The sequence below is a fragment of the Rhineura floridana genome, chromosome 2, assembly GCF_030035675.1.
Source record: "Rhineura floridana isolate rRhiFlo1 chromosome 2, rRhiFlo1.hap2, whole genome shotgun sequence".
Lineage (NCBI taxonomy): Eukaryota > Metazoa > Chordata > Lepidosauria > Squamata > Rhineuridae > Rhineura > Rhineura floridana.
Genome location: NC_084481.1, coordinates 26,853,889 through 26,925,977, shown reverse-complemented (window position 1 = coordinate 26,925,977; position 72,089 = coordinate 26,853,889). Strand labels below are relative to the sequence as shown.

The 72,089-nt window shown below is 44.0% G+C and overlaps 1 protein-coding gene across 1 annotated transcript; it reads right to left on the bottom strand.

Annotated features, from left to right (window-relative positions):
* Positions 1-18,960: 18,960 nt before the first annotated feature.
* On the bottom strand, positions 18,961-51,997 carry CAVIN2 (caveolae associated protein 2). The gene is made up of 2 exons (XM_061608183.1): positions 51,231-51,997; positions 18,961-23,684 (listed from the first exon to the last, which is right to left on the bottom strand). The coding sequence occupies exons 1-2, from the start codon at positions 51,723-51,725 to the stop codon at positions 22,893-22,895; spliced, it is 1,287 nt and encodes a 428-aa protein (XP_061464167.1). The 5' UTR covers positions 51,726-51,997; the 3' UTR covers positions 18,961-22,892.
* Between the last annotated feature and the right edge of the window lie 20,092 nt (positions 51,998-72,089).

The following is a 72,089-nucleotide window of genomic DNA, read 5'->3' as shown; positions in this document are numbered from 1 at the left end:
CTGAAGAAAAAGAAGTTCTCTGGAGCTTTTACTCTCTCTCTCTCTCCCTCCCTCTCTTTCTCTCTGTCACACACACACAGAGTCTACATGTCACTGATTGTTCAAAGGTGTTTGGTTCTCTTTCACTGACCTTTTCAGTTTCTTCATCCCACTCATTCTCTATTCTCAAATTCAACCCTCCCCCACCTTGCTCAGCATCCTTTTGTGACACAGGTAAATCTTTGATAAAAGGTATAAATTGCTGCAAATAAACTCTTCTCTGTGTCATTTGGTCACTGAATTACGGACTGTTTTCTTCAACATTTTAGTGTGAATTTCTGTTAATAAGCACATTTTTGTATGCAGTTTTGACTAATTGCACATTTTTGACTAATGTACACAATTTCTGTAATGTATTTTTGTATGGTATTTTTGCGAATACATTCATTTTTATGCACACTTTCCCCTAATATATGCATTTCCATAAACGTTCTTTGGCTGGAGAACTGCATCACGAAGTATGACTTTCAAAAGATAGTTGAGTTTCAGTCTCATATTCTTTCAGAAAGTGTGAATTTGATAATTTGGCTTCAAATGTGAACTGAATCAAATTTCTCCCCTGTCCCTATGGGGAAGGGCTAGATCGCTCTTGCCAGAGGTCTGAACTGAGGGCTTTTGAAATTAGGCTGCGAGTTGCATAAAACTAGACCAAGGGCCACAGGACCCCCCACCGGAATATGATATTATTATTATTATTTATTACATTTGTATACCGTCCCATAGCCGAAGCTCTCTGGGCAGTTTACAACAATTAAAAACATTAAAAACAAATACACAAATATATGAATTTAAAAACACTTTTTTTAAAAAAAATTAAAAACACATGCTAAAATAATGATAATAATGGATCAGCTTTTAGTCATAACAATTTTTTGTTCCTAACCATTTTATTGGGTTCTCCTCCCTGCCCTGCGCCAGTCCAATGAGGTAAGGACACATCCTGGGCCTATCCTGCAATACACATCCCATTGGAATTTGCATGCTGGATAAGCTCAGGTTCAAATTTCAATGTAGACTGAATAACACTGATTGGCCTTGTGCAAGTCAGTTTACACACACACACACACACACACACACAAGTGGCATGAGAGCTGCTTTTTGTGTGATGCGATCTTGCCACTAGGGCATGTGTGTGAATGAAGCAATATGTTTTTTTCTACTCAATCAGCAGGGAAATGTCGAGGTAGCTGGATGGAAAAGACTTGTGTGATTGGCTCTGTCCACATCGTGGCTTGACTGTAGTGTGGAATTCCACCAACAGGAAGATACTCCGCTCTGTGGGTGTGTGACTGTGTGTGAAGGGAGTCTGTTTCTTGGCCTGATCTAACCCGCAGAATGGTTGCGAGAATAAATGAGAAAAGAAATGTAGAGCACACTGAAAACTGATATACATTTATTGATTCATTCATTTAATCATTTAATTTGTCCCCTACCACCAATCAGTCTCTAGGTGACTTGCAACAAATTTAAAAAATTGGCGCAAAGATTTACCCTTGTCCAATGGGGCTTTCCCCTTCTCCCCCCCCCCGTGTGCACCCTGTGCTCTTCCCAAATCTGGTCCAAAGAGTTGGGAAAACCCTAGAACACATTTAGGGGGTGCACCAACAGAAATAATTAAAAATAATAAAACCACAAAAACCAACTGGATTTCAAAAAAAAGAAAAGAAAACAATGTTAGCAGTAACTTAAAAAAAGCAAATACCGACATATAAGCTATGGCACCCAGCCCATCATATCCTGTCATACTCCTGGGAAAAGAGAAGGTTAGATGTCTCATGGCTCAATGCTGTGGAGAGAGAAGGTTTACTTCCCAAGTACTGAGTCACTGTTCCTGCTGCTCTTAAGTTCACCTGACATTTGTTATTTGATATGAGGGGAGCTTGCATTTGTACTTACCTTCGTTGAACCCATCAGTAAACACTGGTTTATTGGGGCAGGTATTTATCTTTTCAATAAGGCTTTTTGCTCATTTTACCTATCTTTGTAGTTTGGACTATGTTGTAGATTTAAGAACATAAGAAGAGCCCTGCTGGATCAGGTCACTAGCCCATCTAGTCCCTTACCCTGGAAGGCAATCTTACTCGGCCACGAGTGATCGCCAATGATATCCTGTTCTCACAGTGGCCAGCCACATGCCTGTAGCAGGAAACCCAAAAGTAGGATAACATTGCTCTCCCCCACTTGTGATTTCCAGCAAGTGGCATTCAGAGGCAAACTGCCTTCAAATATTTTCCCACATATGATGTTATATCTTATACTGAAATCTTTATTTGTATTAGTGATATTTACAAATTAGTGCTTTTCAAAGTCTTTTTGAATTCATCTATTTATGAGTTGTCTACTTGTAGTTAAGATATTTTTGTTGAATAGAGGATTTCATGATATGCAAATAAAAGGGCATAGTTACACAGTAAAGTCTGATTGCTTTCATAATTAATGGTGAAGACCTAATTGTCCATATGTGGACTTAAAATCACATTGCTAAATCACTGTATTAACTTGGAATACATAATTATTGTGTAAATATTGTTCATGTTTCACTGTGTTTATTTTGTTCCAGCATATATTGCATTTTTTGACATAAGTTGTGTCCTGGTTCAATTATATATTACATTTGTTTTCTTTTCTGTTTTTGTTTATAAGAGGCCTGTCTCTTTTCTTTGTTTGTTAAACTAGGAGAATTCTGCAAACTGGCAACCTCTAAAATGCTTAAAATGCTCAAAGCAGTTCTACCAGCTTGCAAAGTAACTGACATTATACAAATATTATGCATATCTAATTTTCTCACTGAAGGGGCAGTCAATGTGGTATACTCCAGATGTTGTTGGACTACTTCACCTACTACCCATGATCATTGGCTGTGCTGAACGGGGCTGTTGGGAGTTGGAGTCCAACACCATTTGGCTACCCCTCCTGTGAAAAATCATAGTGGAGGCTTATTGCTATTAGTTTGGCCATTTCTTATTGTTGTTGTTGTTGTTGTTAATAAATAAATAAATTAAAATAAAAATTTATATCCCATCTCTCATCCCAGAAGCAACCCAAGATGGCAAACGAAACTACTAAAAACATCTTTAAAATATCTGAAAAATGAAACTTATTTTTAAAACATCTTAAAACATTTAAAAAACATAAATCTTTAAAACATCTTTTTAAAAAATAAAATAAAAACTAAAAATAATTCCAACGCAGATGCAGACTGGGGTAAGGTCTCTGCTTAAAATGCTTGTTGAAATAGGAAGATCTAGGTGCCGAAAAGAGAACAGAGATGGTGTACACTTAAAATTTAAGGGGAGTGAATTTCAAAAGCTTTCTTATATCACTTATATTTGGGTTTTGACTGAGAGGTTTATGGATTGCTTCACACATTACATGGTTTGCATCTATACCCAAAAATGTAATGTGTACATCACACAAACAAATATTTATAAATATTTGCATAGTACAGTCACACCCATCAGAGACTCAGGATTAGCTGATGTTCTTGTCAGTGTGCGATGGGTTGCAAACCATTTAAATTTTGGGATGATCCACATGATCAGTTTTAGAGCAGGGGTGAAAACCTATAGCCCTCCATACATTAATAGGCTACAGCTCCCATCTTCACTGACTGACAATGCTGGCTGGGGTTGTTAAGAGCTGGGAGTCCAGCAGCATCTGGAGGGCCACAGGTTTCCCATGCCAGGCAGAGTGTACAACTATTGTATTATATTATGCTCTAAACCAATCCTCCTGATGAGCAGCAAACTCTGCACCCGTCAAGAAAGTTTCTTTATAGGCTAAGAACTTGTTGTGCCTCAAGTGGTTTGGCTTAAAGCACACGTTATTAAGCCTTCAAAAAGAAAAGGTCCTCTGAACAACAGCTCCCTGCAGCATGGGAGATGAAATTGACTAGTCCTAAAAAAAAAAAAAAGTTTAGAAAGACCCCTAGCGGGTTTCATCTCAATAGTCAGATCATTTAAAATCTGGAGGCAAAGCTTGAAGACCTTGGCTGCTGCCTGGGATGAAACTGACAATACTCAGTGTGATACCCTTTCTCTATTTTCAGACTTTGCCTTGAGATCAGACAGCTTCACCTGCATCTTTTATCTCCAATAATATCACAGTTCACATTTGACAGAAGCCTATGATATTTGTATGACCAAGTCCAAACACCACTCCAAATCACAATGGTCCCACTAGCCAAGGGTGAAGGGAATAGCATTTTCACACCTCTCTTTATTTACTTTTGTCCCTTCCCTGAAGACACTTAGATGGGCATATTAGCCTCTATGAATTTTAAATAGCTTAGACCAGGGACAGGCAACACAGTGCCTCTAGATATTTGTGGGGCTACCATTCCTATCAGCCCTAGCCAGGATGGCCAATGGCCAGGAATGATGGGAGCTGTAGAGCAGCAACATCTGGAGGGCACCACGTTGGCTGTCTATGGCTTAGAGTGAGAGAGTAGGGACCCTGCAAGCTTCCTTATGCCCTGTCAGACTTCTTGTGCATCTATCCCAGGGTTTTCTGCACTGACTAACATAAGCTCTCCAGGTTCTCAGTCAGATATCTTTCCTATTGCCTGCTATGTCATTCTTTCAACCGGAAATGCCAGCAGCTGAACCTAGAGAGTTCTGCACGCAAAGTGTGTGCTCTGCCATTGTGTCACAGCCCTTCCCTAGAGCAACTTGCCAAAGACAATCCAGTAAGCTGCACAGATGAAGGACTTGAATCTGGGTTTCCCGCATTTAGGACTGGCACTCTAGATGCAGCACCTTACTGGCTTTCAGCCTAATAAAATATTATTGTATGAATGCTGGGGAAAAGCCATTTTTGTTCACAACAGAAATGTTTCTTAGGAGGGAAGCCACCTGGATCCCATTCAACTAATGTGTCAGTTATGTGTTTCTTCTGCTATAAACTGTCAATCTGTCAATTTCAGCTTAATTCTGTCAATTTCATTTTCTCTCTGTTTCTCATTTTCCCAGTCTTAAATTCAGTTCTCTGCATTTCTACATCTGCCTGTAATTTTTTAAAAAAATCCTCAGGAAAGTTTGTCAGCGTTTTAGTGCTCATTTCTTCTAATATACACTTTTTTTTCTGTGCAAAGATCCTCTGATGCAGAGCAGGATTCAAATAGCCTAAATAAATAAATATTTTTTGCAAACAATTTCCCCCCATATACTGCAGTTTTGTATGTTATTTTCACCAATACATGCAATTTAATGCATAACTTTCCCCTGACGTACGCATTTTTATACACATTATTTGGATGGAGAACTGGCTCAGTAGAAGTGAGAATTTTGAAGGGTAGCTGCATTTCGTTTGCATATTATTTTGGGAAGTGCAAACTAGGTAGCGTCACATTAAAAATGCAAGCCTAACTGAATTTCGCCCACATCCCTATCATCTAGAGACAGCAGTTAAGAAACCTCCAACAACTTTATTCTCAATTTTGCATATATAGGCCATTAAGTTGGATTGGAGGAGTGAGAGAAGTTCTGCACAAACAACCAAAGAGAGCTCTGAGCATACGCTGTGCCCTATGATTACTTGGGGATACTCCAGGAAGGATGGGGAACCTATGATGCAGGGGCAAAATGTGGCCCTCTAGACCCCTCTATTTGGCCCTCTAAACCCTCCCCAGGCCAGAATCTTTTTGAATGCTTTTGCCTGGGTGTAATATGTCCTTGAACTGTGATAGTACCTCTTTCTTGCATAGGAGGAAGATGGAGAGGCATGTGTTTGTGTAGAAACCTCTGATTTTTCCATGACTGGAATGTAACCTGCTATACAAAGGAGAGAGGCGCATCCATTGCTCTGCCCAATTCTGCATCTGTCCCCGCCCACCACTGGAATGTGGCCCTTGACCTCAAAAATGTTCCCTAGGACTGCTCCATGTACAGTATTTTAGAGTTTGCAATCCCCAAATAAGTTGTCCCTCAGACAAGTTTTACTTCCACTTTTTAGGCTAGCAAGACTTTGTACCTCGGCTGAGATCATCAATTTGGCCCAAGATTGAACTCAGGAAAGAAATACAGCAGTACATGCTGATTGTGATCTCCGTCTGGTGCCGACAACAAATAAACCAGGACGCAGAGTCAATAAATCTTTATCACCAAAATACCAACAGATCCAGAGGGACTCCAAGAAGTAATTTTTCTTAAAAGGTGTGAAAACCCTTTGTTTGACTGCATGGTTATTTCTTAGCCCTTCCTTCTCACAAGCTCTCTCAGTTTCTATATCCCTTTTACTCTTACTTCCCAGATGTAAAACTTTGAATTCTGCACCCTGTTGTCTTTCTTCTTTCCAAATGAAAGTGAATTACATTTCACAAATAATAACTGCGGCTCTTATTTGAGCACACGCAACTGCTCTCAGTGATAATTTGATCAACCTAAGAATGTAACAATGGGAGGCTAGCAGAGAGATGAGCGCTGTCACTGCAACCGATTCTCTGAATGAATTCACACTTTTAAAGTCCATTCTAGCACCACAGTACATTACCACCTCCGGAAACATGTGTGGAAACCAGCTCTTAGTAATCCTCACAGAAAAACCACAAGGGAGGCGTATTATGTCATCCCTATATTGTAGATCAGGGGTCTGAGGCTGAGAGAGACAATGGCACACCTAAGACCCTCTAGTGCAGGTGCCCTCCATCTGTTTTTGGACTCCAACTCCCATCAGTCCCAGCAGTAAAACCAATGGCCAGGGAAGATGGGAGCTGCAGGACAACAACGTGTGGAGGACACCACTTTGGCTACCCCTGCTCTAGTGAGTTTGTAGCTGACATGAGAGTTGAACTGCTGAGATGCCGTACAACTCTCTCTTAGCTCCTGTATGACACCAGCTGTATTCATAGACACTCTACTCTTATTCTCTTGGGATCTACTGAAATGTTTAATAGAATTGGTGTGAGGCCCCAAGAGTCCTTGTGTCCCATGTCATGCATTAGCATTGATGGGTCTGTGGTGGGACTGGTTGACGGAGGGCTCCAGACTTTCAGAGAGGGGTTCGCCTGGCTGGCCTTTTGTCCTCATCTAACTAAGATTCTGTTTTTGTCTGTGCTTTGTGGCTGGCTGGGGAGGCGAATGCTGCTAGTTACGTTCACTCAGCGCTGTGCCACCTGAACTAACTTCTAGGGGTGTGCGTTGGTACAAATGAAAAATGGAACCAAATGGCCTTTGCTTGGCTTGATATTCATTCTGAGACAAATGTGTTGAATAATGAACGAATGGGTACATAATTTGTTATCTATTCATACTCCTTTGGGAGTGGAAGTTGTTCCCCTGTTCTGTCAGTGGTAGCAGCAGAGCTTTTTTGGGTTGTTCTACCTGACACTGTGTGTCCTGAAGGCTGTGTCTAAGGCAGGGGTGGAGATCATTTTTCAGCCAGAGGGCCACATTCCTTTCTAGGCATACTTTGAGGGGACTACTTATCAGTGGACTGAGCAAAGTATGTAAAAGTTACCTTTGTAGAGTAGGCCAGTTGCTACACACACTCACACACTCCTCTTTATCCTCCAACAAGGCATGAAAGTAGCATTATTAAGGGGCTTTCAAGGACACTTCCCAGCCAGGCAAAAGCATTCAGGGAAAGTACAAAGCAAGGCCAGGGAAGGGTGTGGTCTGGAAAGAGGGTGTGTGGCCTGGAGAAAATCTCGAGGGCCAAATAGAGATGCCTGGAGGGCCGCACAAGGCCCCAAGACCTGAGGTTCCCCACCCGTGCCCTAAAGGTGCCCTAAAGGTTATATACTGAAACACTGGCTGAACTCTGGCAAACAGCAGAGGAGGTAGTAAACCTCACAGACTGCAAAGGAAGGAGGGTATGAAAGGAAGCTCCTCCATGAAGAAGAAAAAAGTTCCATTCTTACAGAACACTAACATCTAAAGGGACGGGCTAATGTAGAACCCTTCTGCCTGATATTTATTTATTTATTTATATACCGCCCCATAGCCAAAGCTCTCTGATATCTAGTTTTCAAGATGTAGAGATGTATTTAATTACTTATGTTTGATATGGAGGCACGTTCAGTCATGTCAGCTGTGCTACTAGATATGCCCACCCTTTAACCAGGCCTGAGCCTCAATTCCTTTCTCATTTTACGGGGTAAGTGCTGTCTCTGAGACCTACAAAACTTCATGAAGGCCTGGTTCACAGCTGGCCCACAGGCAGCCTTCTGGGGCAGTTCCGAGCCAGTGCCGCATATTCAGCAAGCATTAAGAACTCTCTGCATGGATTAACAACAAAGTGTCCAGATGCAAAGGAAGGCAGGACCTTTCATACGTTGAACATTCTTGAGAGGGAGTTTTCTCATGTACAGCTGACCATGTGGCACAGGCCTGAAAAGGTGAAGAAAGCTGCCTCTGCCAATATTCCGTTTTCTTCATCACAGGAAAAGGACTAGAAGAAACCTGTAGCTAAAGAACTGAGCTGAGATTAATATGTGAAATTTAGCCTCTCACCTCACACTGCTTCTCTAGGACTTTATACCAAACAATCCAATGGACCCTTTGGCGCCATTGACCACCCTCCCTATAAGAACATAGGATGAGCCCTGCTAGATCGAGCCAAAGGCCCATCTTTCTAAGATTCTGTTCCCACAGAGGCCGACCAGATGCCTCTGGCATGTCCATGAGCTGGACATGAGTGCAATCACACTCCCCATTCATGACTCCCCAGCAACTGGGACTCTCTTACCTGCTTCCTTCCTCCCTGCCAATAGTTCCCAGGATTTACTGCCTCCTAACTTTACGCCCCTAATCAGGTACTCAGTTTTATTTTCTCCACCGTGCCTCCATTTCTTGTCCACCTATCGCTACCCAGGTCCCTGCTTTACAGGCCACTGCCTTCTTTGCCCCACTTCCTTCCGCCACTCAGTCTCTTCTTGGCCACTCTTCCTAGTGCTCCTGTCTCCAAACACCCACAGGATTGTATAGCATGCAGCTTTTCCTGACCTTAAACGCTGTGAAGTTTCTTCATAGCCCCATCCCTCCCTCCTTCCGTCCTTCTAGCCCCTTCATGCATCAAGTCCATATCTCCTCTGTCTTATTTCCCACAACTCCTCCTTCACCTCCTTCCCTAAGTTCTTCCTTTTCAGCCCGTTGCCTGTTCTGCGCTCTTCCTTTCAGCCATTTTGCCTCTAGACTCTTTCCCGTTATGTTCCCCGCTTTCTGGGATGCCTTCCTTGTCCTCAGCCTGCCCCATGAAGCCACTTGTCTCCCTGGAGCAAAGGGTTCCCAAAGTGTGGTCTGTGGACCGCTAGTGGTCCATGAGCTCCATTCACAGTGGTCTGTGGTGGAGACTCAGTGGAGCAACGTGTCTGTGAAGAATGTATTTTATTGTATTAAAATTTTATTGTATTAAAATTTTAAAATTAAAATTTTAATTCCATATAATTGTTCAAAAATACTTTAGCATCTAGCAGACCACATTACAATGGCTAAACAACAGGCAGAAAAATCAGCTCAGACCCTCAGAAATTTCTAAGTGGTCCATGGAAAAAATAATTGGGAACCACTTGCCCTAGAGTCTGTATGAAGTTTTAATCCCAACTAAACCAACCATTTCTTTTCTCCTTACAGCATCTGGATTGGAAACACTCGAGCATTCTGACAGATTTGCTAGATGAATGGCTGGTTGTGAACATTCTGGCTTCACAACAGCTCAATGAATTCCATAGGGTTCATTGCCGTAAGACAATAGAGTGTCCTCTTGCATCTCATCACCCCAGTTATTAGCCATTGAGCAGCATAATCAGGTGCCTGGAAGCTGATGTTACTTGCACTGAGCCCTTGGAATTGGGCTTGCTAGAGGCCCGAATAAATACAATTTCTAATGAGGGTATCATTGGACTAATTCATATCATTTCTGAATGGAGCTGCCTACAGCTGGGTATAAGCTGGCAGGGACCTATAACCTAATGAGGTTTCCTGCAGGGCTGATACGAATTAGCCCTTGGGGTAGCCTTGTTAGGTATCAGAAATCTGGATGATTTCTCAGTCTACAGCTCTCAGCTGCTGAGCCTGATGGGTAGGGTCAAATGCCTATGCTAAGTGTCTCTTTCCCTCCACCCTTTAAGAGAGGCCTCCCTTCCTCTTCCTGATATGGAGGGAGTCAAACATGACTGAAGTCAAAACTATGCGGATCACAGAATATATTTTGAGATCTCCAGGCTGATCAAAATTAGAAAAAAAAAGTCTTCTGCAGAGAAATTGTGACTCATAGTTTATGTTCCCTGGAGTGTTGCTATGGAACAGGAAGCCTGTGCCAACTGTCACACAGATATTAATCCCTGATTTGAAAGAAAGATAAATAGCCAAACTTTGCTTTAGCCAAAACCCAAACTAACTTTGTATCAACAGTGGAATGCATCGTGTTAGACCAGGCAACCCAGCCAGGTCGGAGAAACAGAAAGCTTTAAATCAAAATGACTGAAAGCCAACTCCTTTATCTGAAGAGGGTGTACTCCCAGTGATTGGGGGAGGGGGGAGAGAGTGAGGGAGTGTGCAAGTAAGCTGGTCAAGAAGTAGATAACATGCCAGGTTTTTTTACGTGTGCACTAAGGGCGTTTTCACCTGAGGCCTAATGTACCTTTGAGCCTTTCTTGCACACTAGTCACGTTAAAGGCTGATGAGCATTGTGCCTCTGAATAAGCTGCAAGAAGGCATTGTTGATGCAAATGAACACTTTGGCCAAAGTCATGCTGCAAACTGGGTCGAAGCAAAAGTCTTTGTATGCCTTGCGTGAACACACTGAGAAGCTGAATATCTGAAATGACCCTGGGAACAGCAAGAAGCTATGAGTGCATGCAAGCGTGAGAGAGGCAGTTTGAGGTAGTGGGTTACAGCGTTGGACTAGAAGTGGGAGGAGTCAAGTTTAAATCCCCATTTAGCGGTGGCTGTGGGCCAGTCACCATCTCACCATCCAACCGAGTTCACAGGGTTGTTGTGAGGATAAAATGGGGCAGAAGAGAGGAAGGGCTGGAAACCAGGGAACCAGGACTGACCCTATGCCACTAAGCAGAGTGAGGCGGCCCATTGAGGCAGTGGATCTTGGGAGTGGCAACAGCAGCAGCCATGCACTCCCTGTTTCCATCCCCCCCCCCTGAGCTGGTGTCCCAGCAGCAGTGATGCTTGCTTGTGGTTGGCCTTCTCTCAGCGTGTAACAGACAGCACCGCTGGGAAAGATCGCTGACCGTGAGAGCAAGCAGAGCGGCAGCCAGCCCAGGCAACACACTCCAGAAGTCATCACACACACGTGCATGCATGATGACGACATGCATATGCCACAAATGCAGCATTTGTGTAGTAGTGAGCAAGCAGAGGTAAGGTGCTGGAGGACAGAGCCCTGGAAGACCCTCAGCTGGCTTGATACCTTCAGGCACAGTGGAGGATGCTGCCCCAGCACCAGCGTTGAAACCAGACCCAGCTGCTGCCCTGTGCCACTGCTTCATCCCACAAGGGTGGGCCTCTCCTTGGTTCCTTTTTTTGATCACCACCTGAACAGCATGATGATCTCTTTCATGCTTCAGAAACCTTTCTTCCTATAACTACCCTTCAAAAGACATTTTACCGTAGGCCTGTGTTTCTTCTATTCTGTTCACTGGGAATGGGTAGGAGGAAAAAGAGGGAAAAAATTATCTTCTGGTGTTTTTCTTTTTGTTGAGTGGATTCCTTGCTGATTCCCAGTTTCCTACACTGACTGGAGATACATTCATTTAAGAACATATGAAGAGTCCATCTAATTCAGCATCCTGTCCAGTAAGATGCCTATGGAAAGCCCACAAGCAGGACCTGAGTGCACCAGTGCTCTGCCAAAACCAACCGATATGCAGATCTACGTCTCTGCTAGTAGTTGCTGATCACCTCATTTGTTTATTTCCCTTTTAAAGCTGTCCAAAGTTGGTGGCCATCACTACAGCTTGTGCAAAGCAAATCCATAGTTTAACTATGCGCTGCATGAGGAAGTACTTTCTTTTGCCTGCCCTCAAACTTCAGCTTCATGGGATGTCCACGAGTTCTAGTGTTGTGTGTGTGAGAGAAAAATTTTTCTCTACCCACTTTCTCCATGCCATATATCATTTTATTTGTTGTTATGTGCCTTCAACTCGATTACGACTTATGGTGACCCTATGAATCAGCAACCTCCATTAACATCTGAACCACCCTGTTCAGATCTTGTAAGTTCAGATCTGTGGCTTCCTTTATGGAATCAATCCATCTCTTGTTTGGCCTTCCTCTTTTTCCACTCCCTTCTGTTTTCCCCACCGTTATGGTCTTTTCTAGTGAATCAGGTCTTCTCATGATGTGTCCAAAGTATGATAACCTCAGTTTCATCATTTTAGCTTCTAATGATAGTTCTGGTTTAATTTGTTCTAACACCAAATTATTTGTCTTTTTTGCACTCCATACACCTCTATTATGCCCCCCCGCCTTACTTGCCTTTTCTTTAAAGTAAAAAGCCCCAAATGTTGTAACCTTTCCATACAGGAAAATCCCTTGCGACTTGCTTAATCAAGTGTGGTAATCTCCTGCATTGCCTCTGGCTGAATGCTTCCTCCTATACTTCAGCCTGCTGCACTCGGCCTCACGCTGAACACTTAAAAAGAGCCCTGCTGCTGGGGCATCCAGCATCCTGTATCTCACAGTGCCCAGCCAAATGTTTTCAAAAAGCCAACAAGCACGGCAGGCACAAGAGCCAAGAGTTTGTTCCCGCATCTGCTCTTCCAGAGGTGTACTCTGCCTTTGAACAACCTCCCTTCCATTTTCAAGCCAGGGGATTAGGAAGCGGAGAGGTGAAACGTAAGCAGCGTTTGTAGCGGCATTAGTGAATATAGCCAATGCAATCTTCCATGCCCTTAAAGACGCATTGTGACCAGAAAATTGGTTTTTAAAAATGACACCTTCCCATCTCACACTTCCCTTCTTTCGGCCAGGTCACAGGTCTAAAATGAAGTTTCTGTAAGTATCAAAAACCTGAATCAACATTTTTTTTAGAGGGGGGGGGGACCCATTTGGCCTCTTCCCTTCAATGTAATTAAATTACCATGAGCAAAAGCACTGGGAATGAGAAACACATTTCAAATGTCGCCAGTGATGCAAGAGATGGAGCAGAATAAAGCTTGCATTTCCCAACAGTGTCTGCTGTGCTTTGCTGACAAAACGAAACCTTTTTATTCCGTCAATGAACTGAACATAAAGGATTAGGGAGGTGTAGCACAGTGATGACCATCCAGAGTTCTTGCCCAGATCTCCATGCTACTGGCTAGTGTGAGCTACTTTATAGAGCCCCAGTCAATGACTTTATAGGCCCACAGTCAACGGAAAATGTATGCTGTTGCTGGAAGCTCTGTCCCTGACACCAATGGGTTTAGAATGAAATGGTCACGTTCTGAGGGCACACACAGGTTAAGACAAGATTTGTTCACTGGGGGCATTTTTCTTACACTATATTCATACTCCTTATTTATTTATTTATTGCATGCCTTGTAAAATCTGTAGTTTCCATTTAATATCATATTTTGCCCTCTGCTTGCTTGTATCCAGGGCTTGCTTGTATTCAGCGCAGACTGCAGGAACATGGTCTGAAGGCACATGAGACCAGCACTCTGCTGAAGCTAAGCAGGGTCAGGTCTGGTCAGTGCCTGGATGGGAGACCACCTGGGAACCATATGTAAGCCGCCTTGGGTTTCTATGATGAAAAGAAAGGCGGGGTATAAACCCTCAAGATTTGAATAACTTTCGCCCAGTCTCAAATGTGCCATTCTTAGGCAAGGCAGTTGAGCGGGTGGTGGCTAAACAGCTGCAAGCACACTTGGAAGAAGCGGATTATCTGGATCCATTTCAGTCAGGCTTCAGACTGGGACATGGGACTGAAACAGCCTTAGTCGCCTTGGTAGATGATATGAGAAGGGCATGGGATAGAGGCGAATGCACCTTCCTTGTCCTCCTCGATCTCTCAGCGGCTTTTAATACCGTTGACCACGCTATCCTCTTGGACCGCCTGCAGAGGTTAGGTATTGGGGGCACTGTATTGCAGTGGTTCCATTCCTTCCTCTCTGGGAGATACCAAAGAGTAGCACTGGAGGAGGAGGTTTTAGATCCCTGGCCCCTCACTTGTGGGGTGCCACAGGGTTCTATCCTTTCTCCAATGCTTTTTAACATCTATATAAAGCCGCTGGGAGCAATCATCAGGAGATTTGGGCTGCAGTGTCATCAGTATGCGGATGACACACAGCTCTATCTCTCATTTAAATCTTCACCAAGGTTGGCTGTGGAAACCATGTCCAAGTGTCTGGAGTCGGTGAGTGGCTGGATGGGAAGGAATAAGCTGAAGCTGAATCCTGACAAAACCAAAGTGCTGTTTGTGGGAGACAAGGGAAGGGTGGGAGATATAGACCTGGTGCTTAATGGGGTACGACTGCCCCTGAAAGGCCAGGTCCATAGCCTGGGGGTCATTCTTGACTCCCAGCTGTCCATGGAGGCTCAAGTGTCGGCTGTGAGCCGGGCAGCTCTGTATCAACTTCATCTGATACGGAGGCTACGCCCCTACCCAATCATCTGCTCCCACCGGTGGTGCATGCCCTGATCACCACTCGCCTAGACTACTGTAATGCGCTCTATGTGGGGTTACCCTTGAAAATGGTTCGGAAGTTACAGCTGGTACAGAATGCAGCGGCACGTCTGATTGCAGGCAGCAGCCGTAGAGATCACATCACTCCTGTGCTGAAGGAGTTGCATTGGTTACCGGTTGTGTACCGAGCCCAATTTAAGGTGTTGGTCTTAACCTTTAAAACCCTATACGGTTGTGGCCCAGCTTATCTGAAGGAGCACCTCCAGCATCGACAGGGATGCCGCTCAACAAGATCAGCCTCAGAAGACCTTCTCTGGATCCCACCAGTCAAAACAGCTAGACTGGTGAGGACTCGAGAGAGGGCCTTCTCAATTATGGCCCCCACCCTATGGAATTTTCTCCCAAATGATCTACACCATGCCCCGTCTATAATGAGCTTCCGTCGGACCCTGAAGACCTGGTTTTTTAGGCAGGCTTTTGGGACGGATTAGTTTTTACTGTTTTTTAAATTTTTAACAGTTTATGTACTGTTTTATCTTGTACGTCGCCCAGAGTGGCTGGACAGCCAGCCAGATGGGCGACTAACAAATTTAATAATAAATAAATTTAATAATAATAATAAATAAATAAATAATAAATAAAAGTATTTCACAGTACCACCATCACTCTTTATCAAAATGCCCTTTAGAACTTATCACAATGCCCTTTAGCTGTAAACAACCATTTAAGCCTTCGTCACCTCTGTGCCCACTTTTATTTGAATGGTTACATTTCTTGTGATGATGATGATGATGTAGTGGTGTACACAAATCTTCATAGTTGCTTGAACATTTCCCCCAGATGTCCTCCCCATCTGTTATATATTTATCAGTGTATAAAAGGGGCATAGTTCTGGTGATGCATTAATTTGATGCGGCTGCAACAGGAACCTAAGAAAAGCGCTGCTAGATTAGATCTAAGGCCCATCCTGTTCTCATAGCAGCCAACTAAATGCCTATGGGAAGTCTGCAAGCAGGGCCTGAGTGCAACAGCAGTCTTCCCCACTTGTGTCCCCGCGCAACTTTCTCAGAGGCATGGCACAGGCTACTGGCAAAAGTACTCAGCTATCATGACCAGGAGCCATTGATAGCTTTATCCTCCATGATAAGAACACACCACAAACACTCATCCACTCACCCATCAGCTGCCAATCTCATTCCAAAAATGAATGAGCCTTCCCTATGCTTGACCTGTGTGCGTGTGTGTGTTATGTGCCTTCAAGTTGATAACTTAGGGTGACCCTATGAATCAATGTCCTCCAAGAGCATTTGTCATGAACCACCCTGTTTAGATCTTGTAACTTCCGGTCTGTGGCTTCCTTTATGGAATCAATCCATCTCTTGTTTGGCCTTCCTCTTTTTCTATTCCCTTGTTTTTCCCAGCATCATTGTCTTTTCTAGTGAATCAGGTCTTCTCATGATGTGTCCAAAGTATGATAACCTCAGTTTCATCATTTTAGCTTCTAGTGACAGTTCTGGTTTAATTTTTTCCAACACCCAATCATTTGTCTTTTTCGCAGTCCATGGTATGCACAAAGCTCTCCTCCAACACCACATTTCAAATGAGTTGATTCTCCTCTTACCTACTTTTTTCACTGTCCAACTTTCACATCCATACATAGAGATCGGCAATACCATGGTCTGAATGATCCTGACTTTGGTGTTCAGTGATACATCTTTGATGCTTGAACTGAGTGTTTTTTTTAACTGCTCTGTTATTACAAAACAAAAACACCCAGTGCCTGAGAAGAACTAGTAAAATATTTCTGTGTGTACGTGGAAGCGTGGGTTCCCTATAAATCTGCCATAGCTGGGCAAGGCTGGAGTCTTATATTAAGGCGAGAGAGAAGTGGGGACACAAGAATGTGCAGGAAAGTATTGCTACCTCTCTGTTGATGTTTTATTTCAGAGGTGGGGAACCTCAAGCCTGGGGTCCAAACGCAGCCTCCCTATCTTGCCCGTGGGACTTGCCCCAAATTCCCCCTTGCCAACCCTGCTTCACACCCTCCTTGAGTGTTTTCGTCTGGCTGGAATGTGTCCTTCAACTCTGATCATGCCTCATTTGCCTGAATGGAGGAGAGAGGGGGGTGGAGTGTGAGCGTGCGTAGAAACCAGCATACAAAAGTAACACTTGCATTGAACTCTGTGGCCGCTTTTGCCTCTGGCCCTTCCCACCATTGGCATGCGGTCTTCAAAAGGTTGTGCAGAACCTTGTGCAGAAGGGAACGTGATCCTCAGGCTGAAAAAGGTTCCCTGCCTGTTTTTAAAACTGAATAATTCTGTTTTTAAAAAGCACACTCTAACAATTGTTTTGGGCCTCGGGCCATAGAGACCGACTTGTCTACCTTATATATGTTTTACTTCCACATTGCCAGGGCTTTTTTTTTTTGGTGTGACAGTACCCACCGGTATGACAGCCCGGCAGCCCTTTTGTTGCAGTTCCTAGCAGGCATTCTGTGCTGGCACCCACAGCACTTTTATCAAGGTAAGAGTACCAGCACCTCATTGTTTACAAAAAACAAAACTGCACATTGTTGTTTATTTTTAAACACATAAAACCTGGCAACCCTTACCTTTCAACGGCAACGGCAAGATTTTCTATTCTCGAGACACAAGCATCTGAGAAGAGCCTGCGAAAACAGGCCTGTTGACCATTTCTTCCATAGTGGCATTGTTTGACTTAAAGCTTGCAAGAGCATAAACAATACAGATGGAGCTGAGACTGAAATGCAAACATGATGTTCAATTCCCTAGCAAGTGTTAAAGGGCTGCAGGACGTTGACAGCAATCCCATGAAGGTTAAACATTCATGCTTTGGCCTGTCAGTAAAATTAAGTCTTCTAAAGACTATGTGGCACTCTGCATGACACCAGTGTATCTGCACAAATAAACAGAACATCCGCTGCAACATGTTTCTGCTTGTAGATCTCTTTAAAAAGTACCGTATTAAAAAGTCTAGCGCAATACAATATAAAAAATGCAGATGGAACTATGACGCGCATTAGGGCTGGCAAGGTGATCCCTAGAACTACGCTTGAAACATGGTGCTCCGATTTCTTAAAGACGATGTGTTTCCTTTCTTTTTCCTTCAATCAAAACAGAAGATAGACAAATGGGGCAGAAGTCCCAGTCCATTGATAGGTGCATGCTACTGTGGGGTTCAGAGCTTGGAAAAGTTACTTTTTTGAACTACAACTCCCAACAGCCCCAGCCAGCATGCGCTGGCAGGGGCTGATGGGGGTTGTTGTTCAAAAAAGTAACTTTTCCAAGCTCTGGGTTAACTGCAGCTATAGGTGAATGTGTAACATGGAGCTCAAGCTGACATGTTTTGTGTGTCCCCTTCCTCCCATTTTATCCTCAAAACCCTGTGAGGTACATTAGGCTAAGAGATAGTGACTAGCTAGCCCAAGTGAGCTTCACGAATGACTAGGGCTTTGAATGTGGGTCTTCCTGACCCTAGTCAGACACTAACTCCTATGCCGCACTAGCTCTCATCTAGATTTTTTCTTTCAAAGAAAAGGAACTGGGGGGGGGATTTTAAGCAAAGGAGAAGCGGGAGGAATGAGAGGGCTTCATGCTTTTCTACTTGTTCCCCCCTTTTTTTGCCCCATGGGGTTCAACAGTTGGGTGAAAACATGCATTTTGAACTTAATGGTGAGAAAAGCCACTAGAGGTGAGATCTTGGGCAGAGAAATAGCAGATGAGGAAAGTGTTAAGCAACCCTCTCTCTCTCCCCTCCCCAAGCCACTTCTCTGCTCAAAATCCTCCCTCTGAAGTTTCTTTAAAAAAAAGAAAAAAGCTCTGGGGTTTTCATTTCATGCATTCGCCCATAACACACACTTAGCCTTGCAGTCACATGCAACACGTCAACCAGAAGCGGATTTGCATCTCTATCAGCATCAAAAGTGACATCCAGCTAGGGATGAGCACTGCCGTGTGGATGGGGAGGCACTTCCAGATATGCATGAGCAGTTGCACACACAGAAGCCTGTTTCTGTGCATCAATCTCCTTCGCTGAACAGAGCTAAGCAGAGATGTTAATTGCCTCTTTGTATTTAAAGTGTAGGGTGTTTTTTTTTAAGTGCAAATAGCATCCAGGACAAGGTTGCTAACAGTCACCGTTCAATGGAGGAGAAATATAACCCTTTCCTCACCTGCTGCAATCCTGAAGAAAATCTCTCAGTTGAAGATGCCATTTGCATTGGGATGAAATCCTCCCTCCCCGTTGATACCATTTAACACAATGTCGAGTTTGGCCCTGAGAATCACATCTTGAATGATTTGTTTGCCAAGATCTACAATAACTTTGTCAGACAAATGTAACTTAATGCAATTTGATTTTTATTTACTTGATCTCATTTGTAGTTAGTAACAGGCATAGTTGTTAATTCAAAATAAGATGAATCTGTGTGGATAATATCACAGTTGTTTCTACTGATTGCAACTCTCTCATATTATTTTTTTAAAAAACGTTTAGCCCTCAATAGTTCTGCTCAGAAATAAGCTCTGATTAAACATCCAGTGACACCTAAAAATGACTGCATGAAGCTCTCCAAATGGAATAGCTCACTGTCATCAAGATATTTTCTTAGAAGACTTCTTTAATTTGCAGTTCTAAATAATATCTTGGAATAAAGCAAGGCTTTAGTGCAATATTATGCAAAAGCAAGTTTATCAGTATTAAAGGGCGGGAAGAAAGAATGTATACAAAATAAAATTGCCAGGCACTTGTAGGTTTGCTGCTAGTTTACATTTGTGACTGTAAAGTAGGATGGAGGTTTTGAGGAGGAAACACAGAAGGAATGCAGTTTCATTTCTGAACATGTCCAGATTTTGGTTGAAACGTATATTTGCAGAAAATTCAGAAGCTGTATCATTGTGAAGTCCAGTACATATTTCAAGAAGCAAAAGATAATGGAAGGAACCCCCACAGTTGTTTAATGGAAGCTCTGCAGGTCCAAAGTCCCACTGGAATGAAACAGAACTGTGCATGCTTCTACACTGGGCCTGAACAGAAAAAATTCCTGGTTGGTTGTGTTCATTGCCATTATATCTCATGTCACACAATAAAACACACACTAGTGACATCGCTAGCTGAAAAAGCAAACATTCTGTCCACTTTATAAATTGTCTGTACATTTCCATCTGAAGACAAATCCTACACATTACAGTGAATGTTCAACATGTGAAAACTGTCAAAAATGACAAGGACATGTTGATAATCCCATATGCATCTGGTTAACGTCCAAAAACATGGACAGCATCCAAATTCACTTGACTATCACTTGATAGTCGCTATCAGCATTCACCAGGTTACTTCATGCTGTTGGGCATTCATCACATGTGTGAAGGTCATCATTTCTCCACGTTTTCCAACAATCTGCACATTTTGGACATTGGCCAATGCAGTTATGCAAACTCAAGTCCCATGGAAATCAATGGATTAACTTCCATGTCACTTTCTGCTGAACTGTGGCCATTTTATATATATTCATATATTCAGAATACCCTTGTTTGTGATCTTTTGCAGGTGCAGAATGAAAATATCTTTCCAGAATGGTTCACTTGTACGACATAAGTGTCATTCATTAGTCTAGCAGAATCTTAATATCCTCTATTTTTCTTTGTATATTCTCTTTACATTTATCAGTTTACATTGCAACATGGCAAGCTGACCCTCTCTTTGCACTTATAAATACAGTAGTTGGGTCCATATATAATTGAATCTGTTTCACAATCTATTTACACAAACTGCTTCAGTTACAGTATCTCTCTCCCTTTTGCCATTTCAACATTGTAGATTTTATGAAGCAAATACCATTTCTCTCTTAAAATAAACCAAAATAAAATATATGTGTGTATATACATTATTTAACTGAATCAGCATACTTTGAATAAAATTAAACTAGAGAGCAAATGCAGACAGTGCCAAGCTTACACATACAACCAGCTTGTTGGCACGCCTCCTGCTTATCACCAGTTCCAACATTGCCCTCGAGGGCAGCTCTCCTGTGGGGAAGGGGCAGCGTGAACAAAATTTGATGAGTACACCTTCAGCTTGCCCTGGACAGCATCCCTCCCCTCATTCTAAATATTCCAAAGGAATCCAGACATACAAGAATGAGATCTTCCCACTGTACTTTACTCTGGGTGGTTTATCCTAAGTCAACCTAAAGCAAGGGTGGAAAACCTCACGCCTAGGGGCCAAATGCAACCATCCAGGCCCCTGGAACTCTCCTCAGGCCACACCTCTCACTGGCCTTACTTCACACTCCCCTCAAGTGTTTTTGCCTGGCTGAAATGTGTCCTTCCATTCTGATCATGCCTTTTGCTTGCCTGGAAGGAGGAGGGAGAAGGGTGGATGGGTGTGTGTAGAAACAAGGTTACTGGGCAAAAGGTAAAATTTACATTAGTTGCTCCTCCCGCCTTTGCCTCTGGCCCTACCCACCACTGGCACATGGCCCTCAGAAGGTTGCTGAGCAAGATTCCCCCACCCCTACCTTACAGCAAGGAGTGGTATTTGGTGTCAAGAGTAGACTCACTGAAATTAATAGTCATGACTAACTTTATTTGTTCATTCATTTCAGTGGGTGTACTCTGAGTAGGATTTGGTTGAATACACCCTGAGACATGCATCTTACAGGTGTCCATGGGTTTATGTGCAAAAATGGGTCTTATCAGCCCAATTCCCATGGACAACCATGCCAAGGTATCATTTCCATATGGTGGGACCTATGGAATAAACATTAATCCATCTGGCCCTCAGGAAACCATCCCCCATTAAGTTCCACTAATACAGGGCTGCAGTCTTACATACACTTACCTGGGAGTAAGCCCTACTGAATTCAACAGGACTTACTTCTGAGTAGACATGTATAGGCTTGCACTGTAGTTCTAGTAATGCTACTTCCTTTTCTTTTTTTTATAAGGAAAAATCCCTCCTCCTGAGCAGAATGGAGGTGGATAAAATAAAATGGTCAAGAATAATAAAGCCCAAAGACAACTAATATGGTGCCAAAACCAAGCACACAACCCAATAATCTAACTGCTCTGTCTCAGTAGTTACTGACTACTGAAGCAGCTGAGATCCAATTCTCGTATTACTTTTTGATGTGTCAAAGCCACCACATAGCAATCTTCTTTACCACATCGACTTTGCTTGGTAAAACATGCCCTTTCAATGCACCCACGTGTACTGAGAGAGCTGTATAACAAATGTGCGATGGGGTGAGCCCTAGCTTCCAAAGACTCAACTCACTCCGGCATAATCAGGGCCCAGTGGAGGCTGGTGTGTCAGTGGGGCAGTGAATCCACCCCAGATTTTAGTCTGAACTTTCAAGATGTCCAAGATTCGAAAACTAAATCCCAGAGGGGATTCACTGGCCCACTGACAATGAAGCCACCAGCTCTTAATCATGCGAGGTTAACACTAAAAAAAAGTGTGCCACATTGTGGTAGCCTTACCGCATCAAATAGTAACATGAAGGAAACAAGTTTAAGTACTTTATAGGGAGGGAAAATAGGTTCAAACCGCTTGAAAAAACGTACAGAGAGGGAAAAGCCCACAGGAAGCTGCCTTATACTGAGTCAGATCACTGGTCCAACTATTCAGTATTTTAACACAAGAGGTGGCTAACTCTCCATTCAGGGGCCTAAACTGCCCTCCCAAACCCATCTTTCTGGTCCCTAACTGATTTTGGCAGCAGCAGCAGCAAAAAGATAAAAAACATTAAAGTAGGCACACGGCTGGGATGGGTGGAAAAACAAATTGCCCCCTACCTGGTCATCCAGTCAATCATTGGATGAATGGAGAGGGAGCACTAACCCCCTCTCAGCTGACCTGCACAGAGGAGGGGAGGCTGTGTGCCTGTATGTCTGCTTGTTATTTGTGCTATGTATGCGAGAGAGAGAGTGTGAAAGAATGTGGGATGGCCATAGCCACATCTGGCTACACCTGCCACTGACATCAACTGCAGCAATTTGTGAATGATAAAAAAGTGGGGAAGGTGGGTGTGTCAGGGTTGCCTTTGAAATGCAGCACAGTAGCATTTTTTACCTCAGGATCAGACCTCATCCTCCCCCCCCCGAATTCTAATGGCATGAAATGAGCCTTTTGTGGAAATCTAAGTTTTCAAAAAAACAACTACTCCACCTTAAATTACTGTTGCCCCATGTTTATTGTGTAACAAGTGTATACCCTGGTTTACTCATGTAATGAAAGAAAATCTATTCAGAAACATAACGGGTTCAAACCATTTATGCAGTTTGGTCAACATGGAGGACAGCTGCCCGGCTCGATTCTTCATCGGAGTGTTCTATTTCCCCGTTGGTCGGTTTGTTCCTTCCATCATAGAGTTCCTGTCTGATTTCTAGTGAAGCCCTATAGTCATCACCTTCTTCAACAATTGCAAGCTCAATGTTGTTGTTGACCGCCATTTCTCCGTCACTTCCGGTTTCTTTTTCCAGGGAGTCAGCAAAGGCTTTTCCTTCTTCAGCCAGAGAAGTGGGAGAGGCCAGGTCTGGGTGAATCTCCGTGAAGGAGGTCTCCTCGTCATTCACTGTGTGCTCGCCGGCAATAGCCAATGTCGGCTTGTCTTCTATTTCTGTGGAAGTGTCACCATCACGAACTTTCTTCACATTGAATGTAAGGGGAGAGACTTTGAAAGATGAACTTTTTGAGGAGGAGGACTTCTGGTGGTTAGGGGTCAGAGACTTCTTAATCTTCTCCCTCCGCTCAGCAGAGACAATCTTGGTGCTGAACTTGTTCATCTTCTTTTCAATATTTTGGCGGGAAAATGCTTTCTTCAGGCTGTCCACCTTCTTGAGGCTTGACCTCTTGATTTTCTCGGCTCTTGACTCCTCTATTTTCTCATCCATGCTGTCATCTGCACCATCTTCCTCATGGGGCGCTTCATCTTCCGATGAGAGCTCCACCGTGTGCATGGTTTCTTCCAAAGTTTTGTTCTCATCAACAGGCTCTTCCTTCCCATCGGTAATACTGGGAACAGGCTCTTTCACAAACACACTGGCAGGGATTTCGTTTTCTTCCTGTAAAGAGCGGACATGTGTTTATTCAGTGTTCACATGACACAGACTTGATAAACAAGGCAGAGCCCTGAAAAACACAAATATTTTTCTTTCAAATAATGAGGCAAAGGAAGTTAATTTTTTGTTTGTTTGTTGGCACAGTATATTTAACCAGTAATCACTTACTCCCCGGGGAATTGTTCTGTTATGTAGTGTAAGAGTAATAGGTTTAGGAGCTGTCAACTACATTGTAATAGTAGTCCTGTCAGTCCACATTTAGGCCAGTATAGATGTAACCTTGCCAACTTCTTAATGTACTTAGGAGCAGGATGCAGGATCATTTCCCATTTCCCGTTCTCAGACACACACCCTTGTGGAACGCAAATTCTCCCTGCTGGGTTGAACAGCATTAACTGCAAGTCAACAACACAACTGTGTTTAAGGCTAACCAGGGCACCTGCTTAACCAGCTTCACCTTTAAACTCTGGTTAAGCAATTGGCAGCAGTACATCTCATTAAGCATCCCTTCCTCCCAACCCAGGGGCAATGCAGATTGTTCTGGAATACTACATCTGCAATCTGTACTTCTTGACAGAGCTAAATTTCATGGATCTGGGAATTTCAGCAGGCAAAGCATGTGCTCTACCACTGAGCTGGGGTGCGCAATTTATAATGCATACATTCACCATAAAGCTTTACTTGTCGCAAAAAAACCCAAACAAGACATGGAATAGCAACAACATTTTTGTATGTGTAACAGGCCATAGCGGAAACCAGGGGAGGAAATTACATTTGAGCATTACAAATCAGACAGGTGCTCTGTCTGTCGTCTTTTGAAGACAGTTCTTTTCCAAAAAGCCTTTTAAGTGAAGATTTGTATGCCAGTCTGTATCTGTGTTGGACATGAAATTGTTTTTATGTATGTTTTTATTGTTACATCGCTTCAGGAGGTTATATGAGAATAAATGAAATAACTAAAAATAACAACAAAGAAATATCTGGATTGTAGGTGCCTGTTTGAATTTATACATAGAATTATTTTATTTATTTATTTATTTATTATTTCAATTTATATACCGCCCTTAGCAGAATAGCTCTCAGGGCAGTGAACAAACAAGATAAAATACAATATATCATAATAAAAATCATAAAAACATATACAAACAAACAACAAAAAACACTACAAAAACACAATACGACAAAAATTAAAAATACGGATTAAAAGATTAAAATGGTTAAGAAAATTAAAATGCCTGGGAGCATAAAAAGGTCTTTACCTGGCGCCGAAAAGATAAAAGTGTAGGCGCCAGGCGTACCTGTTCGGGGAGGCTGTTCCACAACTCAGGGGCCACCACAGAAAAGGCCCTAGATCTAGTAACCACCCTCCGGGCTTCCCGATGGGTTGGTACCCGGAGGAGGGCCTTAGATTCTGAACGAAGTGAACGGGTAGGTTCGTATCGAGAGAGGCGTTCCACAAGGTATTGAGGTCCCACGCCGTGTAAGGCTTTATAGGTAAGAACCAGCACCTTGAATCTCGCCCGGAAGCAAATAGGAAGCCAGTGCAGACGCGCCAAGACAGGTGTTATATGCGAAGACCGACTGGTCCTCATCAGTAGTCTGGCAGCTGCGTTCTGCACCAGCTGAAGCTTCCGAATTGTCTTCAGGGACAGCCCTACGTACAGCGCATTACAGTAATCCAATCTTGAAGTTACCAGAGCGTGAACAACGGAGGCGAGGTCGTCCCTGTCCAGATAGGGGCGTAGTTGGGCTACCAGACGAAGATGGTAAAACGCATTCCGTGCCACCGAGGCCACTTGGGCCTCGAGAGACAGGGAAGAGTCGAGAAGAACCCCCAAACTACATACCTGTTCCTTCAGGGGGAGTGTAACCCCATCCAGAACAGGGTTAACATCCACCATCTGAGCAGGGAAGGCATTCACCAACAATGTCTCGGTCTTGTCTGGATTGAGTCTCAGTTTATTAGGTCTCATCCAGTCCATTATCGCGGTCAGGCAACGGTTCAGCACATCAACAGACTCACCTGAAGAAGATGAAAAGGAGAAATAGAGCTGCGTGTCATCAGCATACTGATGGCAACGCACTCCAAAACTCCTGATGACTGCACCCAGCGGCTGCATGTAGATGTTGAAAAGCATGGGGGACAAAACCGACCCCTGAGGGACTCCGCAATGGAGAGTCCATGGTGTCGAGTGATGTTCCCCAAGCACTACGTTCTGGTGACGATCCGCGAAGTAGGAGCGGAACCACTGCCAAGCAGTGCCCCCTACACCCAACTCCGCGGGTCTCCTCAGAAGGATACCATGGTCGATGGTATCAAACGCCGCTGAGAGATCAAGGAGAATCAACAGAGTCACACTCCCCCTGTCCCTCTCCCGACACAGGTCATCATACAGGGCGACCAAGGCTGTTTCGGTGCCAAAACCGGGCCTGAAACCGGATTGAAACGGATCTAGATAATCGGTTTCATCCAAGAGCGCCTGGAGTTGGCTGGCAACCACCCGCTCCAAAACCTTGCCCAGAAAAGGGACATTCACCACCGGTCTATAGTTGTTTAAATTATCTGGGTCCAAGGAGGGTTTCTTTAAAAGAGGTCTCACTACTGCCTCCTTGAGGCTACCAGGGACCACTCCCTCCCTCAAGGAGGCATTAACCACCTCCTTGGCCCAACCGGTGCTTCCAGCCCTGCCAGCTTTCACTAGCCAAGATGGGCAAGGATCCAGAACAGACGTGGTCGCCCGAACCATTCCAAGCACCTTGTCCACTTCCTCGAGCTGCACCAACTGAAACTCATCCAATAAAGAAAGACAAGGCCGTGCTCTGGACACTTCAATGGATTCATCTGTCACAACATCAGAGTCAAGGTCCCTGCGGATACATGCAATCTTATCTTGAAAGTGTCCAGCAATTTCATTACAGGGGGTCTCAGATGTTTCCATAGTATCATGGGGGCCAGAGTGTAAGAGCCCTCGCACGACTTTAAAAAGCTCCGCTGGGCGGTTTAAAGATGATCTAATAGAGGCAGCAAAATAGAGCTTCTTTGCTGTCCTTACCGCTTTTGTATACAACTTATTGGTGGCACTTACCAAGGCATGATTGTATCCACTGGGAGTTTTCCTCCATCTGCACTCCAGCCTCCTCCTCTCATGCTTCATCGCTCTCAGCTCCGGGGTATACCACGGAGCTGTATGAGCTCTACAGCGAAGGGGGCGCGTGGGAGCGATCATGTCAATAGCCCGGGTCATTTCTGTATTCCACAGTGCGACCAGGGCCTCGACAGGAGCACCAGTCCTATCAGCCGGAAAATCTCCCAGAGCCCTCTGAAAACCTACAGGATCCATCCGGCTCCGGGAGCAGATCAACTTAATAGATCCTCCACCTTTGCAGAGGGAAAGAGCCACTGTAAGTCTAAATCTCAGCAAGCGGTGATCTGTCCATGACAATGGGGTAGATGAAAAACACCCCACCATCAGATCACCATCTCCATGTCCAGTGGCGAAGATCAAATCGAGAGTATGTCACGACACATGTGTTGGGCCAGTAGAAAATTGAGACAGCCCCATTGTTGTCATGGAGGCAATGAAGTCCTGAGCTGCGCCAGATAAGACAGCCTCGGCATGGACGTTGAAATCCCCCGGTACCAAAAGTCTAGGGGACCTCAAAAGGACCTCCGAGACTATCTCTGTCAGCTCAGCTAAGGAAGCTGTTGGGCAGCAAGGTGGACGGTACACCAACAGTATTCCTAGTCTGTCTCCCTGGCCCAACACAAGGTGGAGACATTCCAAACCAGTCGCCGTCTGGACAGGGTGCTTGGTGAGAGGAAAAGAACTCCTATAGACCACAGCGACCCCCCCTCCCCGGCCCTCAGATCTACCACAGTGCTGAACCAAATACCCGGGTGGGCAAAGCTGGGAAAGAGCAACTCCTCCCTGATCAGCCACCCAGGTCTCGGTTATACATGCCAGGTCGGCACCCTCCTCCAGAATTAAATCATGGACAAGTGAGGTTTTATTATGTACCGACCTGGCATTCAAAAGCAGCACTTGGAGATCCGAGAGCTGGCTGATAGGACAACCAACAATCCTGTGGATATGAGGAGAACCGGAACAAGGCACAGACACAATTTGTCTGGGACGAGTTCCCCTTACCTGGCCTGTTCTCCTCCTAACGCCATACCTCCCATTACCCGTCACTACGTTAATCAGGGCCCTACGTTAATTAAGGGGTGGGGTGAAAAAAAAATGCAGGACATAGCTTTTAGACAGGTCTATCTATAGCATTAACACTCTGTTTCCAATCATTGAAAGCCAGGAGGACTCAAAGTTAATTGAGGATAGTTATTTATAGCTGAGCAGAAAGACAATGTTGTAAGCAGGGCATGAGATCTAGCCTTGGGACATGTACATTCTTTTGTTAATTTTGTCACAGTTGTTACAATAACTGTATTTCATAAAGCCAGCGATTTTATGCCTTTTGTATCTAATGGTTTTTGTGTCCTTTCTCTGCTTTGTACTTTCAAGATATTAAAAAAAAAGGAGCAGGGGAATGTTCCGTGGCCACCATCTCCTTTGAATAATGTGAGATATCAAAACCACCCTTTAAACTATTTAGGTTGTATCTAACTAAGTCATTCTCAGTGTAGACCCATTGAAATAAATGAATTTGACTAACTTGTCCATTGATTTCAACAGGCTTACTCCGATTACGACTTAGTTCAAGCATGGGGAACCTTCCCCCCCCCACATGTTGCTGAACTACGACTCTCATCAGCCCCAGCAAGCATAGCCAATGGCCAGGGATGATGGGAACTGTAGTTCAGCAACATCTGGAGGGCCAAAAGTTCCCCACACCTAACTTAGTTGGGTACAACTCCAAGTAAAAACAATGAAAGCATTTCTAAACTCTAACAACGATGGCACCTTCACTGCAAGGCCTTATGAAATACACAAAACACCTTTAAAATCAAATATTGGAGAGGCTGTGATGACCTAGGTGCCATAAAATATTTATGGTGGATGTGTGGAATAATAAATAAATAAATATTAGTAGAAATACAAACTATCATTCACGTACACTTTATCTATCCTAGACTTTATTCAGTATTTTCACAGCAAACTTTTGTATATGGAATTGATTGGATAAGAACACCTTTTCAAAAGCAGCATGAATTAACCATAGGTAAGCTTTGGAAAAATGTCACATCCAATCATGGTATCCTTGACTCTGGGACTGAGGGCACTTCCAGGCTGTTACTATTTTCAGGTGGGATTCAACCACCTACCGGCAAATTCAGGCTCCATAATTATATTTGCTTGGGAGGTCTTGTGCAACACACCCACTTCGCCTAAACACCAGACTTTTTGCAATAAGGAAAGTGACAGAAAAATGCACTGGAATGTGTGGAATAACACTTGCTTTGACACAACATCATCGAACTTCCCGCAAACAAATCAGAAGGAATGTTCAACAAACAGGCTGTCTGCGGACACCCTGAATGGCTACTTTGTGTCTCTCTCTGTGTGTAAGATGCACACCAGAGCATGGTCTGAAGGCATCCAAGGCCACCACCTTGCTGAAGATGAGCAGCTTTGGGTCTGGGCAGTGCCCAAGACTGCCTGGGAACCACATGTACGTTTCTTTGGGTTTCATGACCAAAGAAAGGCAGAATATAAATTTAAGAGAATAAAGGTCTCACAAAACCAAAGTCACTCTCCCAGAACTGTGTATAGCACATATGTGTGGAACAAGATTCTTGTGCAACATAATATTCTGGGAGTCTTAATTCTGCCAATGTCACCAACAAATATAAGTATGCTTTTGATAACTTGTTAAAGCTTATGGCAATGACGCTTGTGTGTGTGTGTGTTTTTTTTAAATACTCCTTGTATTTATTATGACTTTTTTAAAAAAATCCAAATTAAGAAAAAGAAAGTGGTGCAATTCAAGTAGAAATTTATGACTGATAACCCTATTATCTGGGGCTTAAATCAGTTTTGCTTTAAATTGGTTCCTAAAACAAAAATAGAACCTACAGTGGCTGCAAATTCTTCCCCGCCTTAATAGCATTCACATGCAATACAAAAAAATGAAAGAGAGATCAAGTCTAGTGTACTTTTTGGCTTCACATACAGTGACCTTGCGAGTTACCTAAAGGACTCGGGCATGGGCCCATGTCACAAATTTGCATATGCTAATTATACGCGCAAATGTCGTGGAGAAATTAAGATGGTAGGTACTTGGGGAGTTGTCCAGCTTCTCTCTAAGCAAAAATTATTATTATTATTATTATTATTATTATTATTATTATTTTTAAAAAAGGTAGAAGAGAAGGAGATACAGGAACTAGCACATAAATCCAAGATTCAGGGCCCCTGAGCCACTTCCCAACAATGTCCCCGATCACATATGAGACCTGACCAAAGATATGGTTGATTTATTCTGAACTTTGATGGGCTGAACCTGATAGCTGTTTATTAAGAGGGACAAAAATTATTTTTCTCTCTCTACCACTTTTAGACACATGAAACCTACAATGGATTCCCAGGGACCTTGAGTGTTACATGATTTTTTTCTGAAATATTTTCTTAGAAGCAATTGCTTTCCAGGCGTATCTGCTTAGCTACTGTGAAAGAGAGGATGCTAGACTAGATGGACCGTTAGTCTGATCCAGCACTCAGAACTCAGCAGGGAGGATGGAGACAAAACCAGAATTAGTTGGTTCTGCCTGTCATTAGCTCCACCTACTGTTGGTCTCTCTGCCTTCCGCCCTACCAGTCCCAATGGGCACCAGCTACCACGGAATAAACTGTTCATGGAAATAGATACAAATAAAAGAGGAAAGAAAACCAACCAGTAGATGTTATAATAGCAGCCATTCTTCACAATGGTGGAATGGAATGCAGTGGGTAACGTTCGCAGCCAAGAAACTCCAGGAAAAGCAAATATTTCAGAAGGAATCTCCTCCAAACAAAGAGGTTATAGAGGCCCAAGTAAAGTTCTTCCTTCACAACTGTGTGCTTATAAAAATAACATAGTTCTACAGGGTACATCCCAGAAGTCTGCAATGAACTGGGCAAATGAACTTGGCACAGCTTTGGAGCTTAGAAAAACTATGCAATTTTGACAATATTTCTGAAGTCCTTTCTCTTCACTCTGTTGCCATTTGCAATATCTGCATGTTTCCATCTTCATAACTCACTGTTACATACATAGTTTATCATTTTGAACTGGATAATGCTCATGAGATAAGTTTGCCTTCATACTGTGAGGGAAGCGAGCGGAGGGGGGAGATGTCTTGAGACACAGAATGAGATAGGCAAGCTAAAATGTTGCAATTGTTTCAACTCTGTTCCCAGTGAGAAGCTGATTGCAAAACACTGCAGATATGATGTTTTTATTTGTCAGCTGTTGGTTAACAGACAGCGCAATCCCGTTGTCAAAATGGTTTCTTGGTAGAAAGGTTCTTGGCGAGGCTGCCCCACAGTTGAATCTCTGAATGCAGTGCGCAGATGCCATCTTGCACTCGGTTGAGCATTTTTCTTAAAAAAAGATAAATCCTGCTAACCTCACAGAAAATGCCAGACCACCACGTCAAGTATAAAAGAAACAATATAAGGCTCTGGTGTTTGTTTCACAATCTTTAAGGGAGCTCCTGTATTGTGAAATTTAAAAAATCCCATCACGTTCTATGAAGCATGGGAATTTTCTATCATCTGTTCCATGAAGTGACATCTTGGGAAACAAGCTTGTGGTTCAATTCTACCTTTAGTGGATAGAATAATGGTAAAAGTGGCTATAGGTACTATAGACACAGTGGGATGGGTCCAGACTTAGTCATATTTAAGAAAAGACCCATTGAAATCATGAATAATTAAGACTGGATCTAATCCATTTTTTTTACATTCAGTGAACCCTGTTCTATATCACAGTTCTTGCTGTAGAACCCCTGTACTTCTGCAATGGAATCTCAGTGCATTATGGGGGATTATGGGGATTCCGTTTTAGGGGGCATACTCAGTTAATGTGGTATTCTGTCCAGGTCTACCAGCTTGCACTGTAATTCCATGTGAGGTGAGTGTGTGCCCTAAAATATACATTGTTTTTATAGAATCTTGTCTACCATTGCTAGTCTTCTCATTGAGGAACCAAGACAAGCTTCCAAGGAACTTTAAGTTCACTTGGAATACACTGATCTAGGTGATATTATTAGCTGCAAAGTGATTTTAACTTCATTAGCGGGCCCCTAATGTAGTTACACTGGCACTGCTTACCACCCTTAATTTAAGAAAGCTAGAGCATGATTCAAGGACCTCTTATATCACTAGTGTCCTATGGATGACTTGGGTGTGTTTTTAATGAGATGCTTCATTTTCCAAGGTGCCGTTATTGAAGTACAAAATACCATAGCATATCACATCAGTGATGAAGGGCACATTCATGCAGAAATATTGGGCTATGCCCGACTCAGTCACATTCAGAGTAAAACCACTGAAATAAGCAGAGATGAATAACTTACATCCATTGATTTCAGTGGGTCTTCTCTGAGTATGACTTAGATATAATCTTGTGTCTCTTCCCTTTAAAATGCAAACAAGCAGGGGTTGGATCCTTTTCTGATCATTGTTAACATGTATTTTAAAAGGAAAAGCTGCAATTGATACATGAGGCTTGTATTTTCCGCAAAGGCATGCATACCAAACTATAAAGTGTATTGTTTAAAATGGCCTCAGCAGAAGTATACTGATTCAACTCTTAAGAAAGCATTTTATGCAATTCTTTTCATATTCATTCTTTAGCTGGGTATGATTATGGATGGGTATCCAGGGCAACTTTGGGGAGGAGTGTGATGTTCCTGTATTAGTGTATATATGGTAAGTGCTGTTTGGATAGGAGATACATGGTAAGTGGAATGAAAGAGGAGGGGGGAGTGAATGGGCAGTAGAATGCTGGATGATTGGCTGAGCGTTTGGATGGCTGGAGGATATAAATGGAAGGATGACAGTTGAATCTGGGTGGACGGTGGACGTTAGTGGATTGTTTTGGTGGGTTTGTGAGAGGAGATTGTGTGGAGAGTTGGTGCATGTGAGGAGAGTGTGGAGTTTGGATTAATACTAAGACCAGTACCTCAGGAATAGATGAAACCATATGCTTAAGTGCCTTTATAAAGAAATCTTGTTATCTTTGTTATTTAATAAATATATTTGGTTTACCAAAGGCCTGATCCTTGGCTGGGGTTTCACAGACAAGAAGGGAGGGTAAGGTAAATACCAAGGCTGAAGGGAAACTGTAACAAATGGTGGCAGCAGTGAAGGGGATAATATAACACCACAAGTATTCAGAGCAAACCAGAATTATATATAAAGTTCAAAGGGATTGGGGACAGCTTAAGCACTCAGTCACAGAGGTAACCTGATAGAGAGACTCAGGCAGAGTCTCTGGGACTACTGGTTATAGGACGTGACTGGTGGTGCTGCCTAGCAGGGGGATCTGTTCAGATCTGTGCTAGAGCGGGGAGAGAAACCATAAAAAAGGACAGTCCGGACTGGTGGAGTCCCTGGTGGTGCCTAGTGACAGGCAGTAACCACGAACAGGTGGGAACCTGACAGGAAGAGCCAGGGAAGGGCGTCACAAGGAGCATTTTGGGATTCATAGCATGCTTAAAGCCTGCAGCTTAATGTCTTGGGAACTCATGAAATCAAGGCAATGAAACAGTTTATGTCCAGTTCTGTTCTGTTTGCACATGACAAAGCTTCTCTCAATACCTTGCAGAATTAATCTGTGTTATGGCTAGCGAGGATTTGTTTCTACAATACAAATTATATTTCCTTACACGGCTAAAACTCCCTCTGACTTGATACCTGGCAGAGGACCAAACAGAACCTTTAAAATCTAGCAAGAGAATTGTAAATAAATAACATTTCACACAATGTGGTTAAATAATCTTGACACAGAGATTGTTTGAGAAGATCAATCGCTGCTCATTGGCAACTGATTTCTTTCTTCATTTAAAAATGTTATGTAGTAAACAGAAGTGCCTCCCAATAGCTTTATGGCAGGGGCTGGGAATCAGTAGCCCTCTGACAGTTGTTGGACTACAACTTTTATTTTATTTTTTATTTAATTTAATTTATATACCGCCCTAAGCCCAAGGGCTCTCTGGGCGGTGTACATAAAATAAAGCAATCAGGAATATATAAATACAATAAAACAATAAAACAACTCCCATCAGCTTGAGCAGCCAGCATGGCCAACAGGCAGGAATGATAGGAGTTGTAGTGTGGAAGCACAGGTTTCCCATCTCTGATCTGAGGCATCTAAAAATGCAAGAAGAGGTTTGCTCGACTGGGCCAAAGGCCATCTAGTCCAAAATCCTGGGATCTGTGACCGGACTGGGTTGATATGTCTGAATTCATTTACTGTGGCATAATTTCTAAAGGTCTCATAAGCTGTTTCATCCGTTTCTTAAAATGTTCTGCATGTTTGACCTCCTGACTTATTTTCTCAAAATTTCTGAGCTGGCAGGTGTTTCTTTTTATTCTTCTCCAAGCAGCATAAAATGCAAACAAATTTCTTGTGTTTTTCTCCCCTTCTGGCTCTTTCCACTTTCAGATCAAATATTTACTAACTGCCATGTCTGAAATGGCATTGAATATCAAATTCACTGACCCCTAGCTCTAATTTAATGGGATTTTCTGCTCCTCACATACTATTAAACTGAACTTTAAAAAAAAAAACTGCTGGTATTTCCCCATTTTGGAACGCAACCCAAATTTGTCCATTTGCTGTGCCTCTGTAAAACATGATTAGCCAAATTATGTTTATTCTGAATGCAAAGTAGGCAAATATCATGCAGGTCATGTGGTTCCAACAAAGCAGAAGGGAACAATACCAAAGCTTAATAAGCCTTTGCAAACAGTCATTTGTGTGTTTTGTCGGGTTTTTTATGCCGCTTGCATTTATAAGAACTCCTGTGGCATATTAGAAAGAAATACAAAACACGAAAAGATACAGTAAATCTAAATGAGAGAAAACTTAATGGCAGGAGGAGGTAAAGAGTTTAAAAAGAAAACATTATTATATACTTTTTTTAAGTCTCAAACTGTGGCATGTGCCTTTTAGAGAATTGCACTCAACAAGCCATAAGAACATAAGAACAGCCCTGCTTGATGAGGCCAGCTCAATGGCTTTATAGGCCCCTTCCAACTCCACTATTCTATGACAAAAGACCCATCTAATCCAGCATCCTGTTCTCCCAATATCCAACCAGATGCCTACGGGAAGCCCACAAGCAGGATCTGGACACAACAGCACTCACTCTCCCTATTCCCAGCAACTGGCATACTGCCTCTGACGCTGGAGTTGGTACATAGCCACTGTGGCTAGCAGCCACTGATAGGCTTACCCTCCATAAATTTGTCTAACCCTCCTTTTAAAGCCATCCAAGATGGTGGCCACCATGACATCCTGAAATAGTGCTGTGTGAAGAAGTACAGGCATACCCCGCTTAAAGTAGCTTCACTTAAAGTAGCCTCGCTATAAAGTACATGCTCCATACTCCACCATACCCCGCTTAAAGTATGCGCACTTCGCAATAACGGACACTTTATTGGCACGACACCGCTGCCATCTAGTGGTGATTGCGTGCAGTACAAGTGAAGATAATTGCTTCACTCTAAGTACATTTTCACTTAAAGTACACTCTCCGGTCCCATTGCGTACGTTAAAGCGGGGTATGCCTGTACTTTCTTTTGTCGTTCCTGAACTCCCAAGCCAATGCCAGGAGCAGACTTTACAATGCAAGACTTAAATATTTATTGTTTTGTATCTCACCCTGTTGTAAGAGTTTAGTGGGGTTTATCGTGTGAGACAACATACACTTGACTGTCCCAAAAGCTTGCAATCTCAGTCAAGGCCATGCAATATGACCATCCACATTACTCTCACCATCCTTAAATCCTTTCTCATAAAAATGTCCTCAGCCATTTCCATTCCTGTATTTCTAGGTTATCCCAGCGGCATTCCGTCCAAGCTTACTCCCTCTTATCACACAGCCCTTACTCTGTAAAAGATAAAAAACTCATTGATCTACATACCATTAACCCACAGCATGGCCAGATCACTTTCATATTGGAGCTGCATACACTGGCTGCCTGTACATTTCTGTCCAATTCAAGGCGATGGCTTTAATATGTACAGCCCTGAACAACTTGGGGCCCAAATACCCAAAGGAACACATCTCTCCATATTAATCTGCCTGCGAAGTAAGATCTGCAGGAGAAGCCTGCCATGTGGTCCCGCCAATAGGCCATGTTCACTCTTTGGTAATTTGACATCACAGAAAACCACATGGTTGTACTCAGTGTCCTGAAACTGCTTGCTGGTTCAAAATGTGGGTGGATGTAAACAGCCATTTTACAATGCATCCTACTGTAAATTTTACCAGACATCTCCATCTCCTGCAACACTTGGCAGGATGACGATCACAGGGCTCATGCAATAAACTGGTTCATACAATCAAATCCTGGCTTAATAGCTTAATCGCAGACAGTCCCTTTGCTAACATTTCACTTCTCCCTTCATTTGAATTGGAAAAAAGCCAAGAAGCTTCCTGTTACATACACACCCAAGAAACTATGATGTATGGCTTCCAAACAAGCCAGGATTCAAATGCCATGGCTTTGTATCATGGCTTATTTGAAAGCTATTAAGCATAGTTTCTTGGTGTGTATATAATGGGAAGCTACAGTTCTGCAGCTTCTTGGCTTGTTTCCCTACTCATGTGAAGGGAGGCATGAAGGGGGCCACTCAGTTATGTACAGAGTCCATGTATATCCTGGCTTAATAAGCCAGGATTTGATCGTGCAAATGCTGCCTGTACTTAAAATAAGGATAAGAATCTTGTTAACCAGCCTTCCTCAACCTGGTGCTGTCCAGATGCTTTGGACTACAAATCCCATCATCCCTAAGCATCGGCCATGCTGCAGTCCAGCCAGAGGGTACAAGGCAGGGAAAGACTTCTCTTAACTATCAGAGATAAGTGTGAGAAATATATCCTTATTCATTCTTATATATGCATCCAATGGTTTCTCATTATTTGATTACTAATAAACCACAAGTCGTTCTTTCTAACCCAACAGAAGCAACCAAGCAATTGCTCACAAGCCATGCAAATTTATATTCACAACCATGTTGCTCAGTGAGGGGTACATAAGGGCTTTATGAGGAACACACCATATCAAATTTAATCTGTGCAGGGTCCTTCTTTGGTACTGTGAAAGCTAATACAGAAACCTCACACTCTAGGCATACACCAGTTCTTTTACCAAAATAAATAAATAAATAAATCCAGAGGTTAATATTGTTTGGGGAGAGGAAAACATGCTTGCTTGTTTCTCAGAGATTTTAAAAGCTTGCTGTTCGCTACTGAACGAAACTACACCCATTGCTGGTGTGTTTTCCTTTTAGCTTTTCATCTTGTGTACAATACTTCCCCACTCCCCTTCTTCTTCTTCTTTAAACAAGGGGGTGGCCTAAATAACATAATAGATCTTTTCTTTATCGAGCTCATATAAAAAAGAGATCACTGTGAGAGCTTTGGTCTGGAAAGGCCTAGGGTGGATAAAGAGAGAGGGAAAAAAAGAGCCCTGAGCATTAAGGCAGTGTTTACAATCTGTTCTAGGGTGTGGTGAGTCTGTTCCCTAGACGTGGACATGCTTGGCAGAGAAAGCTGTGCAGCCTCCAGGGTTGAATATCTCATAATTTTGACAGTGTCTTTGGGATGATATAGAGGAGACATGAAGGGAATGAGAAAAGCTTTATCCGTGCGCCAGTCCCTTCATGTGCAGAGTTCACATGCCAAGGCTATTTTGGTGTAGGAAAGTTGCACACAAATAGGCCAGGGCACATGGATTAAAACCCTCTGAAGCACGACCCCAGGCCATGTGCAACACCCCCCTCCCCGGTATGGCTAAGTGCTCTTTGTGTTCCAGCATCACATATAAAAATGGGGCTTAAGATGCTGGTGTATGATAAGCCAAAAGGCTCTAATTCCTTGGCCCAGGAGTTACAGAGGCACCCAGGGCCTGGGCTGTTGCCAAGAAGATGGGAGTGGGTGAGATATTCAGTCCCAGAGGCAATATGGCCTTCCCCATACCTTTGTCTTGTATAAATCAGCTCTAAAGGAACCAATTTCCCAATTCGGAGAACTCTGCCTGGGATTTCACAGGCTCCCAGTCACTATATCTACAGTAGCTGGTTCATAATCCTGAATTTAATAGAAGCTCAGTATGCATGCCATGTGATGACTTTCCACAGCCTGCCTGTATCTTTTTGGTAAGCCTTTCTCATCTTGCCAAGTGACAATGAGAATTGTCCAAAGTTCTCCTCGCTACATGGACAGAAAAGGGGGGAGGAGAGGAATACCCTCAAACAAAACAAAAAGCCCCCTTGAATCAAGGCAATCCCTTCTTATCCTCCCCCCTCCCCCGAGCCATATTGACTGGATTCTTTTAAGACTAGGAAGGAATGCTTAAATGTTTTAATTTTCTGATGTTTATATTTTAACTTTTGTACATTGTATGGTTGTTGGGTTTTTGGTAAGTCGCTTAGGAAATCAGGTGGTGAAAAACAGGCACAAATTTACATAATAAAGTAATTAATTAGTCTGTAGATTAGACAGTCAGAGGTGAAAAGCCTGGGTATTTTCTTAAAAAAAACTCCTGTTAAACTACATTCTTAAATTCCTGTGGCTTTCCACATAAGATGCCTGTATCCTGACACTCATAGAACCTTGCCAACTCTTTTACACCAATATTATATTCCTTCTTTTGCATTCCTTTAGTTGCTTTCTCTCTCTTGACTTTAAGCCTAAAAAAACCTGTCTCAGGTGGGGGCCTTTGAAAACTAATAGCATAAGAAGAGGCTGCTGGATCAGGCTAGTGGCCCATCTAGTTTAGCATCCTGTTCTCATAGTAGCCAATCAGATGCCCACAGGAAGCCGGCAAGTAGGAGCTGAGCACAAGAGCATTCTCCCCCACTGCGGTTTCCAGCAATTGGTATTCAGAAACATACTGCCTCTGACTGGAGACAGAGGATAACCATCGTGGCTAGTAGCCATTGATACCATTGAAAATGGAAATGGACTGCCTTCAAGTCAATCCTGACTTATGGCAACCCTATCAATAGGGTTTTCTTGGTAAGTGGTATTCAGAAAGGGTTTACCATTGCCTCCCTCTGAGGCTAGTCCTCCCCAGCTACCTAGGGCCTGCTCAGCTTGCCACAGCTGCACAAGCCAGGCCCTTCCTTGTCCGCAACTGCCAGCTGGGGGGCAACTGGGCTCCTTGGGACTATGCAGCTTGCCCACGGCTGCACAGGTGGCAGGGCACGTAAACCAAGCCACTCACTGTGGGGGTGATCTTTAGCTGGCCCTTGACACCCAGGAGACACGAGCGGGGATTTGAACTCACAGACTCTGGATTCCCAGCCAGGCTTATCCTCCATGAATTTGTCTAATCCTCTTCTAAAGCCATCTAAGTTGGTGGCCATCACTGCCTCCTCTCAAAGCGAGTTCCATAGCTTAGCAAAGCACTGTGTGAAGAAGTACTTTCTTTTAACTGTCCTGCATTTTCCAGCATTCAGCGTCATTGGATGTCCATGAGGTCTAGTGTTATGAGGGAGAAAAACTCTCCATCCACTCTCTTCATGCCATGCACAATTTTATGAACTTCTATCATGTCACCTTTTACTCAGCTTTTCTCTAAACTTAAAAGCCTCAAACGCTGCAACCTTTCCTCATAGGGGAGTCACTCCATCCCCTTAATAATCTTGGCTGCCCATTTTTGAACTTTTTCCAACTCTACAATATCCTTTCTGAGGTGAGGCGACCAGAACTGTACACAGTATTTCAAATGCAGTTGCACCACAGATTTGTATAACGGCATTATAATATTATAATATTTTATTTTCAATACCTTTCCTAATGATCCCTAGCATGGAATTTGCCTTTGTCACAGCTGCCACACACTGGTCTACATCTTCATCGAGCTAGCTGGTACGAGACCCCAAGGCCTCGTTCCTAGTCACTCACCACCAGCTCAGACCCCATAAGCTTATATGTGAAATTAAGGTTTTTTGCCCTGACATGCATCACTTTACACTTGCTCTCATTAAATTGCATTGGCCATTTTACCGCCCATTCACTCCGTTTGGAGAGGTCCTTTTGGAGCTCCTCGCAATCTCTTTTCGTTTTAATGACCCTGAACAATTTAGTATCATCAGCAAACTTGGCCACCTCACCGCTCACCCCTAACTCTAGAAAGTGTACAGCAGACCGCTGGTCTATCTACCTCAGTATTTTCTACACTGATTGGCAGGGTGTCAAACAGTCCTACCTGGAGATGCCAGGGATTGAACCTGGGACTTCTTGCGTGAAGGCAAACGGTCTTCCACTGAGCTACAGCCCTTCCCCATTTATATACTCCCCACATGCTGCCTTGTTCCTCCATATAGTCTCTGCTCCCTGCCTTACCTACCCAACACTTTCCCACCCAACTTTATATTTCCTACCTAACATTGCACACAATCCCAAATTCAGCAAGAACATAATCTTGCAGTAAAACTAATACAGATCAAGCGCCCCTATCTACACGTAGCTTGTGTGCATCAGAGAATGGGTCTCTTGAGTATTCTGTGAACACATTTTTGTGGGGCGAAATACAATTACCTCACGCCTTTTCAGAGCACTTTCAGTGCCAGCCGAGTAAAACTTTGGCTTGCAATCCTGTGCACGCTTAACGTTGAAATGAACTCCCCTTGAACTTAGCAGAACTTGCTTCAGAACAAAGGTGCATAGGATCAGGCTGTTTGTCAGAGGTGTCTTTGTTTTTGTTTAAATGTCTGTGCAGAGAATCTGTTTCAATACAACAGAGAGATGGGACGCTTTTAAGTTTACTCTTGAGGCCAAGGCCAAGGCCAAAAAAGTGGAAGGCAGAAGCTATGAACATGCCAGGATCCTTTTCCTCCTCTGATTTCATAATATTGAGAACTGTGGGGTGAGGAGAACAATGAGAAACAGGGTGGAATCTTTTCCTCCCTAAGGGAAAGGACAGGAAGTTAGCAAGCAAACTCTGCCAAATGTTTTCCATCCAGACCTGCTTGATTTATTTAAAGTATTACCATCCAATGGTGAAAGAGATATTGAAGATGAACACACACACACACCCGTACGTTAGACTTGTTGAAATCAAGCAGCTTTCTTTCCCCTCATAAAGCTGCAGATTTTTTTTTAAAAAAGAACTGAGTGGAATGTCTTGTATACTTGACTCAAATTTAGATTTTGTATAGTCCAGACCACTGCTAAAAAAGGGGATGGAATGCACACTGCTGATCCTATTAAAAAAAAGGAAGAAAGGAAAGCAAGTTGGGTCTTTACAAACATTTTTTTTTAAAAAACAGAGCTCCACTTCTGAACAGACCATATTGGTCCTCAAAAGTTTAGGCTTGGAGCTCCATCCAGATAAGCCAAGATTTATACCTAAAAAAGGTTCAATTTTTAATCGGCAAATGGACAGACTGCAAACTAATCTAATTAAACCAAGCAGATTTTTTTTACACTTATGTTTAGAGTGGAGGGGTGTGCAGTGCTGCCCTTGAACATAGCCAATGAAAGCGCTACTACTAACTTTGTACACGTGTCTGAAGAATGGATCATAACTACTGTAAAGAGACTCAAAATGGACAGCCTTGCAAATAAGTCCAATTAAAGTTACTAGCCTGCCGCCAGCTTGCACACAGGACCGGTCCTAGGACAAATAGTGTCCTGGGCAAGGAGCGCCTTCAGTGCCCCACCTCCATGGTCAGCTTTGCAGGGCCACCCAGAAGGTTTATGGGGCCTGGTATAGGTGTGATGTTGGGGGCCCTGCTGCTCCCCCCTGCAAGGACTCATGCATGTATGTACAAAGCTGGGGGCCACATGTGAGAACTACTGCATGCATGAACGACATGGGAGAATTCTCGCCTGCAGCTCCTCCTTGTCCTGGGATCAAGCAGAATGATAGACGTGCTTCATTATTTTCTTACTTGGGGATAAGGGAATAGGGATCGGGTTGTGATTTACTCCTGAGTACCTCCTCCAATTTCCAAAGCCCTTCTGGCAGAGCTTCTTTCTGCTTTCTGGAGCTCAGTCTCACAGGTCTTCTGGTTCTGGCCTGCTGCTAGCCTTCTCCACTACTCCCTCAGGAAGGATTCCTCCGTTAAGGCCTGGCCTCACACCACTCCTATCACCGATTATGCCGCCTGACAAGATCAGCCTCGCAAGAGCTTCTCTCGGTCCCACCTGTGAGAACAGCTAGGCTGGTGCGGACCAGAGAGAGGGCATTTTCTATTGTGGCCCCCACCCTCTGGAACTCCCTCCCTTTTGATCTCAGACATGCTCCCTCCTTGTCCAGCTATCGCCGAGCCTTGAAGACCTGGCTGTTCAGGCAGGCCTACAAGATTGAGACAGAGTAATTTATGTTATAATGAATTAAAGGATGGTTTTTTAATTTTAAAATTGATGATGTTATTATATATATATGTATTGTTTTATTCTTGTTGTTTGTCACCTAGAGTGTCCCTAACCCGGACAGATAGGCGACTGAAAAATAAAATTTATTTATTATTATTATTATTTCCCTGGGGTAACTGCCACAGAAAATTACTCTCCAGTGGCACCTTGCCTGGAAATATTAGATGGCATTCAGTGAGTGCCCCCCCCCCCAGCTTGGCACCCCAGGCAACCGCCCAGCTTGCCCATCCCTTGTGCGCTGCTTGCACAAGCATACCTACATTACTCATTTGTGACACAACAATGTCCTGAAAGACATAAGGAACCAATTACTTTCCATTTTACAAAAGCTTTGCTTTTTGGTTGCCTGGAGAATCAGGACTGCTTATCAGAGGCATCCAGGCAAGATGAGCCTGTACTTATGGTGCACAGATCAGTGCAGCAAGTGGGTGAAGAGGTGGACCGGAGAGAGCTGAGGGTGCTCTAGCTCTGGATTTCCTGCATCAAGTGGGGGGGGGATGGATGAGAGGAAGGACAAAGTCCCTTCTGACGGTTTGCTCCAAACCCTCACTTAGCCACAACAAAGGTGGCCTGGGACCAGTCGCCATCTCTCAGCCCAATCCAGGGACTGGGAATCTGGGGGTCTCCAAATGCTGTTGGACTTAACTCCCATCAGACCTAGTCAGCATGGCTGATTATCAAGGACGATGGGATCTGCAGTCCAGCAACATCTGGAGGCCCACGGGCTCCTCATCCCTGGCCTAGCCTGTCTCCCAGGACTGCTGTGAGGATATAATAGGGTGGTGGATACACACACACATACTATGACTGGTGCTCTGAATGTCTTGGGGGAAGGATGGGATAAAAACGTAATGAATAACTCAGGATACCCTCCATGTCCATAATACAATTCCAGAATTAGAGTTACCCCATAGGCATAAAACAGCATCAATGGATCCCCTGGCATATTTTCAGTTTTGCACATGGCATAGCGAATAAAACAAAAATTGGTTGCCTGGTGGAGCTATTGGTTTTGAATGTTCTGAGCAAGCTGTGCTTGTATATGCATATTTTCAACAAACTTATGCATGCTAGAAAACAATACAGACACATACAAATATATTTGTTCCTGCCACTATTGTAATTGGGAAAATGTGCATCCCATGTGATTGTATTCCAGCATAAGCACCAATGAATGGGGCTTGTGTGTGAGCACTGATGTAGAAAATGGAACATCATCCACTGAGCAAGATGGAGGCAAAGACAATGCATTTCTTTCAATGCTCATCCTTTTGATAACTTTGGACTGATTGGTAGGCCTGGCATGTCTGCAAATAGGGGGTGAGGGGAAGGAGCAGTCCTATAATGTGTCCTGATGACATTATGATATATGTGGAAAAAATGAATTTGAACATTTTGATTAACTTGTTCCTTTTTTTATTACGCTACCTCATACATTCAGCTGCATCCCCACCCTTGGCAACTGCATGGCAACAAAGTACTTTTTCAGAGAGAAGCAAACACAAATTGGCTCTTTCATATGCTTACTAGGTGACCTTAGGCAAAACCATCTTCTCTCAGCCTGGGCTCCATCCCCCTGATCTTTAACACAGAGAGGATAACAACGGCCTACCTTACAGAGTTGTTGTAAGGATTACAGAGATATTATGCAGGAAGTGTTTCATGCACTTTGTAAAGTACTATATAAAGGTAATCACCACCACCATCATCATCATCATTTCTGGTATGGTCATCTCTAAAGAGGGGTTCACATGACCTCCACCATGTTGAAAGAACGTATGAGGGGAGCCACAGGTCTATGTGAACTAGCCCTGCTCCTGTAAAGATGTGTGCCATGCCCACGGCCCCACAGAAATGCTTGGCAGCCATCTTCACGTTCAGATGGTGTGTGAGAAGGGGTCTACACATGCCCTGATGTGGAGCTCCCCCACACAAAGGAAGACCCTAACTGGGCCAGGTCCCCTTTCATATCAAATTTATACGTATATGTCAGTACATATGTAGAGCCTTTCTCCACACCATCTGAATGTACAGATGATTAGGAAGTGTTTCCATGGTGCATGGCAGTGGGCTTGGCTACCCAAGACATTGATCACATCCACACCATACATTTAAAGCCCATGGCTTCCCCCAAAGAATCATGGGAAGTGTACTTTATCTCTGACAGAGCTATAGTTCCCAACACTCCTAACAAACTGCTTTAAATGTGTGTTAAATGTGCTTGTTAAATGTATGGTGTGGATGTGATCAATGTCTTGGTTTAATGTAGGGTTACCCAACATGGTGCCCTCAACAACTCCAATTGTCCTTGACCATTGGCCATGCTGGCTAGGGCTCAAAGAAGCTGTAGTCAAAACATCTGGAGGATACTACGTTGGCAACCCCTAGTTTAATAGTTCTGTAAAATTGGTACCTGATATTCATACAGTGTACAAAAATATTTAAGCGGGAATACTATTTGCAATTCTGGTTTCAAGGGAAATCCCCAACGTACTTCAGCAGTAATTCCAGAATTGATGATATGAGACCCTGGGTGTATCATTAAGCAGATGGAAAGAGAAATGCTGGCGAAGTAGTACAAGACATTGAGATACTTAAAGCAGAGTGGGATTGCCAAAAGGAAACTGGAGAGCCACTGGTCATACTTGGATGATTAAGGGATTGCTATCCTCTCTGTGGGCAAGACCTTAAGATGAGGGCTGCCATATTACACTAGAAAAAGTTGGGATAACCCTTGTGATTGAAGAAAACATGCCACTGTTGACTCCATCAAAGACAGGGCCTGTAAACTGCAGAGCCGCTTTTAGAATTTGCGGTTCATAGATCTGTCTTAAAGCAGTTGGGTGCATTACTCATTTGGATAAGATGGCTGCCTTGCTCTCCAAACCTAGGAGTGGCTTGTAGAAGTCTCCCTGCATCTCAAAAATGCAGCGCTAGGCATAATCCTAAATATGGTCAACTAACAGCCAAATATTATGCATGTTTGCTTGGTAAGAAGTCCCACTTTGCTCAGCAGAAGCATCTCCTACGTAAGTTTGCAGAGGGCTGCAGCTTTCCTGAGGCATTTCTTGCTGATAAGAGAATGTCAAGAATCCTGGGCATATTTCTCCAGTGCAAGGGGAGCACATTTTTCATGGCAATCCCTCTGGCAATAGGTCTCGGGTGTTTGTTCTGGGCGGTGGAAAAACGACAGTGAGAAATCTGCCTGCTTCCTCCAGGGCCAAATGTGTGACGGTGCCCACGGCATTCACCAGAGTGAACTCACCTACAGTGCAATGGAGCTCTGTATTTATTCCCAGTTTATTCTTCAAATAGCGCATAGCTCTCTCTAAAACTTGCTCTCCCCACCTTGACTGCTTGTTACCTCACTGCATAATTCATTACATGTGTTCAGCTCTTTGCAGTTCTCAAAAGAGTTTTTGTCACATTTCTTGCCTAGGAAAACCCTGAAATTTGGGTGTGGCTGAAATTTTTCCTCGGGACTTTGAGCATCTACTGCTGATTTTAGAAAAGAAGCATCCCAGAATATGCTATTAACCCTGACTGGACTGGCAGCCAATGCTGTACATTTGGGTACGTAAGACTAGGCTCTTCTATTAGCTTGCCTGTAGATGTGCACTCCTTCCTATGCCACTAGAGTATAGAATGAAAGGCCATAAGTGGCACTAGAAAAGACCACACAGCTTCTCCTCTCCACCCCAGGGGTGCTAGGGTGGGGAAGAGCCATAATGTGCCAGTGTAGTGTAGCGGTTAGAGCAGCCTTTTCCAACTGGTGTGCCTCCAGATGTTGTTGGACCACAACTCCCATCAGCCTCAGCCATTGGCAATGTCCAACAACATCTGGAGGCACACCGGTTGGGAAAGGCTGGGTTAGAGGGTCAGGTTCAGACTGGGGAGACCCAAGTTCAGCTCTTCCCTGTGACATAAAGCTCACTGGGCAACTTTGTTCACCTGTTGCACTCAACCCAGGTATAATCTGCCTCTATCCTTGCAAAAGTTTTTGTGTCAAAGAGTGTACACATGCTGATTTGCACATTCAACTACTGTGTACCCAGAAGTGACACTCTGAACACGACATGTGAATCCCTGTACAAGTGTACAGTTCAACTATTTGTGAACACAGGTACACAAAGGGCACACTCGCTGGAGGCAACGTACTTTATCTCTCAGCCTAACCTACCTCACAGGGTTGTTGTGAGGATAAATGGAGAAAAATATTTGTACTCACTGCTTTGAGCTCTTTGGAGGACAGGCAGCACAGAAATGTAATAAATAAATTAATTCATGTCCACCCCTCCCACATGGTCCCAGACTACTCTCATTACCCCGGGAGTATGAGAAAGAATGCCACTGCTCAGTGGTGCCATCATGGTAGGACTTTGAGGCAGAACTCCAGCACCACACTCAGTAGAATTAGGAGGGGCCTCCAACCCGCATGGGAGAATAAGGATGACTCCTGAACACAGCAGGGTTGCTTAGGAACATAGGAAGCTGCCTTATACCGAGTCAGACCATTGGTCCATCCAGCTCAGTACTGTCTATGCTGACTGGCAGCAGCTCTCCAGGATTTCAGATGGGAGTCCCTCCCAGGAGAGCCTGGGGACTGCACCTAGACTTTCTGCGTGCAAAACAGATGTTCTACCATGAGCTATGGCTCTTCCCCACTTACACTGTGGAGTGAAGAGATACACAGTGTAGGGCGAATGGGGCACCGCCCCACCAACCTCTATCCTCAGCAAGCCCCCTCAGTCTATCCTCAGCAAGCCCCCACCTGCCTGCTGTCCTACGTCCAACTAGTCCAGGGGATGGCCCTGCCTGCCAGCTTCCTCCTTCTCCTGTCTCAGACTTGCCCTTGTAGAGCTCAGCAGGGAGGAGGATGGGGACAACATTAAAAATAGTTGGCTCTGCCTGTTATTGGCTCAGCCACTGCTTGTCATTGGCTCCGGCGCCACCTACTGTTGGCCTCCCCGTTCTCTGCCCTACCAGCCACTGCTGGAGAAAACACTCCCATCTAAAAGCGGAAATAAGATCGCTCAGTCAAGAGTCTAAAATGTTCTTGCTGCACTACTGCTATGGCTCCCACACCACACTACAGAGATAACGCAAGAATTAGGTCTAAGTGTGTCCTTTGTGTGTGTGTACATTTCCCTCAACAATGTATTTATTTAGTATACTGTTATCCCACCCTTCATCTTAAGATTTCAGGGTGGGAGGTTACAAATCAATTGCAGTACAAACAACGTAAGAAACAGAAAGGCAGATAAAAAAATAAATCAAGGGACAATCATAAAAACATGCTATGGAGTCAACACAATTCCTTACAAAAACAGAAACTAAAGCCAGAAACCTGAAAAGCCCAGACAAACAATAACTGCCTTCTGAATGTTGCCATGGATATATTCCTTTCTTTTATGTCTTATTCATAAAAAACAATTTTTTTCCAGAGGCCTTTATCCTACTATTTTAAAAAAACTAATTAACCCTACTATTTACGCCCGTTGTTCTAAGACTACATTTAGCCAGAAGTAGTAAACAGTTCTTCTGAATGGAATGTGTTATAAAATTATGGATCATCACAGTAGCAGTTTCGGCAAAGTAAGACAGAAATGTCCCATCACAAGCTATAATTATGTTTCCAACACCTGTCCATTCAAAGAATTTCACTACATGAATATCTGAAGCATTTTTAGTAAGTACTCTGATACAGTACTTGCAAACACTTTGGAAGGTTAACCCTCAGATGAAGCTGGCCATTTGAGTAAGGACCTTTCACAACACTACCTAGATTGGGATAACATTTGGGAATACCAGGACTGGGGAACCTGTGGCCCTCCAGATGATGCTGGGCGACAGCTCCCATCATCCCTGACTATTGGCCATGCTGGCTGGGGCTGATGGGGAGCTGGAGTCCAACAACATTTGGAGGGCCACTGTACAGAAACGCCATGCCAATTCAATTGGCAGTCTGCCCATAATAGGATTGAAACACAATGTGGATGTCCTAGGATCACACACAGGCAAGCTCTGACTTTCTGTTTAGGGTTGGTATTTGGCAACCATACTAAGGATTAGGATGAGAGAAGGAGAGGGCTAATTTACTTCTGTAGTTTGCAGGGAGTATTATCCAGCCACTTGCCTTCATGAAGTCTGGAAAATGAGATGGTAGATTTGCAGAAGGCACATTTTAGGCTGACATCCAAAACTCAGAGTGTAATCCTACACATGTTTACTGGGAAGTATGTCTCACTGTGTTCCGAGGCTTGTTCCTAGCTTGAGGGTCCCTAGGATTACAGCTACACTTATCACAGAATACATCCTACAGGATACAGCAGGACTTGCCTCTGAGTCAGCATGCTTAGGGCAGTGGCTGCGCAGGTGTGATGCCTATGCGCCCCCTTGGCAGAGCTGCTATAATGCCATCTGGGATCATATGGCAGAATTTCCAGCTTTATGGCTTTTATAGTTGATTAATTCAGTGGATGGCAATGGACTGGGCTTTTTTCCCCTCCATCAAATGAGCGATGCCACCCGGTTAGGGACTGGAGTGAGCCCTGTTGTGTTCTGTGAGGCTTGCTTCCAAGTAAACATGCATAGGATCAGTCTACAGGAGGGGTGGGGGACATTTTGTAGCCTGAAGGATGCATTCCCTTCTGTGCAACTCTCAGAAGGGGGGCCCATGCCAGTGCTGGACGTGGCCAGAGGCAAAAATGGGCGGAGGAAAGACTATAAATTTTACTTTTGTACAGTAGACAAGTTTCTACCCCACCTCTCTATCCTGGGAAGCAAGAGGCATGATCAGAGTTCAAGGACGCATTCCGGTCATTCAAGAGGGTGTGAAGGAGGGCCAGGGAGTGATGTAGCCTGGGGAGAGTCCTGGGGGCCAAATAGAGAAGTTTGGAGAGCCAAATTTGGCCCCTGGGCCTGAGGTTTCCCACTCTTTGTCTACAACAACAACGTAACAAAGTGCTATTGAAGAAGGAGCTGTTTTGGTGGGGGGGGGAGGAATACTCTTAGGAGAACAGTTGATTAACTTTACAGGCTCACTAATGAGATCTTATCAGATTGCCAAGATCACAGCATAATATATTTAACAACATCAAATTACAGACAGATGTCCAGGAAACCAGAGATCAAATTTTGTGCAAGTACACAAGGAAGATCAAGCTTTTGTCAACAGACACAGAAGGCTGCAAAGTAAAGGAAAAAGCTTAGGCAGACACATGCCGTAAAGGCATCTGAAAACAATAGTTAAGAAGGAAAGGAAGGGGAGGCTAGAATAATTTGTTCAGGATGGCAAAGACCATTAAGTACTTTTTAAGAACAGCCAGGACTGAAGCTATAAGCAGAAATCTATCTATCTATCTATCTATCTATCTATCTATCTATCTATCTATCTATCTATCTATCTATCTATCTATCTATCTATCTATCTATCTATACACACACACACACACACGTTATAAAACAGGGTGAAGCTTAAACCCATGCTGTGATCTAAACAAAGAAATTCTAATCACATTAACATTGAAGACAGCTCTACAGATTTTCAGTGGGACTTACTTTCCAAGCAGGGGTGGTGGACCTGTTACCCTCCAGATGGTGTTGGACTAAAATGTCCATCAGCCCCAGCCAGCATGTCCAATGGTTAGGGATGATGAGAGTTGTAGTCCAACAACTGGAGATCTCCGTTCCTGTTTTCCAAGTAAGAACACAATATACAACTGTTTTAAAGTTTGACACCAACTTATTATCCTACAAAGAAGTAGGATGGAGGGTGGAACAATAACACATACACTTCCTAATAGTATCTACTGCTCATATATGAAGATAAATAATCCAGGTAGAAAAGCATACAAACTGAGATTAAAAACAAACAAACACTAATCATATAGAGCATTACATGCCAGTTTTTAAAAGAGAGATTCATTTACTAATGTGACTTTCATACATTTACCATTGAATATGACCAAGTACAGCTGAAATCCTAAGCATATTTACTTGGGAATTAGGCCCACTGAACTCACTGGGACTTGCTTTTGCATAAACATGGATAGGATCAGACTGGAAGACAGTTCCGCTTTCTTAGTTGCATACCATAGTACTGTAATTATAAACTGTTGGGAGTAAAACAATCATTTGTTGCAAAGCAACTAGGTAGGTTTCAGTTGGAGGTGTGCTCCAATCGCAGTGCCAATCATTGTGAAAAAACTGATCCATTTTTTTCCAGAGTGCATAAATGCAACCTCTGTTTACTTTGTGGAATTCTGTAGTACAGATTTGATGATTCACACCAATTTCAGTTTTGTGAATATGCCATGAAGTAGACATGATCTTCAAGCACTGACAAATGGCAAGGCTTAGCTTGAGCCTTGGCTTACCAGCTGGCAGGACCCTGTTTTCATGTCTCAACACTGGAACCTCTGAGACAATGATCAGGACTGTGCCTCTGAGCGTGTGTTGAGTAACCACAACTCACATCTGGTGGAATGACTGAGGCAGTGTTTTTCAACCAGATTTCACAAGTGGCAAATATTTTCTTTTTACTAGATCTTGGTGTGTGTATCAGCAACAGAGAGAGAGAGTAGGGAATGCATGATAATAAATAAATAGGATCTGTATAAGTACATCCAGAGGAGGCAGGAAAACAGCTGCCCGGCTTACTTATTAGGTTTATATCCCACCTTTCCTTCAAAGAGATCAGTATCACAACAACCCTGTTTGGTAGCTTATGCTGAGAGACAGTGACTGACTCAACATCATCCAGTGAGCTTTATGGCTGAAGGGAGATTTGAACCTGGGTCTCTCCAGTCCTAGCAGGATGCTCTAACCATTATACAACCCTGCCTCCAAATATTTTTGGAGATTGCTGCAGAAGTGGCAGGATCCATTCTTCCCGGGGCTGAGCAATCCTTGTGGCACAATCTCACCTCTTCTCTCCCCGCGCCCCCATCACTCGCTAAACCGTTGCTCCCCCGACCGCCACTGACCTGGAAGATGAGCACCTTGAAGTGGTTGCGGCGGAGGAGCTGCGCGTGGTTCTGCTCCAGACGCTTCACCTGGGCGCACTGGCGGTCCATGCGCTCGCGCACCTCGCGCGTGTTGGCGCTGACCTTGCGCGACTTCTCCAGCAGCTTGGCCACCGTGTTGCTGGTGGACGTGTGGTTCTTGCACAGTTTGCTCAGGTCGCTCTGGATGCCCTTCACCGAACCCTCCAGCTCGATCTGCCGCAGCTCCATCTTCTGCTGCTTCTCCTGCACCGAGTCCAGCATGTTGACCAGCTTGTCCAGCAGAGTCAGCACCGTGATGGCGTTCACCTGGGAGCCGTCCCGGATCGGCTCGCCCGGGGCTGCCGCCGGCGGTTGCAGGCTTGGGCTGCGGCTGCCCGAAGGGACCGGGCTGGGACTGATCTGATCCAGAGGCCCATCGGAGCTCGGGGAAAAGTACGCGCTGCTCTGCTCCGCTTGCACCCCGTTCTCCCCCATCGCGACACGAGCTTCTCGGAAGGTGTCCTGCCGGCCACGACCAGCCACTTCTCAGGGGTTCTTCAACTGGGCGGTAGGGCCAGCAGCGGTAGCAAGATGTGCCGGAGAAGCGGCCGCTTCTTAAACTCCCGGTGGGAGGCAAAAAACTCGACAGAGGGAGAGAGACTGGAATTAGCCCCTCCTGTTCTTCCTTCCCGATCCCCTTCCTAACGGAGGAGGAAGCCAATCCTGGAAAGCTAGGAAGGATCAGGCCCCAGAGTGTGTCGTCGGAAGGTTTAACTCCCCCCTTCTCTTCTCCTCCCCGCCCCGCCGCGCCCCGCCCTCTTTCTTTATGAGAGGAATGCCATATTTCACTCATGACTTCATTGGCAAAGGCGCGCGGGGAACGGGGAGGGGGGGTCAAAACAGGCAAGGCCCTGGCCGACTCCGCGGCCAGCTATTGGTTCAGAGTCTGTAAACTTTTAAACTGGTTGCTGCGGATGCAAAGCAAGGGACTCTCCTCCCAATGTTCCTTTCCTGTTTTTTTTAAAATGGCTTTAATGGAAAGAATGGGTTTGCGTTTGTCCTGTATGTGGCTGAAAGCAAGGAAAGGGAAGAAAAAGAACAGCCTGAGAACATCTTACTTACTTAATTTTGTGCAAAGAAACATTCGAAAGATTTTTTTTTAAGGCTAGCACCTTTGCATGAATGAAACTGGCCCAGAAGAACTGCCTCCTCCTGAGAAATAGTGTGCTCTTGGCCTGCTTGTGGGAGGACTTCCCAGAGGCGTCGGGTTGGCCGCTGTGAAAACAAAATGTCGGTCATGATAGGCCTTTGGTCTGATCCAGCAGGGCTGTTCAGATGCGCTTATAATTCTGGCGTGGGGTACCTTTGGCCTTCTGGAGGTTGCTGCACTACAACTACCATAGTCCCTGGCCATTGGCTGTGCTTGCCAGGGCTGATGGAAGTTGTAGTTCAGCAACCTCTGGCGGGCCAAAGATGCCCCATACATTATAACTCTATACTAACAATAACATTATTTATTTATTTATTACATTTATATACCGCCCCATAGCCGAAGCTGGGTGGTTTACAGCAATTAAACACATTAAAAACAAATATACAAATTTTAAAACACAAAAACAATTTGAAACACAACTTTAAATTTTTAAAAAACAATTTAAAAACACATGCTAAAATGCCTGGGAGAAGAGGAAAGCTTATATGTAATATGGTATAGCACAGTGGGGAGGAGAGCCTGGCTGGGAATCCAGATGAGTTCAAATCCCTGCTTGTGTCTCCTGGGTGTCTAGGACCAGATAAAGGTCACCCCCGCAGTGAGTGGCTCAGGAGTTACGTGCCCTGCCACTTGTACAGCCATGGACAAGCTGCATAGTCCCAAGGAGCCCAGTTGCCCCCCAGCTGGCAGTTGCGGACAAGGAAGGGCCTGGCTTGTGCAGCTGTGGCAAGCTGAGCAGACCCAGACAGCTGGGAAGGACTAGCCTCAGAGGGAGGCAATGGTAAACCCCCTCTGAAGACCGCTTACCATGAACACCCTATTCATAGAGTCGCCATAAGTCAGGATCGACTTGAAGACAATCCATTTCCATTTCACTAACACTACCTAATAATGACTGGAACAGCGTTGGGATTATTAGGTGCAAAAAGAGAGAGAGATGTAGGAGGGCATTCATCAAATCCACAAACCCCTTAACTCCCTAATTTTAGTCAAATCTGACCTTTCTAAAAACAGTAGCTGAGGTGAGGGTGTAAAAATTAAGGTCCTGGGTCCCCTCTCCACCCCTTCTGTAATTCAAGAGCAATATTTGAACCCTTCCTTAACCATGTTTTTAGCTAGGAACAAGCATGTATATTTATGCATTTAAAATGGCTGGGGAACCTCTCTCAGCTTGGGGGCCATATTCCCTTTTGAGCAGCCTTTTCAAGGGCCACATGCTGGGGGGGGGCAGGTCAAGAGGCAAAAGTGGGCAGAGCAACAATTGTATCTTTTACCTGTGTACAGTGGGCGAGTTTCTACATGCACTCTCTCTCTCTCTCATCCAGGCAAGCAAGAGGCATGATCAGCATTCAAAGACAAATTCCAGCCAGGCAAAAAACTCAAAGAGGGTGTGAAGTAGGGCCAGGGAGGGGGACAACTTGGGAAGAGGAGTATAGCTTGGGGACAGTTCAGAGGGTCAGACAGATGGCCTGGAGGGCTACATTTGGATCCCAAGCCTGACGTTCCTCATCCCTGATCTGAAGGTAAGAGAGGTTAGCTGGGGAAAGAGTCCACATTTCCATTTCTGAAACTTCACTCAGATTGTGAATCCAAAAAGATGATTAAAAGAACTTGGAGGGGGCGTAACTAATTATGCAGAGCGATCATGAGTGTGCAAAACTGTGTACTTAGTTTTTTTTTTGGCCACATTCTTCATTTGATCCTGTATGGTGAACCCCTGACAAAGTTTTGCATGTATGCTATATTAGCATTTCTTTCACTGTACAATGGATTAAAGTGGCTTGCATGTTTATTTGGTCATGGGCCGAATGGCTGCAAATTCCTGATCAGCCCACAGAATGGCCTTGGGCAATCTGGAATGCACTGGATCATTTCAAATCTGTAGTTTGAAATGGGCTACAAGAGCTGGACCTTGGGGCTGAAGTCTAGAGCCCTGCAAGCCAGGGGGCTCCCAAATGATCACTCAGAGAGTGGCAGGTGACAGGCACTGTGGCATCAGCATCTGGGCTGGTACGGGCATGGCAGGGCACAGCTAGGTTGGTGGGTACTAGGGAGAGAGCCTTTTCTGTGGTGGCCCCCACTCTCTGGAACTCCCTCCCATGTGATCTTCGACATGCCCCTTCCCTAGATGTATTCCGCAAGGCCCTGAAGACGTGGCTATTCCAACAGGCCTTTGAGGTCCTTGGGATGGGTAAATCTCCATGATTTTGTCATCTATCGTATGCTGCTAAAATAATTGTTTTATATATGTATTGATGACTGTCCAGTATTTATTTTATCTACTGTTATTAATGTGACTGCATTTGATATTATTGTATTTTATTTCATTTTAATGTACGTCGCCTAGAGTGGCTAATTGCCAGATAGGCAACACACAAATTAAATATTATTATATTATTATTTATTTATTATTATGCTGGTTGCCACAGCATCCCACATTTTATAGTCAAGGTGGCCAGCCGGGCATGCACATGGTTCCAGATGCTCATTTTATTTATTTTTATTTATTTATTTATTGAATTTCTTAGTCGCCCATCTGGCTGGCTATCCAGCCACTCTGGGCGACGTACAAAATAGGCATACAAATATAACAGACATTAAAAATCTGAAAACAATAATGATAAAATACAGATAAATAACGATACAGATATCAATTTAACATAATGTTCATAAAATACCCCAAAGTAGACAAGCCGTGAAAACAAAAGCAACAAAGTCTGAGTCCCTCTGAAACATGACGAAGTTTCCATCTGGGAGATCTGCTCAAATTCAGCCATCAGTTAGCAGGCTTGACACCCAATACAGCCTTGAAGATCTTGACGATCTTCACAAAGAACCCTCATCCACAGAAGTGCTGGGCCACATTCCCTGACGCAATGCATTTCAGCAACCTCTCACACACCTCTAACACACAGCCTCTGCACTTATTTATTTAAGAGACTATCTACTAAAATGGTACAGGGAGCAGAACACAGGTCAACAAATGACTGCCACAAATCACCAGCCAATTTCTGTACCTTATTGCACTTTTCCAGAGAGTGGAATTCCAGATTTTGAGGTTTTGTTCTCTTTCCTTCACTCACTTTCTCTCCTGTAAATTTAAAAAAGCTAGCTTCTTCAAATATCTCTCTCAACCGTTTCTTGTATCCCTGTTTTGTGATTAGCTCATCATGAGGCAAGGCAGTCCCTCAGATAACCAGGCCCTGAGTTGTATGTTTAATTCATGATGGTGCTATGTTTTAAGTGACTTTAAAATGTGAAACTGCACATGCTCAGAGTATTTCATTTTTTCTATTTTTTAAAAATCAGATTTCCCCCCCTCTAACATCAGGAAAATAAAAGCAGTTGTAAAGCATGGAATGGCAGAGGGGTGGTAGAAGAAGAGAAATGTTAATTGTGTGCTTCACAACTAGAATAATGTACATGGCTGTCTAAAGCCCCCCTCTTCCCCAAAAATGTCAGTTGGGTCCTGCTTTTAAAGTTACTTTAGTTTACTGTTTAAAATGGCCACAGAAATTAATGGAGACTTTCAGAGATCCTCTCCCTAACAGACTATGGAACAAACCGAGCTTAGAGATGCATTGGACGATCCCTGAACCACACCGTGAAAGATACTGGAAGCCCATCCAGCCATCAAACAGTGGTCGCAATTCATTTGGCTACATTGGGGATCCAAGGGGCATAGTAAACCATGTGAAATTGCAATTAAAGGTGTGTTTTATTCCTGCTTCTCCTCTCAACCTTTCACTTTGCCCAAGAAAAGCATTAAGTCCGCTGGCTGGCTGTTGGAGTATAAGAAAGCCTTCTGAACGCTCATAGGAATGTAGCTGGCACAATTTGGTTTATATACATACTGCAGCAACCTTGCAGTGTCAAAAAGGGTATACTCTGAGCCCCTTGCTTCTCAATAGCCACTGTAGTTCATGAAGCTGACTTTCTGAATAGCAATAGTCATTCATCGACTCTTGGAGATAGGGATTCCGACAGTGGTGCAGTCAGGACAGGACTCTGGGGCAGAACCCTCTCAGGAACATGAGTAAGGAAGGCCCCCAAACACATGAAAAGTGGGAGCCCCACCTAAAAGCATTTGAAATATGTGATGTAATGCATATGTCATCAAAAGGGGATCCCCGTAAGACCACTGTGTCCTGAGTCTAATATTATCTAACTGCACCACTTTTTGAAAGCCTCGCTGGGAGTTTGTTGAAAGGTGGGCCATGAATAAATTCAGCTCAGTATTCTGCCTCTGACAGCAGCGAATGAAATCCCTGGGGTGGGGGAGGACCTTTTTCAGCCGCTGGCCACATTTCCTTCTGGGCAACCTTCTGGGGGCCACATACCAGTGGTAGGCAGGGCCACAAAACTGGATAGAGCAACAAATGTAAATCTTGCTTTTCTGTTGTAGGCTAGTTTCTACATGCATTCACATGCCCACCTCTATCCACCATCCAGACAAGGAAGAAGCATTAGTCAGAATTTAAGGACACATTCTAATGCAAGGGCCAGAAAGAGAAACCTGGCCCTTTTGGGAAGGGCCGTAGCTCAGTGGTAGAGAATCTGCTTCGCATGCAAAAGGTCTCAGGTTAAAGCCCCTGCATCTCCAGGTAGGCCTGGAAAGATTCCCAGCCTGAAACCCTGGACAACCGCTGCCAGTCAACATAGACAATCCTGAGCTAGATGGGCCAATGACCTGACTCAGTATAAGGCACCTTCCAATGTTCCTGGAGAGCTGCATTTGGTCTCCAGGTCTGAGATTCCCCATCCTTACCCTAGAATATTCACAGGCAGGGTAAGATGTGGGAGAAGGGAGACCGTACTTCTAGTCTTCATGTTTGGTCGCTCACGGATAGACACAGTCTCAAGGAATTGAGATTATATTTAAAAATACATTTGTGCTCATATAGCAAGGTATTACTTTGGTTAATGATGTATTGTGTGAAGAACTTCCTGTTGAAAGTTATTTGGGCTTCAATCCTACCTCCACTTAACCTGAGAGTAAGCCCCATTGAATTCAGTAGGACTTCCTTCTGAATAGACATGGTTTGGATTTCACTGTGAATCTGCTTCTTATATTTTGAGAGGGAACAGTCAGACTTTCTTTCTCATCACTGTGACCCTTCTGGATGGTCATGTAGATGCAATCATGGCTTACACTGGGACTTGATGAAATGTACTGGGAGTTCTTTTCTAGTGGTCTTCTCCAACAACTCATCTCCCTTTTCCCCTGATGCCAGAAGTACAGATTGGGAACTTCTGCGCCTTACATTTCAATTCGGAAAGATGGGAATAAGAACATATAAAAAGCCTCGCTGGATCAAACCAAAGGCCCATCTAGTCCAGCATCCTTTTTCCAACAGTGGCAAACCAGATGCTTCCTCTCATGGAGGAGGCTATCAATGGCTACTAGCCATGATGGCTATGTACTGCCTTCAATGACAGAGGCAGTAGGCATCTGAATACCAGTTGCTGGGAATCACAAGTGGAAAAAGTGTTCAAGTTCTGCTTGTGGGCTTCCCATGAGCATCTGATAGGCCACTGCAAGAACAGAATGCTGGGTTAGATGGGTCTTTGGCTTGATCCAGCAGTGCTGGCAAGCAGGACCTGGAAGCAATAGCTCTTTCTTTCTGTTGCTCCAGCTACTGATATTCAGTGGCACACACTGCCTCCATTCCATGTAGCCATTCTGGATAACAGCCATTGATAGCTTTATCCTCCTTAAAGTTGGCTAACCTCCCCCCCCCTTTTAAGCCCATGTAAGCTAATGGCAACCGCTTAATCCTTTGGTAGTAAATGCCATCAGTTAGTGATGGGCATGGGTGTGTTTCGTTTGCCTCTCCTGACTCTTGTCTATCAATTTCATTGGGTGACCTCAGACTCGTCCATACTTCTGTTTAATCTGTAATGTAAGCCCCTTGTGTCACCCTCGTCCATATGACATTATCCTCCAATCACTGCCTTCCCACACTTTCCCCTCCCTTGATCTGGAGCTTCTCATAACAGGTATATTCCGAAAGGGAGAAAGAGAGCGATTACAACCCATTGTTAAGGAGGGAGCCTGGTTGCTTTGGCCCGCAGTTTCCCACATGGATGGTTCCACCTCCTTCCATGCCTGCTGCTTCTGATGGTTCCCATTGGCCCCCCTCCCCCTTCTCCCTCTGTTTACCTGAACCAAACCACAATGAGATGGAGACAAAGCGGTATCCCAGGGGCCGACTTCTCTCATTTCTCTCCCCTCCTCCCATTTTTGCCAGTGTGTGTGATGGCCAGCTCTGTGCTGCGAGTGGAGGAAGGAGGGAAGGGGAGTTTGTAAACAAGCCAAACACACTTTGTGGACTCGTGGATGAAGGAGTGGGGTGGGCAGCAAAAGGCAAAAAAGGACACACAAGTATGGACGGGGTAAAGGGTTCATCTGAGTATGAAACATCAAGTTTGGACTACCAAGGGACAATCTGGCATAAGGATAGAAAGTGGTTTTTCAAGCAATTTTACACAACAGTATGGATGAGCCCCTCAAGTGCCAGTATTATGGCAGAAGAGAAAAAGTTATCTCTACCACTTTTTGCAGTCCATGCACCCGCTATATATTTTGGAAAGTGGTTTGTATGTCTACTCTGCATTTTGATATGATATCATAACCAAATTTTCCATGATGGTTCCTGAGATCAGAGACCTGGGTTTCATCTATGTTGGATACAATTTGATGCCATGTTGAATTAAGATGGTGGATCGAACATTTCAAAAGTGCACTGATTTATTGGTTTCTTAAAATTCCCAAGCAGCACTTGGTACAAGGCTGCATGCTAGTAATCTTATTCACTAAAAGGCAAAAAAAAAAGTGGTTTAAGAATGTACCTATAGCCCACAGATATTTCTATCATACTTTAAAAAGCATGGAAATTGGGCAGCTGTACTGAATGCATCAGGGGAGCAGGAGACCTCACCTCCTCTCTGAGATATTGTACTGCCCTACACATTTGTCAAAATGCAAACACAATTTGGCCTGGTCTTTCACAGTCCAATCCACTTCCTGTGTAGCTTGGAAGAGTTTGGTAACATGTGCCTCTGAGCATATGGTGAATGGTGACAATACCTGCAATCAGGACTACTTCTCCAAAGATGGAGAATTACATTTTTGTATGTTTGTTGGTGTCCTTCTTTCCTGTGTTAATATTGTTGCTACAGAGAATCTAATCTAGAAAATTTTATTTCCCTCATCATTCATCCTAGAAAACTGTCAAATTTATTTTTATTAATTTCAAAGCCTTTTTATTGGTGAATGTCATATGATGGTAAAGACAGCGTTTTGTGTTTAAAATTGGAGGTAATGTTCTATTTCTGTTTTAGGTGCATTAACAGTTGAATCTGAAACTGCAGTTTGATGTAAAATCAGACTGATTACAATATGTTGCTACTTTAGCAATTACTCTAGCTGTTGGAAAAAACAAACTTGGCCTGCCCAAGATGCATGTTTTCAGCCTGTTACGTTTAAACCACTCCACTTAAGGAAAGGTGGGCATAGTTAATTAAAAACATAGAGCACACCTAGAATTTGCTAGAATATATTTCACCTCTCACTGTTTTATCTTGTGAAAACTGAGACACTCCCAATGTCCACTGGAGACTATTCTGCAGAATAGTCAGTGCTATTATTCCACAATTGTTTTTGGAGTTTTTTAGTGTATATTTTGCAAAGTGTTGCTGTACTTCACATATTCACAGAAACAGAAGCAAAAGAAAATAATTTCCTATAGGAAACTTCATTAAAATTGCAAAGGAAATGAAACATATTTAAAGGGACTACCTGAATTATATCAACTGTATCTTAATATTGTTGCTTCCTCCCTGCTAAAACAAGATCAGCACAGCACATGTCTTCTTTCTGTTACTTGGGCTGATTGCAGATGTTGCCACCACTCACCATAGATTGGAAAGGGATGGGGAGGGAGGGGCCAAGGAAGGGGAAGGGAGGGACCAAGGAAGGGGGAGGAGAAGGGAGGGTGAGTTTGATCATTTGCATACTTTTTGAGTTCAGTGGGATTTATTTCTGTGTAATCATGTTTAGGATAGGTGAAATTGACCTGGGGGAGGCGCAGTGAGGGGGAGGGGGGAGATTGGGTAGATGGGCAGTGGGCAGAGGGGAAGCCCCTTTCCGAAAGGAAAACATTGTAAACAGTATCATTGCTTTTCAGTGTTTCCCCCACCTTTTTATTCTACAGCAGGCACAGGTAGCCTCCTACCCAAATTTAAACCAAAGCTGTCGCTGGCCACATCCACATCAGACCTTTATTTCAGTTTAGACTGTCATAGCTTCTCCCAAAGAATCCTGGGAAGTGTAGTTAGTGAAGGGTGCTGGAAGATGCCCTGTTCCCCTCACAGAGCTTCAATCAGAGTGGGTGACTGTTAAATCCCTCTGGCCACTGGAGCTCTGTCAGGGGAATAGGAGTCTCCTCTCACCACCCTTCACAAACTACACTTCCCAGGATTCTTTGGGGGAAGTCATGACTGTCTAAAGTGAAATCACGGTCTGGTGTGGGTGTGGCCCCCTGATTAGGCAAGCCCAGCAGCTGTGAGTCTGGCTTTTAGGACACTGACAGTTGGTTCTTACTGAGCATGCCTGACATTATCATTGAGTTCCATGTAAAATTTCTTAAATTAATTAAAAATCAGGCAGGCATATTTTTTAACTTTTAAACTGCAGAAGATGAAGGTCAGAGTATGGAGCAAGATCAGTAATAGGATTACAGGTACTCTGTGAACGTGGCTGATTTTTAATGAATTTCAACAGATTATGAGAACTCTCAGAGAAAAAAGTCCAAAAGGGCTCTGGGTTTTTTCCTTCTCTTTTTACACTTTGAACTCTCAATTCTCTCTAACTGTTTTGTGTATCGCCGTGAAAATTTAGAGGGTTGTTAAGCAAGCGTTTCTGAGTTCAGGACTATAAGTTTTGTAAGGTTTTGTTTTGAAATGAGCTTATGGGAAGCATCAGAATGGCATTGGGGGTATTTTCAATTTAACATTGTGGAATGCAAAAAATCCACACTGGATATAGTATACAGCCACTCTTATGGCTGTATAATAAACCTCTTTATCATTTTATAAATCTCATTTAGATAATCCAAGGCAAAGGAAGTGAAATCCTAGTTCTCGGCGAGAGATAAAGAGCATTGCTTAATTCCTAAAATGAGAGGCATTGTGGGTGCTTTGAGCTTGCTTGGGAACCTATTGTTTTCATTTCACTTTTAGCACTTATTTTCCGCCTTATTGCCAAAAGGAACTCAAGGTGGCTAACAAATCAGAAAGGCTATGGTAGTACATTTCTCCATTTCCCCCACTTATTTATTCATTTTCTTCCTTTTAAGATATAAATGTGTCCCTCTGTTTATACTGAAAATGAATACAACATATTTTTTAAAAATGTATACAGAGTTGTATTCAACTGAGTCCCACTCAGAGTAGATTCACTGAAAATTAATGAAGTTAGTTAGTTATTAACTACTCTGAGTAGGACTAGCAGTGAATGCTGTTTCTTATTCCTAACAATAACTATAATAAAACCACAATATTAACATGGTAGACCACAGAACGGAAACCTGTGGCCCTTCAGATGTTGTTGGACGCCAACTCCCAACTCCCACCTTGCCAACATGGCCAGTGGACAGGGATGATGGGAGATGTAGTGATCTATCAAAATCTGGAGAGCCACAGGTTCCTCATCTCTGCAGTAGACCAATGACAATAACAATTTCTAGGAACAGCAGTCAAAACTGGGACAGCATTAAAAATAAATCAGGAAAATATTCACCCAAAGACCTAGATACATGTGTGTTTGTGTTTAGGAAAACTGGCTGCTCTCAGTGAAACACACTTTGCACAGACTTGGAGGTATTTATTATTGAACCTGAAAAAAATGAAAATAGGCCCCAGTATTGAGTCCTGGCTGAATTTTAAATCCTGGTAATAAGCCAGTGGGACCTCTGTCCTGCATCTCTATGCAAGCCTAAGATGAACGGGACAAGATCCCCCAGCAGTGGAATAATTTCTTCTCCAAAACTGTTGGACTGATTGCCCTTACTTACCTATTTAACAACCATACCTAGCTAGCTTTTCTATGCACAAACTTTCTCCCTATTTATTGCTTGGGAGTAGTCTGACATTGGGACTTTCCCTTGTAGGCAACGAGCAGGCAACTCCACTTGTCCACAAAAAAATTAATCCAGGCAGAGCTGATCAAGTAAACTGCCTCCCGACCCGCTCCCACACCCACTGGGTTCAGGTGTAGTTCCATCATTCTCTTCAGCCACAGTGGAAGTATGACCCCCCCTCCGGTCTTATCAAATAGCTCCCCCACCATGGCAGCTTTGGAGTCTCCTATTGCATGATGGAGGCACTAGGGAAAGATCCCAGGGCCCTGTGGTGTGCCTGAAGCCAGAGGTTCTTATTGTCTTGAAACTGCTTCTTAATGTTGGAGTGTGAGGTTTCCAGTGCCCCTTTGCCCACTTTGAGGTTCTTTAATGCGCTCCAGAACCATTTGGCACGATCCAAAGATGTCTCTCTACTTTTCTAGGGCCATTTGGAATGACTTCATTTTTTTCTGATGGCTTTGCTGGGGCATTCATTTCATTTCAGTATGCCCTCCCACCCCCACCAGCACATCCATTTTTGAGGATGGATCACAGCCTGCTGTATGAAATGGAAAGGAGAATAAGGTGATTGTATGCTCTACTTTACAAAGGACAGGTCTCTGTTTGAAGGGCTGTCTGGTGCAAGACCCATAATAAAGACCCATAAGACAGGAGAGCAGGTGCCTTGAAGTGCCCTACCAGCAGTTAGCACCTGAGTAGCTGAACAGGCACGCAGTTCAGCTGGTCACAGACTTCCCCGCTGTGATGCATTTCCATTTAAAGAGACCATTGAAATTATGCAGTATATGAATGGTCAAAATAAATAAATAAAACAAATTATTTCTAAGTGTGCATGTTTACAGATGAATTAGCATACGCAAATTATATGCACATCTGTGTCCCATTTTGTCCCCTCTCTCACACTCTGTTTGGTGGTGCCTTTCATCTTGTTGGGTGATGCTCAAGTTGCTGCTCTAAGACAGCCCCTTGTTCCCACTGGCATATCTACTCACAAGAAGCTGCAGCTGTCTTCCTTGTGTGAGTAAGCCTGTAATTCTTAAACTGTAAAGCAGATGCCCCAGAGGGGGTGCGGGAGGAGCATAAAATTTTAGGGGAGAGTTCAATGGACAGAGAAGATCCCATGGCAGGCCAGGGGCGCTTTCCTCCCAGCACCAGCCATTGAGCAGCACAGCCAGTAAGCTGTCTAGGCTAACTATGAGCACTGCAGAGAGGCAGGGAACATATGGCAGCTGATGGCCAGAGCAGTCTGTCCCTCTGTTCTCCTGCCTCCCTCCCTTCCTTCCTGGCTGGGCGATTTCAGAGGAGAGTCTCAGGAGGACCAACTGAAATGTGATGAGAGGAAATGCGTGCATGTCATCTCCTGATGTCTTTTTTCTTTTGCGCAGAACAGCTGCTATGGGGAAGTTGATTTGGATCAGGGCCAGGTGCTGTGTGTATATCTAACCCTTTCCCCACATACCTCATGCACCTGATCTGACTCCCTCCTCCCTTGAAAATGTAACTATTCATGCACTTTTTACATGTACAGCTTCTCCTGCATGGCAAATAGCAGCTTCTGGGGAAGGGGGATCAGGGCCATGGAGTCTGTGCATGTATAGAGTTAGAGGTAGGCCCTCCCTCCAGAACTGTGGCTCAGACTTAAGCCCACCTGCTCTCATACCTGCTTTTCACACAAAAAGACCTTGGGAGATGGTATCACCCCCCCATGTCATGCTTGGCCCTCAGACACTCTGAGGTATTCATTTCCCTTGAACCCCCTCCTCGGGAAGTAGCTCGCACAGATACATCATCACTTCTACCCTTCATCACTCCCACCCCAGTAAAGTTTAATGGTTTTAACAATCGTTCTGTCTCCCACAGAAACTGTCATTTTGTGAGAGGACCTAGGGATCTTAGCATCCTCATCAAACTACAATTCCCAAGACTGTAACAGCTAGATAGCTAAATAGGCATGAAGCAGGTGCACATTTGTAATGCTCTCTGACGTCATTGTGTTCATAGTGCCGAAAGTGAGTGGGCATGGTGCGATCTTCTAACGCTGAGGACAGATTTTATAACTCCCACCCACCCTCACCCCTAATATAACACTTCATTGGGCTGATGTAAAAAACCAGTCCCTCAGAGACAATGGGGAGAAGGAAGTGGGAGGAAGGAGAAATAACAGAGACATAGAATTTAAAAGGGGGTGCGTGTGAATGTACAGTGGTTTCCAAACATTTTTCCCCACGGGCCAGCTGGCGGCCCACTCTAATGATTTTTCTGCCTGTTGTAGCAATTGTAATGTGCTGTGTGATTTTTAATTGTATTTTATGTTTCTTTGATTTCTTATATACTGTATTTCGTGGCATTAGTTTGAATTCCAAAAGAAGCGACAAAAATACAATTAAAAATCAATACGGATATTTAATGAGATGGGTGTGCCATCTCCCGTCTTCAAGCACAAATCCACATCCATGCCACGGGCCACCTGAGTGAAGCCCACAGACTACTAATGGTCTGCGAGCCACAGTTTGGGAACCCCTGCCCGAGCTAGGGATGGAAAGATCTGTCTGTTTTGCTTCTCTCTGTTTCTCATTTTTCCAGTGTTAAATTCAGTTCTGTACATTTCGACAGTGATCTGTGATTATTTTTTTAAAAAAACCATCATGGAAATTCTCCACCATTTTAGTGCGGATTTCTCCAAATAAACACATTTTTGTAGGCACTTTTGACAAAGGTACACATTTTTGCAAGCTGTTTCTCATCACTTCATGCCTTTCTGCATGTTCTTTTCACTCATGTATTCATTTTAATACATACTACCCCCTAATATATGGATTTTTGTAAATTTTGTTTAGTTGGCGAACGGCATCCCAACATTCCAATCAATGCGAATTTCGAAGGATGTCTGTCTTTCGGTTCTCATATTGTTTCAGAAACTGTGGATTTGATAGATGCGGCTTGCAATGCGAACTGAATCAAAATTCTCACCCATCCCTAGCCCCAGCACATACAAATAATGGTATCTTGCTATGACTCATACAGAGCAAACAATATGGTTTTTCTCAGAATGTCTTGGAGGCCCCTTGCCTATTAAGAACAGAAGAAGAGCTCAGCTGGATCAGAATGAAGGCCTGTTGAACCTTACTGGAGACGTGAAGGCCTCCCAAAAAATAGAAAATATTTGGGGGAAACCTGGGCTTGTTTCCATTCTTTTTGAGAAAACAAAACATGGAGAAAAAACAAGGAAATTGCCCCCCCTCCATTATTCCTGTCATTTTGTGGGCCTTCACATCTCTAAGCCGATCATCCTGTATCCCTCTGTGGTCAGCCAGATAGTTGTGAGAAGCCTACAAGCAGGCCATGAGGGCAATGAGCTCTTCTCCTGCCGCTGTTCCCCAGCGACTGGCATTCAGAGGCTATGCTGCCTCTGATCATGCAGGGAGTATCTCTAGGTCTCATAATGAGTAGTCATTACCCGCAACCTTTGTTTTCTAGCTAGGTTTGGAAGGCCATCCAGCCAAGGTTCAAAAGAGGGAGGGATGTTAGCCTCCCAGGCCCACAGGACAATCCACTTGGCAATGACTGCAGCTTGTCGCACCCACCCTGGTTGGCGCAGCCAAGGGCTTCATCATCTTTCCAGTATGTGTGAGAGAAGGAGGAATGTTTCTTCTAGGATGGCACCTGTCAGCTGCATTTTTGTAAGTATGTCATTAAAATAATTAACAATTAAAAAAAAAAAGACTTACTGCCAGATTCATCGTGGGGCCACCTGTTTAAATCAATAGAACACTTTTTTAAAATTGACTCATTTCATTGAATAATCTGCAAAACATTGTAGCCTTGCTAGTTAGACGTTTAATTTGTGGCAGCAGCGTTTGAAGACCTTACTGTAAATCTTTAACAGCCTTGAGTGTACCTCTTCACGATGGGAGAGCTGCATGGCATGCACATATGCTGTGCTGAAAGCTGTTCTGCTTGTTTTGTGAGCTTCCTTCATAGGAATCTGGTCCTGGGTGGGATTTTTTTTTTAAAGTGTGCTTCTCAGTTGCCCTAGGGTTATGGATGGGTGGGAAAGAGCAATTCCTTCAGGGGATTTCCCCTGCTGAGGCCTGATGGATAACCTTTGCTTGATGGATAAGTTTTGCTTCACCTTTTCCCAGTTACAGGGCAAGAATTCTCCTTCCTTAGGCGAAATTAGATAGCCACCAAAGCACTGTGCTTCAGTCAAGGAAACAGCATTTTCATTGTTTCTCCCTCCTACTAATTATGGAGTACTCTTTTATTTCTCATTTGCTGTGCGATGGACCTTTAGATCAGGGATGGGGAACCTGTGGCCCTCCAGATATTGTTGGACTACAGCTGCCATCATCCCTGGCCATTGGTTAAACTGGCTAGGGCTGATGGGAGCTGGAGTTCAGCCACATCTCAAGGGTGACAAGGTTCCCCCATCTCTGCTTCTTTAACAGTTTGAAGAATACATTCGTGTCCCTCCTCTGAACCCATTCCAGTTTTGGGAAGGGCCGTAGCAGTGGCAGAGCACCTGCTTTGCATGCAGAAGGTCCTAGGCGCAATCCCTGGCACCTCTAGGTAGGGCTGGGAGAGTTGCTGCCAGTCAGTGTAAATAATACTGAGCCAGGTGGACTCAGTGTAAGGCAGGGCCCTAGGTTCCAGCTCTCTGTCCTTCTTAAAGGTCAGTAATGGACTAAATAAAGGCCAGTAAACCGAGGTTCAATCCTGAAAAGATGGAGGTGGATGGCTCTTATGTCCAAGAACAGATTACAGCCTGTACTAGAAGGGGTTGCACTCTCCCTGAAGGAGCAGGTACGTAGTCTAGGGCAGTGGTTCCCAACCTTTATGAGCATGGGACCCCCTTTATAAGCTGAAAAAAATTGTGACCCCCTCCCCCCAGGGAGGCAGGCTGGCTTCCAGGAAGGAAGGGGGAAAGCAGCCTTTCTTTGCAGCCTTGCTTCTTTTTGCTTCACAAAAAGCCCTCTCCTCTCATTCTAAGTAAGGGCGTTGCCAGTAGCGGCAGTGCAAGGAGACAGGAATCAGTGATAGTAATCCCCTCTTCTTCCTGGTAGCTGCACCCTCAGCCTCCTTTGGCATCTGCCATGTATTTTATAGGCAGATGCCTGCCCTTGGTGCGCCTGAAAGACGCTCTGGAGCTTCAGAAAAGGCCTCCCCTCTCGTTTGGAGCAAGGGGGAGGTGTCATCTGCAGTGGCAGCGGAAAGCAGACAGTGTAGAGGGAGTGAAGACTTTTTAAAAATAATAATAAATAATTCATTTCTTTACTGTTCATGGCCCCCTCTAGATTACTTCACGGGCCCCCTGGGGTTCCCAGCCCCCAGGTTGGGAACCACTGGTCTAGGGGATACTCCTGTATCTAGCACTGTCACCAGAGACCCAAGGGGCCTCAGTAGTGCTGAGTGCTACTTATATTATTGAGATGGTACTGAATTTCGAACTCGAAAACTTGACCAAACATTTATCCAGTGGAGACTGGTCCACTAGGGCTACTGGAGCAGAGCCCTACCAAGGAGAACGTCAAGCAGTTTTAACCCCCCCAAAACGCTCAAAACCACACACTCTTTCCTGTCCCACACACATTTTATATGTCTATTTGAACTCAGAGAAGCTCTGCAAACATTTCTGTCAATCTGCTGTTCTCTGGCCAATCAGGTCTCTGTAGCACTCAGCCAGTCCTAATCCAACAGTACAGGTCCCTCCCATATGAACATTTCTATCATCCATAAAAAATAAATGTGTTGCACAGAGAGAGAGACACACACAACAGGTTAACATGGAGCCCCACCAGCAGCTGGGTAGGAGGCGAGAACCAGAGAGGATGAAGGGTTGATTATTATGCTAGCCATTGTCATCCTGAGAAAATGCCCTGAAACAGGACAGAGTTTGGGGAGGGAGTTGTCCCAAACTCCTCTTAATCAGGAGTGCTATTTAGGAAAGCCAGGAAGTGGGCAATCCCCTTCCCGCTCCATGTTTAATGTGTGTTTTATCCCTCAGCAACAGCTAGGTCACATGAGCATTGTGGACCATGAAGAGGGTGACTAGGGCCAGCAGCTTGGCATTGCTCAGAGTGACATGTCAGAAAAAAATTAAGGGGGGGGTATCAGGACAGGCATCAGCAGTCCACAGGGCCACAGGTGCTGATGCCAGCTGTGGTTGAAGCTCTAAGCATACAATGTTCCTTCCACAGGCTCTTCCCTCTTGTCTCCTGTTTGCCAGTTCTGTGTACCATCTACCCACTTTCTCCACCCCAACAAACAAAAGTGGAAACAACAGCAGTGGCCGGGGGTGCCGATGGGCTAGGGGGTGGAGGAAACAAGTTGCCTGCTCTTACACCAGGGGTGGAGAACCTTTTTCTGACCGAGGGCCACATTTTCAGCCGAGCAATGGGGGGGGGGGGAGAAGAGACAAGCCACTGGTGGGCAGGGCCACAGGCAAAGGTGGCAGTGGGAAGCAACTAATGTAAATTTTACCTTTGTACAAGAGCCTAGTTTCTACCCGCATTCAGACACCCCTCTCTAGGTTCTGTCTTATGCCTTTCATTACAGCAGCATGCTTTGCAGAATTTAGTCAAGGAAGCTTGTTGCAGGATGGAGAGAGAAAAGCATGATCATCAGGCTGCTGTGAGAGGCATAGGATCAAAAGCTGGTGAAAAAGGTGGCAACCCCGGAAGCAACAGCAGCTGCTGCCACACTGGGAGAGAAGGATTGTTCTTTCGGAACAGGGAAAAATCTCCACCTTGCATCTCATTCCTCTTGCCACTGTCCTTATGGATGTTTCCCAAAGCAGATCTGTGGGTCTGGCATTCTTGGGAGTTCTGCCACAAACGTATAATTGAAAACGCATTGCTGCACTGCAGAGCCAAACTTCAGCATTTGCCTTTCAAAAGATGAGCTTTTTAAAAAACCTGTCATTCCTGGCAGCATCAGAAAAGAGAGGCCTTGGCTGCTTTTCATAATTTCTTCTCTCTGTCCCACCTCCCGCAACTTTCTTCCATGCACACCTCCTAAAAACAAAACAAAATGGCTTTAGTTTTTAGCCTTCTTGTTGTTTTCATGTGCTCATTAGAGAAGAGCCATTATAATGTGTGAGAACAGAATGTTTCCTGTGCCTTCGGGAAACGAAGGCCAAATATTGGACACGTTTCAAGCTTTGAAACAATACCACCATCCGATCTGAGAGCTGTGTGTATGTGAGTCTGGAAAAAAAGGGAGGGGGCAGTGGAGGTCAGAAAAAAAACACACACGTTGCCTTGGAAGATTCCAACCTTTTCGCCAGCTCCTGCAGTCCTTGGCAGAATTCCTGTTGGTCTCCTGCCATGACCTGAGAGTGGAGAACATCAGTGCTGCTGAAGTCGAAGGTCTGAAGAAACACGACGGCCTCCATCACCAGACCATGGCAATAAGCTATTAGGACATAGATGGGGGACCTGCAGCCCTCCAGATGTTGCTAGATTCCAACTCCTCTCAGCCAGCCAATCAGGAACTCTAATGCAGCTGACCCCTGCTTTTAGCAGGCATCTTCCTTTGCAGCCCTGCTTGAGGTGACGTTTAGCACACGTAGGCATCCTCTGGACCTTACGTTCAAAGCACTATTATACCTCTTTAACAGTTATGGCTTTCCCCAAAGAATCCTTGGAGCTGACGTTTGTTAAGGGTGCTGAAAGCTGGTAGGAGACCTCTACTCCCCTCACAGGGCTACAGTTTACAAAGTGGTTTAACCATCAACCCCTCTTCCCAGGGAACTCTGGGAATCAGAGCTCTGTGAGTGGAATAAGGGTCGCCTAACAACTCTCAGCACCCTTAACAAACTACACTTTCCAGGATGCTTTGGGGGAAGCCATGGCTGTTTAAAGTGGTATGATAGTGCTTTAAATGTAAGATGTGGATGTGTACACTCTCAATTATTTCTTTTGAAGCCCACTTATCAAAATGGCCTGTATATGTGCATGTGAAGCTCAGTTCTGGTTCATTGGCTGGATCCTGTTCCTCACCCCTGCCGTAAACCCTAAACTGTGGTCCACCATGTACGGCTGGGCAACTGGATTTGACTTGATGGGTTACAGATTATGCTGACCCTGACCTGCTTTACAAAGTAGAAAAAGGGGGCTCAAAGACCAGAATGCTGAAGTTTTTTGTAGAAAACTGGTTTTATTATGAGATTTTTTCAAACCCAAACTGGTTTTATTGCAGAATATTTTTCAAAGAATCCTCTTATCAGTACAATACAGGAACAAAATTGTTCGTTTAACCATTGTAAAAGCTCATTATCCCCTGATGAAGGCCTGTGATTACAGGCTGAAATGCGTTGGGCTTCTTTGAAAAATATTCTGCAATAAAACCAGTTTAGGCTTCTTTGAAAAAATCTCGTAATAAAACCAGTTTTCTACAAAAAACTTCAGCATTCTGGTCTTTGACCCCCCTTTTTCTACATATCGAATTGGATGCTCACCACTCTTTATCTACTGCTTTATAAAGTGTCATGGAAGACTTCGAGGACGCCCCAGCCAGGAAGCCAGACAAGAACTTTATTGTCTCCCTTAAGCAAGAACAAAACAGCAGCAGATCCTGACTCCACCCAGATACAACTATGTCCAGTGCCACCTAGTGATGCTATCCACACATAAGGTTTCCTTTGGAAGACAGAATACTGGAGACCTTTGCTGTCTTAGTATTTTACGTATTTTATTGCTGGATTCATTTAGCACCATCAGTATGCATGGTTCTTAACAGACTTAACATCTTTAAAAATCCAGATCCCCGTCCCAAAGTGTTTACAACCTACATTTTCAACGGTGAAGGAGCTAACAAAGGGAGAAAGAAAATAGCCTGTTTATTGTTAAATGTACATGTTGAGTAGATATTGTAAGGCTGCAGAAGCAAGCGGACAGATGAACTAGTCCTAAAGTAACATCACTCCTGTTCTCCAGATCAGCTGTCTGCCTGCGCTGGTTAAGTCCCCAGCTACTGCTTGCAGCTCTTCTTATGCATGCCTAGCCAGGTAGAATGACTTTCAGATTCCAGTCTGAGTGTGGTTTGCATTGCAGGTACTTGGATGTCCAACTGCCCATCAGTCTCTCCTTCCACACCCTTAACGACAAGGCCATGCAAAAGCCTCCGTGGGGAGGCACCCCCTCTGCACATTGCGTAACACAACTGCAGGGCCACAACAACATCTGGATCTGGAAGCTGAATCTTTCTTTCTTGATCCAGCCCCTCATATCAGTTCATCTCTCTGTATCTTTTCCTCTCAGAAGATGATAAATATATTTTTTCCTTAGTTATCTTCAGCAAGAATGTTTTGCTTCAGAAATAATGGTAACAACAATCAAGGCTCTGAATAATAGGAATTAAACTGCTTGGGCCTCTCTCCAACACAGGGGCGTCATGCTTCCTAGAAGATCGGCTTTGGAAAGTGTTAATTGTTATGGAATCTGGAGCCACTTCCTTTACTTTCTAAATAGTGATACATTGAAAGGGTGTCTTTTTTCAGATGCA

What these genes read in the sequence shown, in the direction of transcription:
- CAVIN2 (XM_061608183.1), bottom strand. Translation starts at nt 51,725, where the DNA reads ATGGGGGAGAACGGGGTGCAAGCGGAGCAGAGCAGCGCGTACTTTTCC. An exon ending in TCAAGGTGCTCATCTTCCAG is followed by an intron (nt 23,685 to 51,230) that starts GTCAGTGGCGGT and finishes CGCTCTTTACAG; the next exon opens with GAAGAAAACGAAATCCCTGC.